Below are 70,545 nucleotides of genomic sequence, written 5' to 3' on the forward strand. Positions count from 1 at the left end.
CTGGAAGTGGGTTTGATACAGATACCCCTCTCGTCTCTCCCCCTTTCTTTCTTTCTTTCTTTCTTTCTTTCTTTCTTTCTTTCTTTCTTTCTTTCTTTTCTTTTCTTTTTTTTTTTTATGAGATAGGGTTTCTCTGTGGTTTTGGAGCCTGTCCTGGAACTAGCTCTTGTAGACCAGGCTGGTCTCGAACTCACAGAGATCCGCCTGCCTCTGCCTCCCAAGTGCTGGAATTAAAGGCATGCGCCACCACCGCCCGGCTTCTCTCTCCCCCTTTCTCCACTCTTTCCTGTCTCTCCCCTCTCTTTCCCCTGATTAGCTTTCTTGTTTCTGTCTCCTTCCCCCTCTCTCCTCTATCTCTGTCTCCTTTCTCTGTTCTGTGTCTCCACTCTAATTCTTGTGTCTCTGGCTCTCCCCTCTCCCTACCTCTCCCCTCTCTCCCCACTTCCCCATGAGTAATTCTGATGGAGCATGGAACATTAGCAATAAAGACAGTGGAGATGACTGGGTCTTATCTCCTTTTGTGTTTTTCTACACCAGTGACCATCGCTAGTGCATTTAATACCTTGTGAACAAATAACCTTTGTCCTTAACCCGAAGCCCCAGGAAGGCAGCAGATGAGGTTCCAGGCTCACTACGCACCCTTTCTGCAGATGGACCTTTGTACCTTTGAGGTAAGATCCCCATGAAAGCAAAGGAGCTGTAGGTGAGGGAATCCTGCCTGGACTGGATTCTATGGGTCCTGGAGTTAGGGAAGCCTCTGCTACTTCCCAGTCCTGTAACTTTGAGCCGGTACTTCCCCTCATGTCTGCCTCAGTTTCCCCCTGAGTGCCTAGCTCAGACTGTGAGGGAGGAAGGAGACACTGCAGCTCAGCGCCTGGCACAAGCTTGTGTTTAGTAGGGCAACTTGCTTCCTTCTCTTCCTGTACCCTGAAAACTCACAACTGCAAGAGTGGGATCCCGAAACAGCATCCAGCTATCCCGTCCTGGTAGGGGAATGGCCAAATCAAAGAGACGCCGTGTGGTGCAGGGGAAAGCGTGCACCCTAGAAGCCTGCAGAACCTGGCTCTGCCACACCTGAGGCAGAGACTTCACACTCCTGAGCTTCTGCTTCCTCAGCTTAAGAAGGTGGAGGCAGGGGAGCTCAAATATAGAAGTGAGGATGCGTGTCCCACAAATATGCCAAATACACACATAGTCCTGAGATTGGGATCCGTGACAGGATCAGCACAGCCTTGTCTTCTTCCTGCTCCCCTCACCCAGGAGAACCTGCTATCCTGCAGACCCACTGTGGGAGCTACTCGGAACCTGCCTGCTTCCTGCTGGGAGTCTGTGCTCCCAGACAGGAACCAGCTCACCAAGCGAAGACCCACTGCAAGGGTGACATCGAAGAGTCAGGTTCTGATTTGGTGTGCAGAGGTAGAGACCGGTCACTAAGTAATGGTGTTCTGAGCCACTCCTGGGGATCTTGGACCTTCTGCCAAGCCTGTTGGGTGTGAAGATATCTCCAGAAGCCCATGGAGTATATATACTGACAATGTCAAATGCACCCTGAATCTCTTCTAGTCTGGGCTGCCCCATGGTCCTGGATTTGGTGGGGTCCATGAAGGGTCCTCTGTTGGAAATGCCCATCCAGTCTCTTCTCAGGGGACGAGTGGTTCACAGCTGGTCTATGTTGCCTGTCCTATGAGCTTCCTGGTCTTGGTGGATGTCCTTGCAAAGGGAGTCCATTGGGTTCCCTGGGTGCTGAGCTTGTCTGGGGCTTCAGCTTCATCCAACATCCCACAGGCAAACCTGCTCAGAGCCTCTTTCTGGCTCTAAAGCCAGTGGAATGGACTTGGACCTTCTCCCTACCCTGTTTCTCTTGCTGTCTCTGCCCATGGTCCACTGGCACTCAAGCCAGTGTGTGTAAACTAGCTAGTTTCCCTTCCTTCCCTTAGCCCACCTCGACCCCAGCACCCCAGCTCTGGCCTTCATCAGAACAACACACTCCAATACTCTTCTGTAGCTCTTCTGGCCTCACATGAACCAACTTGGTGCCCCCAGAATGATGTCCTACCCTCGGGGGCCCCACTTAAACTCCCCGCTCTCTTCTGAGAGTAAGAGTCCCAAAATGGAAGCCAGACAGACCCCTCCCCTCCCTACTTGAGCCCCCCCCTGAAAAGTCTGCCTTCTCACTCATAGAACAAAATCCTCAGGTCATACACGCTGGCCTCAAATCCATCTTCACCTCACATCATCCTCCTGCTTCCATTGTTCCTCTCTCTGTCTCTCTCTCTACCTCTCTCTGAATATATCTGTGGTTCTCTCCCTGTTTCTCTACCATCAGTATTTGTGTGTCTCTCTCTGTGTCTCTGTGTCTGTATCTCTACTCCTGCTTCCCCCCACATACCTGTAAAGCCACCAAGTCTTACAGGTACCCCCGCCGATCTGCCGTGTAGGAAAATGAGCCCAGCTGGAAATGCAAACCTGATTGAGAGGGGGACGCAGGGGCAATTTGACTTGCAGAGGCCTATCTAGGTGGTCTGGCAGAGGGAGAGGCTGAGGGTGTTAGCTGCCCCTAGTCTGGAGTGACATGGCCACAGGCATGGAGGAAATTCCTGAATGTCTGAAACCAAAGGTTTCTGGCACGTGACAAAGGTGGCTATAAGATGAGAAATCAAATTATATATGTGTGTGTGTGTAAAATTTTATCTATATACATACATACATGCCAGGAATGGTGGCTCATGCCATAATCCCAGAATTCAGGAGGCAGAGGCAGGTAGATCTTTGAGTTGGAGTCCAGCCTAGTTTACAGAGTTCCAGAACAGCTGGGGCTACACAGAGAAACCCTGTCTGGATAAACAAAATATAAATAAATAAATAAATAAAACAGAAAAAAAAACATTTAAAAACGATGGGAAGATATGAAGACCAGAAAGTAGGTGACTTGGCTAGGAACACTGATGGTTGAGAGCCGCAGGATCTGCCACTGGGCTGGTTGTGAGGACCAAGAGACCCTGGGTCTTTGAGAGCCAGGCTGAGCTCCTGTGTGCTCAGTTACAGCAATAGAAGAACAAACTCACTGGTGATGGGAACGGGAAAGAGCCGGGCAGAGCTGAGTTGGTGGGAGTGGACCTGCAGGCTTGGGAGTTATTCGGTCTAAGAGAGCTGTCGCTGCAGGCTAGGTGTGAGTCTATAATTCAAGGGAGAGAGGCATGAAAGGATGTGAGCACTGAGACGGGGGAGAGTACCCAGCATGGAGAGCTGAGGCCTGAACTCGGTCACCTCAGTCTTTAATGATGGCAGCTTGGTGAGACCACAAAGAGCTGAGGAAGGCAAAGAGGGCATAGAAAAGAAAGCTGTGCCCAGCCCAGAGGCAGTCATAGATCCATTGAGGGGTAATGGCCATTGTGGAGTCAGTGCCAATGAAGCCATTACCAGACTGTAGACATTGCTGGTAAACTCCTCCGGAGTGGTCCTGAGGAGCAAGACTTGCCACCAAGGAGGCTGGGAGGAGCAGCAACAGACTCAGCCAGTGATGACTTGTAGTTCTGCACGGGGATCTAGGAGGGGAGCATGGTTGATGCTGGCAGGAATTGGGGTGAATCTTTCCTGAAGGTGGGCAACCAGCTATGTGTTGTTGCTGACAGGAATGAACAGGTGGAGACGAGAGACTGGTCTCCTGGGCCACAGCTTATGGCCACAGCTTATCTATCTATAGAATGAAGTGGAGGAAGGCCCGACTTGGGGGTCACAGAGTGGAGATGGGGTGAGGCAGTAGGCTCCCCAGAGGGCTCCCAGTTAGTTTCCCCACAGTAACAAGAACATAGAGTTGGGGGTTAGAGGGAGTGTACTTGAGTGGGAAGGGGGATCAAATGATTCCTGGGAGCCCTTGGGACCCTTGAGTTGGAAGGGTAGGACGTCAAAGTGGGAACAGAGTTTGTAGTGCCTGCTCTGCTATCTGGGGGCAGGGGATGGGGGACAGGCAGCTGGGCTTAACACAGCCGGCGTGGCCAGGAGGACAAGAAAGGTAGTGATTAGGCAGGAGTTGCTGCATCATGGTGCTATGTAGAGCAAGAATCATCCAGAGGACAGAAGCATCCCAGGCCTTCGTCAGGCCAAGGGTTCAATAGGAACTTGTATCGTCTCATGATCAGCCCAGAAGAGGGGCTGAAAATTGCAAATAATTGGGGTGATGGGTTGCGCCTTCATGACCATAGCTATCAATCCTGCAGAAATAGCACATGACACACGGGTGAAAGCAGATACCCCATAATTCCCCAATGGCTTCCAGATAGAAACAGCTCATCATAATACCCAAGTCTGTTGTCCTTGGTATGAGCCCATCTGCCATTAAGCCTTTCTCCAACCTGCCCTAGGTATAGGTATCTGTCAAATAATACTTTTCCAATAAACAGATGTCATTCACGAGACCCAACTTAACAAGCTCGGTCAGAGGAGGCAGAGCAGAGCCCTGGGGATAGCAGACTGCTTTGGGTACCTAGCTCAATTGTACCGTGACAACATGAAGCTGGCCGTCTGGAGACTCTGGTCTTGGTTCTGGTGGCAAAGTCCATTGAAGCTGGACAGCTGGGAAGGTTTCAGGCCCCATTTGCTAGGAGATTCGAAGAGAGGACAGGGAGTTAGTGCCGTTACCTTGGCAACACTCTGTCACATTATAATGAGGCTCAGTGGTAGCAGGAAGCCTAGCTTAAAGGAGTACAAAGCATATCGATTTGCTGGTGTCCTGAGGAGGCACACCAGGCAAGCTGGCTGCTCCATCAGGAAGACAGCGGGTGAGGGAGTTAGGGAGCTAGGAAGTGGGGCCGACCAAGCTGGCCCAGTGCTCGGTAGCCCTGGTGGCTGGGCACCCACTGAGTCAGTGAATGAGACCGGTGGGATTCAAGGCAGGCATGGAGAGACTGGGGCTGCCCCAAGTGGGAGACCTTGAACCTTAGCAGGAAAGCCTTGTGTCTGGAGAGTGGCATGAGGTGTGGCAGCTTGGAGGACTGGGCTATCCTGAGATAAGGTGGGTCCAAAAGAAGTCAGTGGGCAGTGGGACAGGAAGGGTGACCACTGCATCCACCCTAACACAGAAGTAGGGCCAACCAGTACAGGCTTCAGCTTTGACAGTGCAAGTTCAGAGAAGGACCAGGCATGGAGCACTGAGGACCAAAGGAAGGGGAAATTGAGCATGCAAGGTGCTAGCCTACAACACAGGACTGGCAGAGTCCAAGTGAAGACGTGGGGTGGAGATGCACAAGCCTCCATCCAATGGCCGTCTTCATAGATGTCTTTCCCCGCGATGATGAACTCGAAAGCCAGTGGCTTTGGCTCTGCTTTATTCTCCCCTTGCTTTATATTCAGCTACAGTGTAATTCTGTTGGCCTCTGTGTCTGTAGGTCCCAAAGTCCGCAGATGGAAGATAATCCCCAGGAATGGGAGATTACAGAAGTGGGCTATATGATACATTGTAATCACTGTTTATATAGTTTTGCATTGCACCGAGTATTAGCAACAATCTAGAGGTGACTGGCAGTGTGTGGGAGGAAATATAGGAACTATGTATCAATAAAAATATAAAATTTCAAAAATTGAAATAGGGAACTAGAGAGACTCAGCAGGTAAGAGCTGCTGCTGCTCGCTGCTGCTCTCTCAGAGGTCTGGAGTTATGTTCCAGTGACTGCTTCAGGTGGCTCATAACCAGTAACTCCAGCTCTAAAAGGTCTGTCACTCTCTCTGTCCTCCATGGATACCTGTGCTTACCTGCACAGTCGTGTAATTAAAACTAATACAAACAAATCTTAAAAATCAGAAAAAATAAAACTGAAAACATTGACTAAAGTAAGCAAGGAGATACAACATGCAGGAAGTGTGTACAAGATATAGTAAAGCCTCACACCCTTGTGTGAGGGACACAGAGTTTCCAGGTTGAATATTCAAGGGACAATCGTACTCTCTTCCCGTTTCCAGTCATCACTGTTTCACGCCAGGCAGGCTGGGTTTGACTCTCACTAGTGTCCTTGCTCCACTGGGTGGACACAGACTGGGGTACTGATCACCCACTGGCAAGGATGCATGGGGCACCCAGAAGTGACCAGGATCACAGCAGCTCCTGAGAGGCAGAGGCAGAGCTGGATCAGAACCTAGGCTGTGTGGCTTAAAGACAACAGATGCCCAATTAGTTGCTTGTCTTCTGTTCATGTGCATGAAAGAATAGACATGTTAGAACCAAGTTCTCTCTCTCTCTCTCTCTCTCTCTCTCTCTCTCTCTCTCTCTCTCTCTCTCTCTCTCTGTGTGTGTGTGTGTGTGTGTGTGTGTGTGTGTGTGTTGCTGGGGGATAGAACTCATGGCCCTGTGCATGCTATGTCATTGACCTATATTCCTAGACAGTATAAGTAACTTTTAAAAACAAGTTTTTATCAACACTAACACACAATTCTTCCATTTAGAGTTCTTGCTGTTCTCCAAGAAGACCCAAGTTCGGTTCTCAGTATCTACATCAGGAGGATTATGACCATCTGAAATTACAGCTCCCGGAAAACAATGCCCTCTTCTGGCTTCTGCAGGGACTCTCAAACATGGTACACACACACACACACACACACACACACACACACACAAATAAATACATAAAAATAAATAAATAAATCTGAAGTATGCAAGTCTAGGGTTTGGGGCCTATGACTTTATTATATTTTATTGGGGTAAGAATATATCCAATATATAACATTTGAAGCATCATTGACTCCATCTTCAAAACCTTTCTCATGGCCCCAAACATGACTTGTTCTCAGTGGCCATTCCTTACTCCCCTCCTTTCAGCCTTGGGAATTTCTCATTTCCCAAGCACTGGAATGTGGTCTTGCCAGAACTTTTTACAAGCATTCTGGGGATCCAAACTCAGGTCCTCAGGCTCCTGCAGTAAGTGCTTTGACAACTGAACCATCTTGTCGGCCCATTTTCACTTTTCAAATGATACAGCCATCTGGCCCAGCCACTCCATTTCTAGGAACTGAAGGCAGCACCTGAGACGGGTGTTTACATCCAACTTCACAGCAGCTTCCTGCAGCAGCCGGGAAGGGACATATCCAAACATGCGAGTAACGCCCAAACAAGCAGACAGACAGAGAAACAAGGTTCACCCCAGAGCCACACCCATGAAACACTGTTCAACACTGAGAAGGAAGAGCATGTGGCTGATGTTACCATGGGGATGAACCTCACCCAGCCACCAAACAACCGATATCAAATGACACTATTCTCGTGCCACTGAACCTAAAAGGATGCCGCACACACCAAAACAAGATCAGATGCCCATCCCAGCCTCCACCTAGGTATGGAACACCGCACCTCTCACTACTCACACTTCAGCCCCTTCTTGATTAACCTACATGACCAGGGGATGGACTCTCCGAGTCTCAGGTGAGCTGTCTCCCCACTGTTTCTGGAAATACCCTTGCCACCCTGCTCCTTAAGGGTCACCTAGAAGGGACCACCTGTGTAACTTGTGGGCTCGGCTTCTGAGGATGCCCGCAGCACCCATCCCCGACGCTTCCCGCCACCATCCTCACATCACTCAGTGGTCCCTGACTTGAGTTCCCAACACCGGTCTCCAGAGCTCCCCTTGGCCTAAGGCCGCCGGGATGGAGTTGTCTAGCCCAGTTCAATTTCCCCCGCCTTTTTGATGTCACATCCTGTCCCAGCCTGCCTCCCCGCCGGCCGCCGCCCTCCCTCCTCCCTTCCCAGCCCAAGCGAGGCGCGCCGGTCCCTCGGCGCCACCCCCGCCCGCGCCCCTCACCGAGCAAACTTTTGGCATCGCTGCAGCCCGGGCGCGCCGCCGAGCTCCGCAGGGCGCGCCTCTCCACCGAGCCTGAGAACGCGGGGACCCGCCTGGCGCGCGGGGAGAAGCAGGCGCAGCCCCCGCCCCGCCGGCCCAGCCCTGCCCGAGAGGCAGTCGCTCCGGAACCGGGACCATAAATATGCAGAGCGGAGGCTCGGCGCAGCACAACCCGCGCGCCGCCCGCCCCGGCTGCTGAGCAGGCGCCGCCGGAGCCCGAGCCGCGGCCGGAGCCCCAGCCCCAGCCGGGAGCGCGTCCACGTCCCCGCAGCCGCCAGCCGCCAGCACCCAGGCCCCGCACGCCAGGACGTCGGAGCGACCGCGAGACATGCAACCGGCCCGGAAGCTCCTCAGCCTCCTGGTGCTCCTGGTGATGGGCACCGAACTCACCCAAGTACGTGTGACCAACGCCATTTTCCTCTGCCAGGGCCACCGAGAGCCGGGCAAAGTCGGGGAGCTGTCCCCGGGGCTGGGGCTGAGGAGGGGACCGGAGTGCCATCCGGCCGGGCTTGAGGGAAGGGTGCGGGCTGATCTAGACTGGGTTACTGCAGCGCTGGCTCTGCGGGGCACCGCAGCCCCTTTCCCAAGACCACCTCCCCACTCCTGCTGAGAAGTTCAGAGGGCAACCTGGGGGCTTCGTTTCCTGGGTTTGTCATCTGGTAGGGAAGACAGAGGCGACAGCCAAGCCCCTAGGCATTCTTGCCAGCGGAGGTACTCCTGCCTCCCAACACACCCCCCTCGGTGGCCCGTCTGTCCCTTTGGGAACAACGCTACTCTCTATACAGTGGGCATGGTGCCACTAAGCCCTGGAAGGGCAGCTGCGAGGCGCTGGGGTGCATTGTTGGCTGATTGTGGAGGATTTGGGGGCTGTGGCCACACGCGGCCAGAAGCATGAGTGATGCGCTGTGTGCATGTGGGACGGCTGGAGATGCCCAGCGCTCATCTGTCCAGAACAATGTGCCGACCGGAGTGTGTCTCTGCGGGGGTTTTCTCCATTTTAAAACTGCAGCTTGGGAGGCTGTGAGCTCCCAGCTGGGAGGCTGTTTTGCTACTAGGGTGCTTGTGCTCCCAGGAAAGAGCCTGCCAGTTTTGGGGCTGCTCAGGAGTGACATTAAAATGCCCTTTGTGCAGTGCCACTGTGCCTTGATCTGAGTGGAGCCCCCCACCCTTGGCAGTCAGAAGTCCAGGATGTGGATGACAGCCCACATTTTGGTCCCAACCCCAGCTGCCTGGACCATCTATCCATCTCTCAGAAAGAAAGAGGAAACAAAGGAGAGAGGAGAGGCCAGAGAGCAGGAGGAAGACGAGACGGAACAAGCGTCCCTTGTTCACCTGGAAGCCCTTGCTGGCTTGGTTGTCTTTGTCCAGAACACACAGTTCAAACTTGACATGACAGTGAGATTTGTTGTCCCACTTCCCCTCAGTACCTTTTACTTGGAGCTTCCTGGACAGACAGACAGTTACACATAGAGAGGGTCTTCGTGGAACTCTGGGGAAGGAGTTTCTTTGACCACTCTGGAGAAAGCCTGATGGAGGGTGCTGCCCAGGCATGGATGACTGAATACACACCACACATACACACATACATACCACAAACACACACACCACAAACATATATACACATACACACTATATACACACACCACACATACACACATACATACCACAATCAAACACATACACACACACCACAAACATATACACACATACACACACCATATACACACACCACACATTCATACCACACACTCACACACACACACACACAAATCCATGTGCCTGTCTTTCTTCTCAGTGAGTTAACCTTACAAAGGGCAATGCCTTACTGACATATCTTGGCATAGAGATGGTTGTTGGTTGTGGTACTGGGTGGTGTTGAAAGTGACTTTTCCCATAGACCCTCTGGCCTTAATGGCTTTTCCCCCCTCTGGCTACAAGCTTTTCCTCCCTAAATCCTCTACCTGTCTTTTCAAACAGTCACTGTTAACGGGAGAAACTTTTAATTCAACTTCAGTTAGAAACTTTGTCTCTATGGTGGTGTTTGCCCATCTGTGCTAACAGAGCCTGCTCTCCAGCAAGCGTCCTCAGCAGACCCGTACACACTCTTTACCAGCATCTCTTGACCCCAGAAGAGGCTCCCTCCCTGAAGGCTGCCTTCAGGACCATGGTCAGCTCCCGCAGTCCCAAGCCTTCACAGTGCTTGAAAGACAATGAAGCTATTTGCTTGCCTAGGTTTTCTCTTAGAGGTTGAGCCTTGAGGTTCCTTTGAGGACAGCCAGAAGCACTCCCTCCTCACTTCTCCTCCTAACCCTGCCCTCCTCGGACCAGCCTCTGGAGTCTCCTTTGTAGAATATTGCCTGGCAAAACCGTTATCCCCGAAGGTGATGGGGTTTTAGCACCAAGTCTTATGAACAAAGATCTCTCAAACCATGCAACCATGTTGAGTCTAGGAAGGCTCAGATGCCTCTGCCCAGGTTCTGTGATCAGAAGCCCCTTGGGATGGGGACAGGTGGCTCTTGTAGTCAGTGGTGACAACCTGAGACGTGAGTATAGGCTTCACTGAGTCAGTTGGTCCCTTAGGATATCCCTGCCTGGAAATCTGCTTTTTCAATTCTACTGTGACAAGACACACTACTCAAACACCTTTGGGCTTCAGAAAGAATCTGTATGCCACCCCCCCCTCCCCCGTGGCAGGGGAACTGCTCCCCACAGCCTCGCTTTCTTTCAGCTCTTCCAAACACTGAAGGCCAAGATCCCGGGGGAGTGAGTGTGAACTGGTACAGGTGGGGAAGAGAACCAGCCAGAGATAGATGGGCCAATCCGACCCATAACGAGAACTGCCTTCGGGATCTAGGCAGGCAGGTGGGGCAGGGAGCACGTGCTGGGCCATCTGTTCTCCCAGCAGCTGACTCAGGAGCGATCCGCTCAATCAAATGCCAAGTGCTGATTGACAGCTTGCTCCATGCAAAGCTGTGGCCCTCGTGAACTTTGTTCTCAGACAGAAAGCGCGTGGTGTGGCTTTGTTCTGCGGTTTTCAATAAAAGGCTGACATTCATGCTCTTTGAGGGCAGTGTCAGTGACATCATCTTGAGCCTCCCAGTGGGGGCACTGGGTTGTTTCTTTCAGTCCTGGGTTGGAGGCAGAACTGGGGCTCCTGGTCTCCAGGCCCGTGCACAGCCCACCCCGTGCTTCTGCTTAGATAGAAGCATGGTCTGTGGGAGTTGAGTAAGAAGGGTTGGAAAGTTCTGCAGCAATGACCTTGGACTAGAGGGTTTTAGTCTACTTGAGTCGCACTAAACAGTGACCAGCTGACCTTGTGTCAGCTCTCTGAGTCTGACCTTCCATCTCTTTAGAACAAGGATGATTAAATGGGATGATTTCATGGACTTCTCTGTCCCATAAACCCCTTGTCCCATTCTTGCATCTGCTCTACTCAGTAGCCCTATTCTATAACAAGTCTTTCTTGGCCACCAGCTAGTTGAATTTAACCCCTTCAGATATGGGCTTATGGTCACATACAATCCAAGTCTTCGTCATCGTCATCTGGGGCAATACACTTTGTGAGAGGATGCCAGGCTCTGCCATGTCATTTAGCCCAAGTATTGTGTGTCAACTGCTCTAGCTGAGAACGGAAGAAGCTAGGGAGATGGATGCTAGGGTTGTTTCCAAGTGACCCCCTAACAGGCAGATAGGGAGGAGGATGCAGGAAGAAAAGGGAGCTGCAGAGGCTGCTGTTGATGAAGGACTCAGAAACCTTCCCTCCTGGGCCCCACGCTCTGCTACTGTGCTGGGGTCTGTGTCTCATTAGCCATCAGACCCAGCCCAGCATGGCTTTCCCTAACAGAGCAACACCACTGACAGCCTAGTGAGGCCAAAGCTGCCCATGCTTATAGAACTTCCCTCGTGCCAACTGTGGCTGTGATTGCTGCTCCAGTTCTGTCTTCACTGAGTGACTACTGGCTCTTGGTCCTGGGTTCTGATGGACTGCTCATCACTGAAGGTGATTGCAGCTATAATAAGCCTTAACCCACACCAGGCACCTGGCTACCCCTGGGTAGTTCTGTGGATGGGCAGGGTAGAGACAGAGCAGGTGATGTTAACTTCAGCCCTCAGAATCCCGGTAAGCCTGAGTAACTTTGCACATCTGCACAGTCCTTCCGCTCATTCCAGTCCCTCATCTGCCTTTGTCACAGAGCGTGTGTGATGAGGAGGGTGACAGGAAGTCAGGCAGGACTGTCCTCTTTCTCTGCACATGTTACTTCAGAACACACAGAACATACACACTGGGCACTGCCTCAGGGGCTGCTGACAACCTCTGAACACAAATGCTAGGCCTCTGAGACACATCACTCTGCTACCTGGGCCGGCCTACCTTGTGAGATAGAAAGTCTCACAAACCCCATGGGGGCAGAGTACTTTAAATCCCTCACATACAGCAATTTGCTCCTCATTCCCACCTCAGCGTTCCCCAATCAAGAGCTAGTGCCTGTCTGCTTTGGGTAGTATTTATTGCTAAATTATCAGGCCCTATAATCAGTATTAACATCGCCGTGTAAGGTAATACAAAACTAATTATCAGCTGTGCTAAATTAGATGGGGGGGGGGCTGTGAGCCTGAGCTGGCCTGGTGAGGAAAAGAGGCAGCTTCCAGCCTTGGGAGAGGGTGTGGATGCTGTTTCTGTACAAGCTAGCACAGTTAGTACCACTTCCAGGTGACGTAGGTCACCACTGAAGTCCAATGGAGGGTGGGAGATGGAAAGTAAAACCTCCCCTCCCCGCTTTCTCTTTTTCAGATTGTTACACACAGAGAAGCTCCACACAGAGAGGCTCAGGGTGCTGGGAGGTCAGTTATCCGTCTGTGACATCCTCCTGCCAGGAAATATGTAGGAGGACTAACTTTTCACACCATAATGTCCCTATGACCTGGGGTTGCCCTCATTCTTAAAATGAGGACACTAGCCTCACAGAGTGGGGGTAACCTTTGTGAGAGCCCCAGATGCAACCCCAGCTCTGTCTAACACCTAAATTCTGGTGCCTGCTAAAATAGAAAAATGAACAGCTCTGTGTCATGAAGAACCTGAAAGAGGAGGCACCTGGTGTGTCCCCAGGTTACACCAACCTCTGTGGTACAGAGCTGCGAGTGGCTATCTAGCTGTGGACTAGGTGCTGACCTGGACCCTTGGCATTCAAGGGGAAGCAGGGAAGGGAGGAAGGGGCGGTCATAGGATCTGAACCCCATGGTAGGAGTTTCTGTCCTCCCACTAAGGTTCAGGCCTCAGGTGGGTCCCCTCACCTTCAGAGATCCAGAAGCATCTGATAATGCATGCCAAGGTGCCTGGGTTCAGTCTTAAAGCAATGCCAGGGGTTACAAGGGAGTCCAGCACCTCCTTGGCGGGCCAGTGTTTATTTGCTCAGGTGATTTGAGACCCCAGAAGTCACAAGTAGAACCTAGCCATGTGGAACGGATGTCAGGTATTTCCAGGTCTTTATATCATCACCCAATCTCCATGTGGGTGTGGTTCCATCACTTGTAAGATCTGTGTAGTTTGCACAGTGCAGGGATGACCTAGGCCTCCTCAAAAGAGCCAGCACCATCTACACGTGATCCGCCCTTGTTTGGGGTTTCTCACCAATAGGTTTTCTGCCTACACCATCTGCTAGTCTCTGCACCTAGATTAAAGCTCATGGCCACTGCTCGGGTGACAATTGGAAAGAATGGTTTCTTTGTAGATATGAACATGGCTCTATCTCTTTCTCCTCAGAGCCATTGGTATGTCCTGATTCCAATTCTGACCAGGATGTTCCCTGGGTACTGATCGGTGAGATTTAAAAGCTGTCACCCCAAGTATAGCACAGTTGGTGGAGTGATTGACCAGCATGCACAGAAGGCCTTCTGAGTTCTGTATAACCATATAAAACTGGGCTTGCTGGAGAACTCCTGTCATCCCAGGAGTAGGGGCTAGAGGCTCCAAAACTCAGTGTCAGCTACACGGTGAGTCTGAGGTCAGTCTAGAATACCCAGGACCTCGTCTCAAAATAAAACTTGAAGTCAGGCATGGTGGCTCATGACGATAAATCCCAGCATTCAGGAGGCTGAAGCAGAAAGATTGCTTTGAGTTTGAGGCTATCCTGGGCTACAGAGTAAGATCCTTTCTCTAAACAAGACAAAATATTGTATAACCAAGTAAAAAAGAGGGAGGAAGGAAGCAGAGAGAGAGAATTAAGACTGAAGAATCCCAGTGAGAGACGGGAGGATGCTGCCCCCTCAGCATCTCTGATTGGTTGACCTTATTTACCTAAAACAATTCTATGTTTATGTTATCCAATCCAGCGATCTGAGTGGATGCTCATCTCGCCCCAGAGGAATTGTGTTCCTGCTCAGAGCTGCCCCCAGTATACAGAATGGCTCTCCTGCAGGCTCTGAGAAGGGCCCGGTGTCTGGGGGTCCGAGAGAGGACACAGGTACATTTCTCAGTGCATCTCAGGGCGCTGGTTACATTTAGAGAGCACAGCAGAACTCAAGTGGGGAGAGGCTTTTCCAGCAATTGTGCCTTCAGAATGTGAGTCCTGCACCCTGACACCCACCCAATACATGGCTGCCCCTGCTCCGTTACACAGGACTGCCTGGCCCCTGAGTCTAGTCTCTTGATTCGGCTGTGTGTATGGCAGTCAGGGAGAGGACCCGATTATTGTCTTGTGCCTATCAGTGGCGCTAGGGACTCTCAGGCAGGAGTTTTTCCAAAGATAGCAGAATCTTTGTTAGCAGTAGCGGAGAATCTTCACAGCTCAGCCTTGGTTCTGCAGTGAGAGACCTCCATGCAGCAGAGGGGACAGGGTTTAGAGAAAGTCCAGCCTGGAGAGCCAGTGTCTTCAAGAGCAGGGTTTACAGAACCTGACAGCATTAGAGTCCACAGGCTGAACAGGTATGGCATCCTTGGTGCTCCTCCATTCCCTGGATACCCCTTGTCAATGCGATGTCTCTAATCATGCATAGTTTAATTCACATCTAGGTCAGGTGCTGCTGCCAGAGAAGTCAGCCTGTCCTCAGCTACAGAGACTTCTCTCCTGGGATGGAGGAAATGGAGTGTTTATAGCTCCTGGAAACCGCAGTGTAGCCCCTAGGGGAATGTGTCCATGGAGAGGCGCCACTTCCATGGTTTGGCCCCAGTTCTACAAGAAAGCTGAGGGCACTGGGGCTAAGACTTCCTACAGACATTAACGAGAGGAGCTAGGCCTGAGGAGGCAGCATGGCAGACAGCTCTCTGGATGAGCAGGGAGCAGGTGCAGACACATGAGCCAGAAAGACGCAAGATCCAGCCTTAGTGGGAGGCACTGTCTCGGGGACAACTGAGGGTCATGGAGTCTTCTGCTAGGAGGGTGTGGCACTTGGTCACTGGGAGACTTGAATGGCTGGAACCGGAGTAGAAGAGTAGATGAGAGAGGACCACAGCTCCCTGGGTTAACTCTCTTGCTAGCTCTGCTAACAAACCCCAAATGCAGAAGCTCCTGGTGGCTGAGGGCATTTCTCTTCCCTGGCTGGGCTGGCTCTGGCAGCTCCGCTTTCCTACCAGGGCCATAGGGAAGGACAACCCCTCTCACTCTCGCTTCCCATGATACAGGCAGAGAGCAAGGGCAGCAAGACAGCCGCATTCCCCAAAGCTGCTCAGATATGCTAAAATGGCAGGTCCTACCCCCTTGGCCGATGGGCGGTAGTCCAGAGTAGAAGGAGTCAGGCTGAGGTGGGGGTGGAGAGCACACTACCCATCTGTCCTCCTGGAGGACCCATATGGCCTTGCGTGGGGGATCTACAGCCTGACTGCCCGCGGGGCCTCTTGTGGCTGCTGGAAGAATGTCCTGGGGTAAAAGCAATTATTTTCCTGTTCCCGGAATGTTCTGTCTGCCTCAGAGAAAGATCAAAAGGGCAGGGAAGGGGAAAGAAGGTAGCCCCATGTGGGAATGCTTCCGTTTGTCTCTCTGCCACTGCCTCTCTCTGTCCCTCTGTCTTTCTACCCGTCTCTCTGTATGCCTCGATCTTCTTTTCTCTGTGTCTATATCCCTGTCTGTCTTTGTTGTGTCTCTGTGTTTCTCAGTGTCTGCCTCAATCTCTCTATCTCGGTCCCTCTGTTTCCGTCTCTCCTTGTCTCTGTTGCTCTTCTTTCTCTTTCCTTCTCTCTCCCACCCCCTTTCCTCTTCCTCCTCCCTTTTTAGCTTATTCTTCCCCTCTTCTCTTCCCCTCTCCTGTTCCTCTCAAACTATTTGAAAACAGGCCGCATAGACATTGCTATTAGCCAGTGTGTCACCCAGAGTTTGTCCTACGGAACTGTCCTTGATAGGGCGCATCAAGAAGTGAGCGGGAGACCTGCGTCCCACCAAGTGGTCACTGCTGGCCCTGATGCCTGGGCAGGTTCCTGCCCTATGGCCTCAGTTCTCTGGCAGTGGGTGAGGTGGTGCTGGCGTACTGTGCATTCCTAGCCGTTGTGCCCCGTCATTGGCAGGTGATTTCTTAGATCCCTCACCCCCTGTCTACCATGTGCTTAGATCCCTCACCCCCTGTCTACCATGTGCTTAGATCCCTCACCCCCTATCCACAGGAGGGCTGTGTCTGGGCAAGTGTTCTGGCCCAACTTGTAGACTCAGTCCTCATTTTCAGAGATGAAGAACTTGGGCCACAGAGGGAGGTCCGCCTTCTTGTTTCCTGATTGTTGACACATTTGTGCAAATTCCAAGCCAAGGTCGGTAAGGGAAGGGCATAAGGATAGGGACCTGAGACAGTGTCACCACAGGTGACAAAAACACAGGCCTTCTGAGCTTCAAGAACACAGGTTCTGCTTCAGCTTCAAGAAGAAGAACTGCAGAGGGCTCCAGCTGATTTCCAAAGGTCATCAGGATTGAGAGTTGTATAGGTTACACATTGCCAGCACCCAGGAAGAGACTATGGCCAAGACATCCAAGGGGCAAGGGCACTACCACAATTTTGAGCTTTGCCCTGAGAATGGGTTGTCTCAGCGCACTGCCTGGGTCATATCTGGTCTACTTCCAAAGCCAACCAGCTCATATGTATAGTGGATCTCGGGGTAGCACTCCTCTATTGCATTCTGTGAAGACACAGTGACGTCCTGTATGGCAAATCCCCAGGATTGTCTGGGCACAGCACCTGCTCTGTCAGTGTGATGATTATTCAGTGGCAAATGTGGGCGAGCCCTCGTTTCAAGGGAAATCGTGTGAAAATTGGGTTTGAGTTTCTCTTTAGGAACACTGACTGTTGACTGGCACCATGGATGCTTTAACGTAAATGCCTATGTTCTCCAACAATCCAAGGATCACTTCTGGAAATGCTGTGTGACACACTAGATCAAATGGCACTCACTCTAGCTCTTCCTGATGTCCCTCATATATGCCTTAGGGACAGTTGACCCTCCTGCCAAATCTGGAAAAAGTCTGAGCAGGACATTGCTTGAGACCTGGAAGAGTTGTGAGGGATTAACTTGAACCTCTCAGCTCCTCAGATCAGCTCAGGTGAAGGTGGGGCAGCTTGTGTGAGAAACTCAAGTACAGATAAAGAGACTTGGGTACAGGTGGAGAGAATCCGGTGCAGGTGGAGAGTCTCAGGGGAAGGTAGAGAAGAAGCTCAGGTGAAAGTGGAGAGGCTCAGACACAGGTTAAAAGGCTCAGGTACAGGTGGAGAGAGAGACTCAGGTGCAGGTGGAGAGGCTTGGGTGCAGGTGGAGAGACTCGGGTACAAGTGGAGAGACTCAGGTGTGGATGGAGAGGCTCAGGTACAGTTGGAGAGGCTTGGGTGCAGGTGGAGAGACTCAGGTGCAGGTGGAGAGGAGCAGGTAGAAAGGCTCAGGTGCAGGTGGATAGGCTCAGATGCAGGTGGAGAGACTCAGGTGCAGGTAGAGAGGCTCAAGTGCAGGTGGAGAGGTGCAGGTGGAGAGGCTCAGGTGCAGGTGGAGAGACTTGGGAACAGGTGGAGAGACTCAGATGCAGGTAGAGAGGCTCAGGGAAAGGTGAAGAGACTTGGGTACAGATGGAGAGGCTCAGGCGCAGGTGGAGAAGCTCAGATGCAGATGGAGAGGCTCAGGTACAGGTGGAGAGGCTCAGATGCAGATAGAGAGACTGGGGTTCAGGTGAAAAGACTCAGATACAGATGGAGAGGCTCAGGTGGAGGTGGAGAGACTCAGGTGAAGACAGAGAAGCTCAGGTGAAGGTGAAGAGGCCCAGGTACAGGTGGAGAGGCTCGGGTGAAGGTGGAGAAGCTTGGGTACAGGTGAAGAGGCTCAGGTGCAAGCTGAGAGACTCAGATACAGATAAGAGAGGCTCACGTACAGGCGTAGAGACTCAGGTGCAGGTAGAGAGATCCATGTGGAGAGGCAGAGGTGTAGGGTGGAGGTAAAGGTGCACGTGGAGAGGCTCAGGTACATGTAAGAGAGACTCGGGTACAGGTGGAGAGGCTCAGGTACAGGTGGAGAGGCTCAGGGACAGGTGGAGAGGCTCAGGTGCAGGTGAAGAGGCTCAGGTACAGGTGGAGAGGCTTGGGTGCAGGTGGAGAGGCTCAGGGACATGTAAGAGAGACTCGGGTGCAGGTGGAGAGGCTCAGGTACAGGTGGAGAGGCTTGGGTGCAGGTGGAGAGGCTCAGGTACAGGTGGAGAGACTCAGGTGCAGGTGAAGAGGCTCAGGTACAGGTGGAGAGGCTTGAGTGCAGGTGAAGAGGCTCAGGTGCAGGTGGAGAGGCTTGAGTGCAGGTGGAAAGACTCAGATGCAGGTGAGAGAGGTTCAGCTGTGGCTGCAGATGTAGAGGTTTAGGTCCAGATGGAATGGCTGGTGTTCTGGGCTGGAAGCTGGAAGTCCTGTATTCACCCTCTATGAGGTGATCAGATGTGTATTTCTTTAGCTCTCTTGTCACTTTAGACAGATTCTGAAACGATGACCAGTTTTGACAAGCACCAGTGTGGGTAGGGTCAGTATTTCTTTCCCCCTGGGTGAATGCTTGCCATTTGGTGTCAGCTTAGTTTCCAGGGATCTTGGGAATTCTGGGCCAGTTCCTCTCTGGCAAGTTCTACGGGAGTTGTATTAACTACATTTAGTACTCCTCAGCCCCGACTCCTTACACAGGCTCACAAGAAATATGAGCTGGGAGTCAAATCTCCAAGTCAAGGCACAATGACCTGTCCTGGTGAAGGTGCGAGAGAGTCCCTAGTCAGTGGTACTGAAGGCTTCCCACTTATTTCTGGAACTACCTAACAGACTCAGGCTTCATTGTTGTGAACGCCCTGGATTCTATTTCCTTTCAAAAGCCCAGCTAAGTTAAGCTCCTCCAATTCAGGGCAGCAATTGTGAACCCTGGAACATTACTCACCTAAGGCAGAGTCAGGAGCTCTCCAAAACCATTATGGTTATATGCCTACCATAGGTCCCCCACCCAGAAGGTATCTCCACTTATGGGGAGCTACTTTCACTTCTCCGTGGCATTTGATTGACAGCAGGCACCAGAGAAATGTCAGAGGGCTCAGGGGCATCACACCTTGCATCAAAGCCCAGCTCCACAGCCTGCCCAGCATAGGTTGCTGGCTGAGCCCAGTTTTTATTTGAAAAGGTGACAATAGCTGTCACCACAGTCTTCTGGGCTTGTCCCTGCCCTGATCCTTTATCCCAAGGACACCTCACAGAGGAAAGCTACTGCTGTTGAGCCCATTTTGCAGATGAGAGCTGAGCCACAGAAAGCCTCATTACCTGGGTCGCCATCTTATGGAAGTCCATGGCAGTGCTCAGCTTGACCCCAGGGTCTGAATCTAAAGCGGTCACTTGAGGCCTCCCTCCAGTGGGAACCTCTGCCCATCAGACAGACAGCAGGAAAGGTTCAACAGTGCTTGGCCATGGAGTGTTCCTCACAAAGCCAATTATGGACTCCCTGTTGAATCTGACAAGGAGCTTGGAGCATGCTGCCCCTTGTATCTTGCACTAAGTTGGATATTCAATAAAAGTCGGTGACTTCTGAGATGGAGGCGAATTTTGTGGATTGGTTTGATTTGAATTCTTGATAAACAATAAATGTCCCTTACTTTTGTGTAGTGGGGAGCGAGTATGTATGACTTGGGCAGACACAGCTGTGGCCCTGAATCTGTAAAATACGCAAGGCAGGACAGCATCTCTGTGCTTGTCTAATCCAGCAAGACCACTGGGTGTGACTAGCCTGCAGTACCAGCTTCCACTGAGAGATGGTGCCCTTCCCCAACAGTTGTAATTTTGCTGGCGTTAGACCCAAACCAGAGGCACCAATGAATGCTGAGCATTAGCCAGAGAAATAACTTCAATTGATTTCTTGAGCCAGCCGGCCTCACACCCAGCACTCAGGCCAGGATCATCTTGGCTGTCGTTGAAGTTGACTCTGCAAACGGGGACAGAACACAGAGAGTCAAGTCCTAGGAATGTGTCACATCCCCTCTTGGCAGATATCAGGGAGTCTCCCTTTGTCCTGACATCTCTCCCAAACCCCCTTCCAGGGAGTCTATAATTGACCAGGTGGGAAAGACTGCAGTGGCGGTTGGATGTCTTTCTTTACCCAGGGCTGGGACAACTTGGAGGAATGCCTACAGGACCTGGCTTTCCTCCGCTTAGAAGGCTGCTGCAAAGTCAAAAGCACTATTAAGGTGTTTTGCCGGCTGTGCTGTTGTACTGAGACTTACAGGTCTTAGCACAGATGCTGCTGAAGCTTGCCCTGCCCCTGAGCTGGATCCCTGAGACAGACGCCTGCGTGTCTAGGCCCACAGCACAGATGCCTGTCGCTCTATCCACCAATGTGCACACCAGAGTCCAGGGCGATCATGGGGCGGGGTCTCTCTAGTGCTTCCTGAGCCCCAAGCTGCCAGGGTAGGTGGGTACACTCTCCTGCACCCCCTACTGTGCATAGCAGGCAACCAGCCCCTTCTCTGTTTAAACCTGCTCCAGAAACCCAGGATGGTACCCCTAGGAATTCCAACTGTCCCTTCCTTCAGAGATAGGTTCCCGGCAGTGTCTTTCACTTTGTAAACACCCCTTTACTCCTGTGCTGGCACTGGAGACCCCACAAGAGCTTTTCTTCCCCTATAAGGCTCAAGAGAAGCTCCAAACTGACTGGAACTCAATCCATCTGGGAAGACGAATCCCAGCAGTAAGGGTGGTGTGGTTCATCCTTCCGGGAACCCTTGCCACAAGCAGGCATGAGTGGAGCTGGGGCTTCAGCGAGACAGCGTCATGGGTATGACTGAGAGAGCTGAGGAGGGAGGACAGTGAATGGGTGTCATGCAAGATTTTGAGGATTTTATTTTTTACGGTTTGAGGCAGGTTTTTGACTGTCCTGGGTGACCCTAACTCTTCGGCCAACGAGTTTGCAGACCTCGCTGCCTGCAGCCAGGGGGCGGCGGGGAGCCGGAGCTCGGAGGAAAAATCCACCCATTTCCTGGGCAGATTGCGTCGGCCGCCGCCCGGCCGTGTCCCCGCCTCCTGGCCGCGGCCCCCGCGCACAGCCCGCGCCGCGCTCAGAACCCGGTGGCCCTTCTCGGCAGCGGAGCGCGCAGGGACGCGGCAGCGGCGGGCAGCGCGGGCCGGTAGCACGCGCCGGGCAGGGCCGCCTGGTCACCTCCCAGCGCCGGGGCGGCGCGGCGATGGCCAGGGCGCACAGGGCGGCGGAGACGGACGGGCGGCGGCGGGCGAAGGGGGCGCGGGGACGCGGCCGGGCGCCCCTGCCCGCCGTGGTGCCCGCCGCCTGAGGCTGCCCGGGGCGCAGGAGCCAGCGCCAGCGCGGCGCGGGCGCAGGAGGCCACTTGAGGCGCGATGTCGGTTCCGCTGCTGAAGATCGGGGTCGTGCTAAGCACCATGGCCATGATCACCAATTGGATGTCCCAGACGCTGCCCTCGTTGGTGGGCCTCAACACCACCCGGCTCTCGGCCGCCAGCGGCGGGACGCTGGACCGCAGCACCGGCGTAAGTGAGCCCGCCTTGCGCCCTCCCGGCCCCTCCTCCCTCCTGCCTCCTGCCTCCTCTTGGGTCGGAGCTCCGGACTGGTCCGGCGGTGCGGTACAGGATGGGGTCACCTGGGGAGGAAGAGATGCAGGGGCGAGGGTCACAAACCCACCCTCTGTGCTGCCGCTAAGCAGCGCCTCCGGTTGCCGCCGTCACCCGCACTCTGGCATCTCGGGGCGATGCTTTCTGCGCCCGGTCCCCTTGAGGGGCTTGAGGACACCTGCTCGGTTGCTGGTGGGAGGGGTTCAAAAGTCCAGAGTCCTCGTTCACCAATATTAGGAAGTCTTTCCTTGCGAAGCTTAGGAAACTGAAACTAGGGACTTGGGGACTTAGCCAAGGTCACTCAGCAAGTAAGGGGTGGAGATGCTGCTTAAAGCCTTTTGTGGGCTAGGTCCAGTCAGGACTCAGCTCGCCCTACTTTGTAAAAGGCGGACTGGACGGTGCCGGAGTGGAGCCCCAGGCAAAAGATAAGAGCTCGGTGGTCTCATCTGAGTCCCCCAAATCCCGAGGCACCCTACTCTTTCCCATCCCCATTGGAAGATCTAAGGGTCCTCTCCAGAGGTTAAGAGGAGCTGGGCGGGACCGGACCCCCCACCTCCCGCGCGCGGCTTCGCCCACCCGTCTCTATTGGCCTCTGAAATGGAAATCGCATCTCTGTGTGCCACCAGCAGCCTGGGGAGGGGAGCGTTGGCTAAGGGTTGGGGTGGAAGGTCTGGGTAGGGCTGACTTCCATAGTGGCTGTAGCAGACTGAGCTGAGACCACCCTTCCATGAGGAACCCCTGGAAAGGGGCCCCAGCCTAATCTTCTAAGTGGAAAGGAGAGGTGAAGGACAAGTCTCCTTTTTCCTCCAATTCTGCTCCCAAGGTCTCAGTGGTGTAACCTGCCCCCCCCCCCACACACACACACCTATGACTCTTGTTGGCTCTACCTCTCCTCTTTCGAGTTTCCCTAGTGCCGGACATGGCGTGTAAAACCTTTAATCCCAGCACCCAAGAGGCAGAGACAGGTGGATCTCTGTGAGTTCAAGACCAGCATGGTCTACATAGTGGGTTCCCAAAAATCAAGCAAACAAAACAACCCGAATGAGTTTCCGTGGTGAGGACTTTACGTGGTCGGTGTGCTGAGGTTGGGTGAATGAGATAAGTGCATCACTACCATAGCTTCTCTGCCTTCCTCCCCATCCCTGTCTAAAAATAGCAGGGATGTGCAGGATGCCAGGGAAAGGTTTGGAGACAGTGGGCAGGCTGCAGTAGCAGGAGGGCAGGCGAGCAGGAGGCCATGGGGGTGTGTACAGGAGCGCTGGTGTCTACTGCCCCTGCTGTGTCTCTGAAGGTCAGGGTCATGGGTGGTATAGAGGGCCCACAAGGTGAACCTAGCCACTCACGGCTCTGGGTCCTTTGTGGTCTTTGGGCAGGCAAATCCTCAGGAGTGAGGTTTGGGGGTGACCCTTACACAATGTGTTTATTGACATCCACCAAATGGCTTGTGGGTGGGAGCTGCATGAAGTTGGAAGGCCAACATCTTAGCCAGGCTGCTTTCGGGGAGACAGCACAGCTCTAAGCCAGTGCTGCTCTCTGTTCGTAGGCAACGACAGGGACTGTTAACAATGGTGCTTGTCTCTGAGTGTTAGGGAGCAGCAGATCAAGACTACTGGGGGAAGTGAATTCTGATTCCCTGGGCTGTTAGCCACCTGGTTTTTTATATGACCTCTCAGCCAGCCTAGTGCATCCGCAGCTCCTCCCACCTCCCCAAGCGTTAATCTGGTTAGATGTCCAAACTCTGAGCACCCAGGGCTGAACCTGGATTTTTAGGCATTGTGTCTCTCTGATCTGCTTCAGCCCCTGGCACCCAGGCGCCAACCTCCCTCATTCTTACCCTCGTTCTCTTGTTCTCTCCCCGTTCCCTTCCCCACCTGCCCCCCCTCCAGGTGTTGCCCACCAACCCCGAGGAGAGCTGGCAGGTGTACAGCTCTGCCCAGGACAGTGAGGGCAGGTGTATCTGCACGGTGGTCGCCCCCCAGCAGACTATGTGTTCACGGGATGCCCGCACAAAACAGCTGAGGCAGCTACTGGAGAAGGTGAGTGAGTCTGAGCAGGGGGTGTGTGAGAGCTCACACTCGCAGAGTGCTGTGTGCCAGCCTGAGGGTCGGCCGGCCTGCGTGGCCCCATCTCGGTATTTGGGAATAGATGAGTGTACAGACGACTGCCTGGATAGGAAGATGGAAAAGAACGTGGTGACCCTGCCGGGAAGATGAATACACCTGCTCCCTGGGCTCCAGGGGCTCCATGAAAGAGCTCGTTGGTAAGGCCAGAAGCATGGCTTCTTTGCCCTCTGCCATTTCTCCTCTGAGCGATGCTCAGGGTCTGGTCCAAAGGGCTCAGCAATGCTGCCAGGGACACAGTAGACCCCAGGTGCCTGGCCCACAGGCGTTCCATGGGGGTGTCTCTGCCACCGTGGATGCTTCTGACATGAAGACAGCAGTGTGTAGTCCATGCATACACCTTGAGTCTTATTTGGATTATCACAAGACCAGAGTAGAGTCCGTGGCATGAGTCACTCCTCAGATTGATGTCCCCGGACCACAGAGCTAGTTAGAAAGGGAGTTTGTCTGAGTAATTGGACCAGCTATCTTCCTGTTTGGCTTCTGTTTCTCAACAAGAGTGGCTATAAGCTGCCCCCAGAGACCCCCTGCAAACTCTGACCTCACTACTATGAGTCCCTGGAGTGCTACCATGAGGAGAAGGGAAAGTGAGGGCCCTTTCCATCCTGCCCTTCTCACTCCCCCAAGAAAAGATGCCTCCAGGGGATGTGCCCTTCCCACAAAAGTCACATCACACACACACACACTCATGCACACACATGCACACATGCACCAGGAAAGCTGGGACTTGCCCTACTGACTGGATTTGGAATTTCCAAGCCCTCACCTGTATGAGATCTGTGGGCTGAGGGCATCTCTGTAACTTGAACACAGGCACTGAGGACAGCTTCCGTCCTCTGGGGAAGACAGAATGGCTTTGGAGCCCAGCTTAACCCCTGCCAGGACCTGGTCTCCCCAGCCGGACTAGCACCTCTGTGGGCAGAGCAGCTCCCTTTTCTGGACTCAGATGCCGAGGCAGGGGGCAGCCTGGGGATTAGGATGACTCCCGAGTTGCTGCCAGTCCCCATGTGGAAGAGACATGGGACCTTATTTCCATCATGGCGTCTGTGGGGCTGGCTCACCCTAAAGGGGTAGACGTGTTGGTTTCTTGGCCTGTTTTGCCACCTATAGCCACCAGAGTAAATCATTTGAAGAGAGCCCAAGTAAAAATACATTTAACAGATCCCACAGACATTTATTTACACCAAACTAGACAGGAGCCTAATTGAGCCTTTAATTATTCAGAATTGTAGCGAAGGGGAGGGGCTTGGAGGGGCCTGAGGCCCAAGCCGCGGGGACCTGGGAAAGGGCAGAACTGGGAAATGGTTCCAGAAAGCTCTGGGACCCCCTGAGAATGAGGCCGCTCAGCTTCCCTCTCTGCCTATGCAGGCAGGCCACAGTCTTGCTGCTTAAAAAATTTAAAACCCCATCTCACGCCACGTAGACTCTATTTCGGGAGGGCCTGAGCACTGGCTGGAAGAGAGGGGCCTTCATTTATGGTGCCTGTCAGCATTGCTGAGGCAAGCCTGCTCGCCTTTGTGCTCTAGGGCTGGGCCTGGGCAACACGCCTCCTTTCTGGTCTACTTTGCTTTTTCTCTGCCTGTGGGGCGGGGCCAGGCCTGGCACAGAGAGCACCTGCCATCTTGGGTGGCAACAGAGGAGTATTCCTTGGGTCCCCTGCAGCTGGTCCTAGCTGAGGACTGTGGAGCTGGTTCTGTGTCGCTACCATCTGGCTTTGTGTTAGACCCACTTGGTGACAAGGCAGGTCAGGTCCTCCTTGCTGAGGACTGGGTATCAGTAAGCCTGGGCAGTTCCTCCAGGGTCTGATGCCAGAGGAGGGGCTAAGGTGAGTATAAGGATGGCATTGTGTCCTCTGAAGACACAGTCTGAGTTCGAGAGCAGAGGCTTTGGAGTCCCCGACCTTGAGCTGGCTATATGACGGGACCAAGTTTCTTAACTGACTTATCTGTGTTAACATGTGGACTCAGAACGGTTTGCTCCCCCCTACCCAGGGTTTTATGAAGATCAAATGAGCTAAATAACATAGCTGGCTCAGGCCAGTGCCTACGTGGGCAATAAACATTAGCAATTAGTCATTCCCAGATGGGGACAGGTGTGTGGCTGCTGTGCATGTCCCCTCCCCCACTTCATGGCACCTGCTGCCACAGTGGCTAAGAGCATTCTATGACCTTGTGACCTTGAACATGCTGGGCGGATTCTGTGGATATTGTGGGAACTGGAGGAGGTGTGTGGAAGGAGGTATTGCCAAAGGGTTAATATGGATGTCACCCGTGTCTTGTTGTGAAGGGCTTAGCTGAGTGGTTGTCCAGAAAGTGGGCTCATACGTCTGTTGGTTCACCTTAAGGTAACCAAGTTATTCGGCATCTTTAAGACTTCTTTTTAATGTACAGCTACTGAACCTTTCCTACCCCAGGCCCCGCCCACTGTTTGACTGGTTGCTATCTGAGCCCCGTTCTTTTGGTCAGTGTCATATCTCTGAGGAGGAGACTTAGGAAAAGAGGCTTGGAGCAGAGATGTCCCATGTTGTCCCTCTCTGGGCCAGGCAGGCTGCTTAGGTTTCCTGCCCTTATTCTGGGTTCAGGTGTAGATGAACTGCTCCCCACCCCCAAAAGATGGTATTGTTCCCAAGTAGTTCCCAGTATCCCTTGTCTGAGCTCCTCCCAGAAGCCTCCTTGAAGGCAGTGGCATTTGGGCTGGGCCTCAAAGGATGGACCACAGCAAATGTGACATCTTTTCCGAGAAGAAGCACGGCAGCCATTCAGAAGGGCAGCGAGAGGCGGGAGAGGCCGTCCAGGAAGATTCCCCTCAGAGCAGCTAAGAGAAGGAAGCAGTCAGGCCCATGCACAGCTGTGCTATAAATTGAGCTGTGAAGGTGAATGTGTGCCCTGCTTTCAAGTCCTGAGATCCCATCAGGCTTTAAGTGCTGAGATGGGCAGTATCGACCTGGCCAGCGAGAAGACATCCTGCCACTCTTCCCATTCCCTCCACCTACTGGTCCAAGGGTTTGAGGTGCTACCCTACCTTCATGCTCTGACCCCTGAGCGGTGACGCCAAGCCTCTAGCCTAAGGATTTTGTTCCTAGAAGGGAGTCTTTTTCAAATTCAGAAAGAAAAGGAAATTCAGCAAGGAGACCTGTCATTCACTACACACCTTCCTTGCTGGTAATTGGATTAGATTCTGAGAAAATGACCCAGCCCACTGCGGCATCCCCGGCAGCATCCTCAGCACCTTGGCTCCCTGCCCCCCTCGCCCCTGGTGAGCATACATTCTCACATAAGCCGGAGCCAGTTTCCTGAAAATGAAATGTTCTGGCAGCTGGCCGCACCAAAACTGTTTTTCTTTGACGCTCTCTGGAATCGTGCTGAATAATAGAGTCCCATCTTGAGGCTACACTCCATTCAACAATGCCCGTAAGGATGTAAAACAGCGATTCTTCATTTGCTGGGTGATTGATTCCTGACTCTGCGTTCTGAATGTGCGTGTTTGCCGAGCAGTCATCTGCCTATGATATTGTGGGGGTGATGGATGGCATATGCGGTGGGGAGAAGGCTCGGCACCGAGCCTAGAGCAGCTCCCTACCCCTGCCTTCCACACTTAGAACACCAACACTGTCAGCAAGGACACTCCAGGAGACTCCAGGGGAGAGGGAATTTATACCCTAGGCGGGCCTGGCATCGTTCTGGATTCATCTCTTGCTGTGTGCACTTCCCTAGCGATGTCAGTCATTCCCCGAAGTAGGATGGAAACGGGCCCCACTCTTAAACGCAGAGAGTAATGGCCCCCAGCCCTGTGCCTGCCCTGATCTGTGTACCCCACGGTCAGAGTTCTGCTGGGAGAGGGTAAAGGGAATGTTTACCCAGCCGATCTGCTGTGTTTGGGGAGTTCTTGATCCTAACGATCTGACGCTGGTGATTAACTGGTAAATCAGGCTTGGGCCACTCCTGCCTTCCCGGGTGGTGCTGTGGGAAAGGTCAGCCTGACTGATGAGCAGACAAATGAAACCACCCGACATCTGCTGCAGCTCTCGCCTTGAACCTGTTACCCTTTTGACAGGTGCAAAACATGTCTCAATCCATAGAAGTCTTGGACAGGCGGACTCAGAGAGACCTGCAGTATGTGGAGAAGATGGAGAACCAAATGAAAGGCCTGGAGTCCAAGTTCAAGCAGGTGGAGGAGAGCCATAAGCAACACCTGGCCAGGCAGTTCAAGGTATGCCTGTCTCTCCTGGCGCTCTACCCCCTCCCCCAACTCCTCCTCCCTCCTCCCTCTTCCCCGTCCTCCTCCACTCCTTCTCTCTTCCTCCCTCCTCCCCCTCTTCCTCTTCCTCCTCCAAGTCAGATCTTCTTCCCCTTCTGGCTTCCCTTTCCCCACAGAGGTAGTGACTGGGGACCTAGGGGGACACAGTGAGGACTGTCCTCTGCCTTACAAAGCTGTTCCACTCTGGGAGGAGAGAGACCATCAACTCCGGCCACTGGAGGGGTTAGGGTTTGGTCAGCCCCTTCAGCACACACTGGTCCCTCTCTCCAGGGGTCCCAGGCCCCCTGGTCCTCTGGATGAGGCATATTAACCGGGGAGGGTATCGTTAGACGCCCTCAGCATTCCATAGCTGCTGCAGGTAAATCACATTAGCCGAGGATTAGCGTAATTGATTAGAGCCATTTCTGGGCCCAGATCACTCAGGGCAGTTTTTCACTTCTGACCTAATTTAGCTGTGACAAGGCACACTGTAGTTGCAGCTGCGTTAAGTGTTCTGTGTCTCCAGGTGACCCTGGCCATTTAAAATCTCAGTTCCTTTGACCTGAAATTATATATACATATGTACAAGTATGTATATATACACGACTCTCCACTAGGACTAGGCTGGGAATTATCTGCCACCTTAATTAAGGTGTTCATGCATGTTAATTAGAAATCAGGCCCAGATGTAAATGAACAGGTCAAATTACACGGCCGGCCGCTTGGCTGGAAACTGCTGAGCCCTGGTCCGTCCTCCCTTCCTTGTATGCTAATGTTATCCTTTGATGCACTCCCTACGTGAAGCAGGAACTAATTCTCCTTTTAAAAGCAGTGCATTAGGTAGGCAAAATGGCAAGCTAATGAAGTTATAAATCTATAATATAAGTAAAATAATAGCAGACAAATCACATTGAGGCAGCATAAGCCAGTGATTGTTGTCCCAGGCAGGGGAACACTGCTCCCCTTTTTCTGATGTACCATCATGACTTAACCTTGGAGAGAGATTCTTGACCTTACAGACCAAAATGAGTTGTGTCTCTCCTGGCCAGCATCTGCCCTCCTGTGCTCAGCAGACTGTGAAGACAGAGGTGTCTTCAGCAACATGAGGTAGCTCCCCTTGGAGAGTGTCGTCCACAGAGCACCTCTGAGTTCCAAAGTTGGGGACTGTGAGACTCTGGGACAGCAAAAGCAAGCCCTTGCCTTTGGCACTGTAGTCATGCGGGAAGGAGTTCCAGCAGAAACTGTGAGGGATGCCCTTCACCATCTGAGTAGCTTTCTTTCCTGTCGTTAAAGTGTGATTTTTCTTACGTGACCATGCAAATACGTGTCTTTTAATGGCTGTTTAAGGCAGGCTAGTGAGCTAGCTTTTCAACGGTGTTTCATTTTCTTGCTTGCAGGGCTAACTTAAGAGTTTTTTCAATGCGCCACTGACTGAAGATGCAGTCCCCCCATGTAACCATGAGAGAGCCAGAGAGCTTTTTGCACCATGCATTTTTACGATTCTTTTCCAATCCTTAGCACCATTTCACTAAGGAACCTTGAATCCAACCAGGATCCTTCTTTTGCATGTGATTCTAGATGCATCCCATGAATAGTTTGAACCCTTGTCAATGCACTTTTTGAAAAAGAAAGAAAAAAAAAAGAACCACAAACGTTGTGTATGTGACCTAAAGCATGTAACCTTAAGATGTTGCATTCTCGACTGACAAATAAAGAGCTTTCCCAAATATGCTGGTGTTCTGAGGACTGTTTAATACGCTATCCTGACTCACTGGGACCAGATAACTGGTGGATTACTAAAACGGGAGTGTGCACACCTTCCCTCTCCTAGGGAGAAGCCAGGCCAAGGCAGGGTATTTCAAGTTCTTGCATGCATCGCACTGAACCAGCTTATTTTAACCTTGCAGGCAATAAAAACGAAAATGGATGAACTTAGGCCTTTGATTCCTGTGTTGGAAGAGTACAAGGCCGATGCCAAATTGGTATTGCAGTTTAAGGAGGAGGTCCAGAATCTGACGTCAGTGCTTAACGAGCTGCAAGAGGAAATTGGCGCCTATGACTACGATGAACTTCAGAGCAGAGTGTCCAATCTTGAAGAAAGGCTCCGTGCATGCATGCAAAAACTAGGTAGGCCCAGCGCCCTGCAGGTGTGGCACTGCCTGGCCCGACTCTGCCACACATGCAGGTGTAGGGAGTGGTGCTGAAGCCACAGTGCCTGCCTGGCCTCAGCAGGTGATGGCTGCATCAGGGCTTCTGGGTAGGGCCACCCAGAGAGAGCATCAAGGAGTGCAGGCAACACCCACCCTAGGGCATCACCCATGTGCAAACCCCATGCCAAAGCCAGTTCTAGATCCCAGTGAAGCTCACATCATTTGGAGAGAGAGAGAGAGAGAGAGAGAGAGAGAGAGAGAGAGAGAGAGAGAGAGAGAGAAAGATATTAGATGCCACAAACTCTGTCAGATGTGTGTGTGTGTGTGTGTGTATGCAAAGGTGTGAGGTGTGTGTATGCAAAGGTGTGAGTGTTTAATATGCATGTGTGTGGTTCATGCATGTGTTTTTAGGATAACTTTAAAAGGGCTGGAAACACATCTCCATCCAGGATGAGAAGAGGGCTAATAAAACCCCTTGAGAAAATGCATCAGGTTTAGTTGGAACTAAAAAGAGGGGGTACAGTAGCAGCAGGTTTTGGATAGAAGTGGGGACCCTCAGCAGCCCGTGTGGAATGGACTAGTAAGCAAGGTGGCTTTCCTCTCAGAAGTCATGTTCCCTGACAGTCCTAAGGTAGGAAGCATCTAAAGTTCTTATGCCTGCCTGACTGCCCAGTCAGTGGCTTTGGCCAAATTGCACATGTTGGCTATTTGGGGCCATTTCTAAATGGTACGTTTCATGTCCTGATACAGTACCAGCTTCAGCGTTCCTCCACATTGTCTGACCAACTCATTTGTTTTTATATCATGTACCTGTAAGGGTGACTTTGTCTCCAGAAAGATTTTTTTTTTTGGCTCCATCTGATGCTCTGACTCTGTCTCCCTTCATCCATACCTTACAAAATTTAAAACATCCCAAAGAACAAATACTTTTCAAAAGCCTTGGTGTGGGACAAGCAGAGGGTTCCAGTGGTTAAGTACTTCCAGAGCAAGCACAAGGACCTGAGTTCAATACCCAGAACTCATGTAAAAATAATCCTAGCACAAGGAAGGGGAGACAGGTGGGTCTTAGGGCTTGCTGGCCAGCTCCCGTGGCTTACTTAGGAATTAAGATGGTGAGAGACGCTGTCGAGGCGGGTGACTCCTGAGAAATGATGCTTGAAGTTGTCTTCTGGCCTCCACAGAGCTCATACATACACATGTGCGCCTGCCCAGACCAGCACATGAGTGCGGATCCTGGTGTCAGGTGACAGATGAATGGGAGTATTCACTAGAGAGGTCGTCTCCTGGCTTCCAGGTGACTCCCCGCGGCTGCTCCTGGCTTGCCCCCCAAAAGACTGTAAAGTTTTGAGCTCCCAGTACTGATGAGGTAGGAAGCTATGATGGGTACTGGGAACTAGCTGTTTTGAAGTGACACTCACAGGAACACCAGGATATCATTTTCCATTCTATATTCTTACTATTGTGCCTCAAAAAACCCATGACCCATTGTGGCAGGGGCTGGTAGCCTTAGTCCATCCATGACTGGGACTGGATGGCAGCCTCTCCATTGCCTGTACACGCCCTCTAGGAGTGCTGGGCTGAGGACCGGCTATGGGTCCCCTCCAGTCTTCCCTTGGTTTTCCTCCATGGCCTCCTTCCCAGCCTTCTCAGCCAGGTATTTAATGGTCTTCCTGGTCTCTGAAGAGCCCAGAGGCTGAATTTATTACCCTGCAAAAGTTATTTCCACTGCCAGGTAACCAGGCAGGGTGTCATGCCTAGGAGAAACTAAGAAAATCATGATGGAGACTGTGGTAGGACATTACCAAGGCCGCCAAGCTGATGGGCCTTTGGGAGAGGGGGTAGCTCACACAGCTCTCCAGGTTATCCCAGCCAAGCCAGACTTCCCATCTGTCCTCAGCCTATTTTTAGCAGCTGCATGAATTTACCTTATGGCTAGGATCTTGGGGCTTTCACGTGGCTACCCTTGGACTGCTAAGACACATGTGATTCGGAATGAAGAAAGAATGAGGCCAGATAGTCCCACCCTAGGGTGCACCAGAGAGGTGACCTGAGCATGTAATTCTTTCCTAAGAGGGGCCTCAGTAAGCATGTACTTGAAGAGAAACAGCAGCTGGGGTTGGGACCGTGGGTTCTGAACCCCAGTCTGGGAAGTCTTGGGGTGCCAAGCTATAAAATAGCTAAAGTAGCAAGCCACTCAACAGCAGGTGCCTCTTCCAGGTCCCTACCGTCTTCCATCCCAGTGACTCCTGCTTTACAACACAAAGGTACAGAGTCCTTAAGCCCTAGGGTCACTATGAGAATTTACATACATTGTTCATGTCACCAGCTGTGCACTGCCGGGCTCAGAGGAGCAGCTGGGGGGTATGGTAGATCAGTAAGCAGGTGGGAGGGCAAGCAAGTGGGGGTGGGCATAGCTAGTAAGTGGAAGGCCAGAGGGACCGAGGGAGGCACAGTTGACAATAGATGGCTAGCCGGGTAGAGGACTGGTCAATGGCTGATGGATGAGTAGATAAGCTGCTGGTAAAATTAGGTGGCAGATGGGTCTATAGATAGGTTTAGCATCTGTCCCAGGCCCTCAGCCGGAAGCGTAAGGACTAAATACTTTATGGTTTCTTAATTCAGTCTTTGCATCAGTCTTGCAGAGAGGCATCGTCCCTCGGCCTCCTCCGCAGCCAACTGACAGGGTGGTCACGCCCAGGGTGCACCCTGTCGTGGGCACCACTCCCTGCTGACCCAGTGGGCGGGGCTCTGCACTGGCGGCTGCGCAGTAGCTGAGTGTTACTCCTTAGGCCCTCAAGCCCCGGGGTCCTTGGTGTGTCTGCCTCTGCAGGTGCTTGGTTAGGAACATAGGTCCGTAAGGGAGGGAAGGGCTCCCTGCATCTCTCAAAGTCTCTTCTCAGAACCGTCCTAAATTCCTGGACTGCACACAGGCAGAAAGCATAATTCAAGGACCGGAGTTAGCAATTCTGTTCATCTTCGGGCAGCATGCTTTTCCAAGTGTCCCAGCAAGGACTTAGAATTTGAAATATCTTCCTTCTGCACTAAGCATACAGCTTAGACATAACATGTTTTGGGCCTTTTCTGCAACGTGCAATTCCCTGCAACAAGTCTTGTGCCGGGGAAGGGAAGAGGCAGTTAGCTGCCCAGAACCCTGGTGTCCCCTGAGAGGATGCTGCAAGGTCAGATCCTAGCAGCTCACCTGAGTAAAGCTAGGACCGGGGACCCCAGCACAGGCTGCTCAATGCAGCTGCCCCCCAGACTTAGGTTGTACTGGTGCTGTAGGCTTCCTTGGTCACCATTGCCATTGAGGATGAGTTGGTATGAAGCGGTATTCCTGTCATACATGCCAACGGCTCTTTGGTCACGTTTTTGTTTTGTTTTGTTTCTTTCTCTTTGTTTGTTTGTTTGTTTTTTGTTTTGTTTCTTTCTGCAGTTGGGTTGGAAGTCTCCAGGCAGCTAGGGCCAACCAAGGGGGAAAGGGTATTTTTGCTCTACTGAGGAAACGTCTTAGTAAACCTTGTGCCTCCCACTTAGGAGTTACCTGACAGCCAAGTGAGCTGTCCACACAGTGTCCACACTAGTAGAATGCTAATTGCAGGCTCCTGCCCTGGTGGGGCACACTGGTTTGCCATGCTGTGCTGTGCTGTGCTGGGAGCAATATGGACTCTTCAAGGGAAGTCAAAAGATACCTTCCTAACACTTGAGATGCCAGAATCGCGTGGTGGAGGCTTCACAGTGAGGCTAGAGACTCTCAGAGCTGTGTGACCACTCCCAGTGAGAGAGTTAAGGGTGAGTTAGCAGTGAAAGCCTAAGAGAATAGAGCCCAGGATTCCGGCAACCTACAACAACCTAGACCAGGTCTGCCTCCTCCATTTCTTTTAAAGAGCAGGCGGTCCACTAGAGGCCTGGCCTGGCCAGAGCAAGAGGGAAAGGATGGCTCTAGGATAATGTTCACAGGTCTGCTGTGGGCTCTGGATCCAAACCTGGGTCTACATTAGGGCTCTTGCATCTGTATCTTGGCCCTTATTCCCAGCCTGCAGACTTCTTTCCAGACAGTTCTTCTCTAGTTTCAGGGCTAAGCACTGAGCACGGAGGCCAAGGCCAAGGCTTGTTTGAGGTCACAGACCTTCCTTCCCAGCTCTGCCTCCCAGAGATACTCATCCTGACTCGAGCTTTGAGATAGTCTGGGATGCTCTCAGCTTGGCATCCACTCAAGAAGTGTGCAAGGCTCACAGCTTGTTGTCTAGCTTGACCAAGCATCTACAGTCCAGGACCCTCCCCACTGGGCATCATCCTTCCTGCAAGCCTCTTCCTGAGACCCCAAAGCTTTCTACCACCCCCACATGTATCCTGAGTGCGTGGCTGGAGAGTGGTACTTTCTAGAACTGGGTGTGCCAAGATACCGCCAAGCCTCTGCCATGGGCTCTTTTAGATCCTGTCAGTTTGTGAGGTCTCGGCAGAACTAGTGTGGACAGAGAACTAAAAATAACTCCCTGACTTAAGGATGGCAAGCAGCCTCCATCCCCATGGGCCCTCGGAGCTGTGCCTGCCCCAGCATCTTAGAGAGCAGGAGACACAGTGGCCACGCCTACCTACCCTCCTCAGCCAGCACTGAAGCATTGAACGGTTGATTGCCCTGGTGACTATGCACCAGGAAAATAATCCGGAGGAGGCTGGGTGTGGCTGGCAGGCTGGACCTGCTGGGCAGCCATCCTGTAGAACTCAGACAGACCTCCTGCCACTTTCTGAGATAGAAAAAAAACAAAAACAAAACCCCACAAAAACAGAAACAGTTGAGTAGAGTGTGGTAAGATTGTTCAAAGCTGCCCCTGGCCTGGCTGAGAGCAAAGTCCTGCACATTCTCCATCCGAGCTCACAGAAGACTGACTGGACCATCCAGGCATATTCTGGAAGGCCTGAGTTGTGCGCCTATGTTAGTTTGCTTTCCTGGGGGCCCTGGTGATATAGTACCTGCTTATAACTGAAGCAAACGTGGGTAACATGAAGGGTGGCCTTCACTCCCCAGAGGCTCACCCTACTGACCCCAACACTTCTCAGCTGGTGAATTAGTTGGTGTACTAAAGAGACTCTTCTGAGACCTGAGTCCCTCGTTTGTTTATGGGGAAGTAGGGTGAATGGACGAGACCCCTTACCTGGAACAGCAAGCCCCCGATGCTTTTGTTGGCACCCCAAGGGAATGTGGGGTTCAGCTGAGGTCACTGAGATCGGTGGGATGACGACATCTTTAGGGCCTAGGCATGTGTCTGGGACCAGCCCTAGAAGCTTGGTGGGAAGTTGGGATGCTGTTCTAGAGTAAGAACAGAATAGGCCTGGTTATGGAGGCAGGGAAGGCTAGGGTCAGGGTTAGGCATCCAAACTGGGCTGCGCATCCCCCTGAAACTGTGCCATGATCGGGTGGTATACAGAAAGATGATAGATTTCTTCAGGAGAAGGTTTCCAACTGCAAAAGGACCTCGAATGGGTTTGGGACCGATCTAGTGTAAGTTGGCATCTCGGAAAACTTTAGTATGTGGCTGAGTCATGTGCTGGCCTCAAGCGCAGCATGCCACTGGGTGGGAAGGATGCCTTCCACACAGGTCTCCTGCCATGTCTCCCGTGCATGCTGATCCCCTTGGACCCTAACCTCCAGGCAGTTCATAGATCATATCTCTAGGACCAATGGAAGACCTTCTATGAGATATTACAGGGACCAGTGACTCTGTGGATGCTGGGTCTGGATGACAGGATGGGTTCTGGGAAAAGGACTTGCAAAAGGGTTGGCTTCTATTGGCTTCTTTCAGTTCCCACCCATTTTGGAGGAGCCTCTGTCTCCTGGCAACCCAACACCCACCCCAAGTCAACAGGAGTGAAGGAAGAAAAATGGGAGTGAGGGGTGGAGTCCAGGTTGGGCATCTGGCTTCCCCTGCCCAGCCTCTACAGGCAGCCCACAATGAACTCATTCGAACCTCAGAAGCATACAGTTACGCAAGTGTGTGTGTGGGTGTGTATGGGTGTGAATTTGTGTGTGTGCATGTATGTGTGTGTGTGAAGGAAATTTTTCTACAAACAAACCCATCAGGGATCCTCACTTCTAACTCCTGCCAACACTGGTCAACCTTGGCTTCCCACAATGCCCTTCTTTTTCCTAACCCTTTTCTTGGTGTCTCCTCCAAGCCAGGGCTTGGGTAAGGCAGGGCAGTGTGCACAGAGGCCAAGTGGGCATGCTTTGTGCTCAGCAGTGGGCCTCTCAGACCCTTGCACCCCAGACCTCCATGGAGCCTCGAGCCTCAGAAGTGCTAGTGCGGGGATAACTCAAGTTCCTCCTGGAAGGGGAGGTGCCTTTGGGGAAGGGACAGGAGAGTGGGCACAGTGGTGGCACTTCCTCTCCTAGTCTGGGCAGGAGTGCCAGCGCTGGGGCATTGGTGGGAATCCAGGCCTGGAGTGGCTTTCAATCCTACTGAGCCTCGCTCTGTCCAAGGTCCCCTCTCTGCTGGCCCCTGAGCCAAGCTGAGCACCTCACCTAGTCAGTTTTGTACAATGCCTCTGTGGACATGCTCACCCCATTCCAGGCTTGGGGAGATGCTGGTGGGTGTGGGAGCATGGCAAGCTGCACCCTCCCCTGGGCTTGACCCTCCCTGCTCCATGTAGGATTATCTCTGCTTCCCTGTGGTCTCAGGTTAAGTCTCTCACAATCTCGCCTAAGCACCTGGATCTTCTCTGAACTTTGCAGAAACTGTGTATGTATGCTAATGTGGTCCCTGGGGGGTATCTTATAGACTTGGGGGGCGGGTCACACTCAAGCCTGACCTGGTGGGATGGAAAAGAGGAGTCCTGCACACAGGCTCAACCTGGAGGCTGAGAGCAGGCAAGAGACCTGCAAGCTAAGGCAGGAACGCTGGGTCACACAGCCTCTGCCACTCCTGAATGACCAAGCTGTGGCTCTGAGGTCATCTCTGGCCATCTGTGAAGTGGGAGGGCTGCAGGGGTCACGTCTAAGATTCCATAGAGCATAATGCTCAACTCCCAGCCCTCCTGCCAGGGGCTGTTCTTCTTGAGATCATGGAAAACCCACAGACACACACACACACACACACAGCAGGACAGCAGCAAGCCTCCACCTGCCTCCATCGGGGGTGGTTCTAGGACAGACACGTGTACAAGGAAGGTGCTCCCACAGTGTGGGGTGCTGTTACGGGCTGCTAGGATTGTCCTTCTGTTTGGGGAGGTGAATCCTGCTTGGGGACAGTGTCTCCCATGGAGCCTAAATTCCCTCCTGCTGCTTGCCATGCTGCCTAAGCTCCAGCAGTCAGAGAGGACTGAGCTCTTGTGTCCCATTCCCAGAGAAGACTGAGGCTTGTTGTGGCCAACTCTCTCTTGTTACTGGGGCTGCCCTGGCCTCTTGCTCCCAAGGAATCATGAGACCTAGGAGGGCAGCCATTCACTGCCATGCCCTGCCCATGCTGGCCTTAATTGTTCCCTCTGGAGGAAGAGGTGGCTCCTCATGGCCACTGGGGAGACTTTTTTAAGTGACATTATGGGCTGTTGGGCACCAGATCTGGAGGGGAAGAGGATGAATCCCCCCAGCCCAGATGTACCCTTGAGGGGAGGGGTCCAAGGCTCTCAGTTGCCTGTTGGTTCTGACCCATGCACACTCTGTTCCAGCCTGCGGGAAGCTGACGGGTATAAGTGACCCGGTGACTGTCAAGACCTCTGGCTCAAGGTTCGGGTCCTGGATGACAGACCCACTGGCCCCAGAAGGCGATAACAGGGTAAGTGTCCCTGGAGCTTTTAAAGGACTTAAAAGGTCTGGTCTCTGTCCCTCTCCCTAGTGCCAGCCATGTCTACCTCCCAAGCAGATAGCTTCAGATTCTGGGTAGAACCAGAGTCTCCCAAGGGCTTCTTCCCAGGAAAGCTGGTAGAGGCCCCTATACAAACACAAGTGGCAGACAGTGGGATGGGTAGGCTGCCCATTTGAGGATGGTGGTGGCAGTTGTGGAAGCAATAGTGGCTCTGCCCAGTGGCTGAGCAGGTACTGAGGCATCTCCTGTGCTGACCGCTCCAGGCGGTTCCCAACACTGCCTCTGCTTCCGGGGATAGAATCTATTAGGCCTTTCTTGTTTTAATGACAGCTGATTTGTACTCATTTGCCATTCCTTTCATGGCTGATAGAAGCTCTGTGTTTCTTTTTGATTTTGAGAAGAGGCTGGGTTCCTTTTTCCTGGGTGTTTCCCCCCTGGGCAAACAGCAGAAAAGAAAAATGAGCCAGCCGCCCATTTTAGGCTACTTCTCCTTCCTGGGGACTGGGCCTTGGTATCAGTTCCTTTAGGAACTGGATGTTGGGAGTCAGAGGCTGGGAGGCCCCTTGATGGAGGAGGCCTGCCTGGAAGGAGCAGCCCCAGTCTTCAGGAAGTTCTAAGGGAACTGGAAGGGGTGCTTCTGAGAATCACAGTCCTTTGATGTCGTGCAGTGGGTCAGGGATGTGTGGGCATAAGTTGTGTTCACACTGGTTTCTGGACCCTGATGGTCTCATAGTTTCTCAACATTCTAGTTTGATTTTGGCCGCTGTGATAAAAAGCAACTTAGGGAGGAGGATTTTCTGTTACACTTTCATCGTTAGGGAAAGTCGGGGCAGGAGCTCCAGCAGGAACCTGAAGGTGGACCTGTGTGCTACTCCTGAAAACATTACTTCTGCCTAAGGAACTCAACCGTAGCCAAAATATTACAGCAGGAGCCATGGAGGATGCTAATTGATGGCTTATGCTGAGCCAGTTCAGGACCTGTGATAGTGCTCCCCACGACAGAATGAGTCCTCCTATCAGTTAAGGTAATCAAGACAGTCCCTTCCAGGCACACCCATAGATCAACCTAAGGAAGACTCTTTATTTGGGTGACCGTAGGTTGGGTCAAGTTGACAATTAACATAGACAATTAACACTAACTAGAGCACGTAGGCTGTGCTAGAACCCACATCCCATCAGCTGAAACCTACTTTGGCTCGAAGTTTTCTTAGGAACACCCTTTACTACAGATGTGGATGGTATGGCTTTCTGGAGAGAAAGACAGAGCCAAGGCAGGAGGTGCTTGGAAAGCCCAGGCCAGCATGCCAGGTTCTGTCCCAACCATGTCGTGTCTAGTGACCAGCTCTGGCTTGCAGAAAAGCAGGACCCTGGCTGGGAGCAGACATACTGTATTGCGTGCTGCTCTGGGCACTTTGGGCTCCAGCCATTCAGAACCACGTGCTCCCCACAGTGGCCCATGTATTCAGCCTGCTAAGTGACATGTCGCCTCGTCCTACCATTGATCAACACCAGCAGTGTTTGTTTTGTTTTGCTCTCTTCCAATCTCCCGTTCACTTTTGATCACATACTCGCAGGAGACCAATAACTCGCCACACGCGCACGCGTAGGCACACACACTCACACACTCACTCACACACTCATTCAGAGAAATTGATGTTGGCTTTATGGCTTCGGAGCAGGTTGCTGTGGAGGGTTCTGTGAGAATGCTAGGGTGAAACAGAGGGAAGAATTGTGTCGAGCCTGTGAGGAGGCCTCAGGAAGCTGTAGAACCCCTCGTTAGTATGTGCCGAGGGAATGCGTTGAGCTAGCTCTGTCTCCACTGCCCCTGTGTAAGCTGTTAGAACAAAATTAGCTTGGGGTACCTTTGCATGGGCCTTCCTCTCTTTGTCTGTCAAGCGCCAGCTGTCTACAGGCGCTGTTCTAAGAAACCTCCAGCAGTGAGCCGCCTGTTTGCTTGCCACACACCCTCAGTCCCCACCAGAGGCCAGGCCCTTTTCACCAGTGTTAGAAGCAGAAGGGCTTGGTAGGAGCTGACTGTAATTCCCGTCTTGCACATAGACTACATAAGTCCCTACCACACTACCACAGCTCCAGAGACCTGCAGTTCCAAAGATTCCATTCTGGATTCCAAGGCTCACAGTCTTCTTGGACTGGGACACCCTGACAGAGCCATGTCCCACCCACCCCTCTTTCTTCTCTGTCACTGGTCCCCCACCTCAGAAGTCCAGTCTAACTTACACAAGACATCAGAGAAGGGGCTTGTATCATGCTCCCAGCACCCCCAGGAGGTTCATGTTCAGAGAGGTGGCGTATTACTCAAACCCCGGCTTAGCTCTGTGCTTCAAGGACCTTTCCCTTCATCTAAGCAGCATCAAAGCCAGCAGATGATCCTTAGAACAGAGGGTAGAATTATCCAGAAGGCTTTAGATTATGCAGATATGCTGGTGCCTGCAGCTCTGTCTGCTGGCAGCTTAGACATCCCTTCTAATCCTTCCTCAGTGGGCGTACTTACTGGGACATTCCTGGGGCGGCTGGCATCCCGCCACTTCCTCCTAGCCTCCCACCGAGGCTCTCTCCTCCCCTTCACTAACAGCTCCCTTTAGAACATCTTTTCCAAGGCTGAATTCCTTGATGTTAGCAGTTTCAGGAGGACATTTGTCAAATGCTCGCCAAGCCAGAGAGAAGAGCTAACTAAAGTCTTGTTACTAAGAAAGGCCCTTAAATAGCATCACCTAACACCTCGGCTGCATTGTAAGGTGCTGGCCAGAAGCCCTGGCAGCCCTACCTTGGCTGCCCTCCTCCCTGAAAAGCAACTAAACTTAGTACAGTTAAGCAAACCTCTCTGGCCTCAGTTTTCTCATCTGAAAATGAAACTAGCAGCAGGGATACAACTTGGTTCTGCGCAGGACGGTTCAGGGAGCTCCACAGAGCCTTGGGGACCTCTGCACTGGCAACTCAGGCCCTGGACATCCTCCCCAGGAGAGAATGGCAGAGTGAGTGAGACAGATGCAAAGTCAGCATGCTAACTGACAAAGCAGAAAGATAAGATGCTCTCGGAGTCAAGCCCGGATGTTAGAAGGACATCCCAGTACACCTGGGCAATAGCTACAGATCTGGGGACTTGGAAACTACTAAATCTGTAAGCTTGGGTGTTAGATTATGCCAACATATTCCTTTTTTCTGATCCACCGAGTTCGTTCCCTGAAGAGCAGACTTTTTAGAGGTCACTAGGCAGCTGGAGAAGGGCGATGAAAGATAAAATGTGGATCAAAGGAATCCTTGCTCATACATAGGTCACGGTGGGATTGGACTTGAGGCATGGCTCACGAGCTGGTGTAACAGTCTGGCTTGTGAAGTTACTTAGAAATGGGAGTGTGTGTTTCTCTTTTGCAGGTGATCTGGTCAGTTATGTCAAAATTGTCAGGGGTCAGCTATGGAGAGACAGAAATCGGGACCAGAAAAGTGAAAGTGGGTGGGGTGGCTTTTCTTCCACTCATCCCCTCTACTTACTAAGCGGCTGTCTTGCCTCATAGGCAGCTCCCCTGGTATGTGGGCTTATATAAGGGTTAATAGTGCATGATGACGCTCGTGTTCTCCAAATAAAGTCATGCAGTTGTGCAGGCATCCTGACACCCTGTACTCTGCCCTGCACCTTTTGCTGAGCATCCTTGAGTCTAGCTGGAAGAACCCCTGATCCTTCCAGAGGACACGCGAACCAGCAACCATCACTGGGGTCTCTTCCCAGGGCAGCACCAACCCAAGCTGAGTGAATTTGGTCCAAACCATCAGGTCTTGGAAGGGACAGAAGACAAGGGCCTTTCACAGGGGGAGGTCACAGTGCCGAGGGGAGGAGCAGCCTCTGTGGAAATGGGGCTCCTTCCCATGAGGTTCTCTGGGTTTTGAGTTGTGAAGTTCTCCTCTGCAGAATGACCCATATCCCAAGCTGCCTCCCGAGCGTGTGGTTGAATATTCAGCCTCTGGAGTCCACTCCCCTGTCTTCTAATCTCTGTTTTCAGAAAGTGGTACCACGGGCCTTTGTCTGATTTGCCAGTGTGTGAGAGACGAGACCATTTAGAGATCCTTAGACATTGGTGTCATCTTGTTACACACTGGACCCAAGAAACACAGAAACCTGTCTCTGGCTCCCCACCACGGAAGACCCACTCCAAAGCACCAAGGAGGGGCTTGCTCCAGAGGGGGACAGGGAGGGCTAGCAGAAGGTGCTTCAAGCAGAAGCTGTGAAGAAATAGAGAACTCCCTGTCCCACGAAGCAACCCAGAGGACACAGTGGGTGGGCCACTTTCCCCCAGAGACCAAGGACATGTCCCGATCCTCCAGTGCTCCGTGACCCATATCACTGAGGGATGGTCTGAAAGAGATGGGATAATAACAGCCTCGAACGAGACTCCGTTGTTGCCGTCGTTGTTTTTAATCTCATTAAAAACAAAAGGCACATCTGCTTCTAAGCATCTGAACGGATGTCTCAGGAACACAGTTGTTGGTGGGGGGGGGGGGTTGTTTTGTTTTGTTTTAACAAAAATGTCGCGCCATGCCTGAGAGCCTCCGCAGCCCTAATCCCTGCTCGGCTTTCCCAGCTCTCCGTGGATAAAGCAGCTGTCTTACTGCCAGGCAGATAACGCTGCCAGGTCTCCTCTCTTAGCCCCGCCCCCTTCTCATTTGCTACAAAATTGCTTTAAATGACTAAAGGTTTTTGTTCCCAGTATAGATGGTTCTCGGGTCAATTGGTGTGCAGAGTCATCGGAAATTCATAGGCAATCACTTCCTTTGTAACCCTTCAAACTCAGGCCTCGGTCATTTTTTCACTTGGTTGATTTCCATGGCTGATAGCCCCGTGTTCCAGTCTGAAAAGTGTTTTCCACAGATTAGGGAATGAGCTATTGCTCCCCACAGCAAACCAAAGCCCCAGTTAGTTATCTTTCGCTGCGCACACATTCCCACCTCTGCCCAGCATAGACGATGAGTCAGCCTGTACTTCAGTAACAGCCTGGTGGAGTGGGGAGGACTCGCTCACAGCGTCCCATCCTTACGCTGGGAGATGCTCCTTCCCAGTGACCTTGAGAGCCAGTTGTCACTGCCGAAAGAAGCTCCCCAGTGTGTGAGCATCTTCTTAGCAGCTGTACCCTTTACAAGGCTGACTCCAGCACTGTGTCCCTGCTTTGATGACATTCCCCAGCCCTTGGCCAGGATCCAATAGAGAACCAACAGTGAGATCATTGTCCTATAACATGGTACCAGAAGGGGCTCCATCTGGGGTCCTGGTGGGGTTTCCCATACCAACCACTGGTGTATATTGTGTAGACTGGCTGTGCACTGAGTATGTGTGAGACTCCAGAGCACCTGACTGCCTGTCCCCACTCGTGTCCCTCCACTGTGTCCTACGCTTCCCAGGGGTTTGGAAAATAGGTCTGAGTGGGGACCAGTCAGGAGTCCAGCGTTCTTGAAGGCAGGACAGAATGCTCTATAGTCTTGATGGCTCTTCCAGGTCCTTCTGTTTTAAGTTCCCACACCCTCCTGTTGTGGGACACTGACGAAGTCTGCTCTCCCCACAGGTTTGGTACATGGACGGTTATCACAACAACCGCTTTGTCCGCGAGTACAAGTCCATGGTGGACTTCATGAACACTGACAATTTTACCTCGCACCGTCTCCCGCACCCCTGGTCAGGCACGGGCCAGGTGGTCTACAATGGTTCCATCTATTTCAACAAATTCCAGAGTCACATCATCATCAGGTTTGACCTGAAGACAGAGACGATCCTGAAGACACGCAGCCTGGACTACGCTGGCTACAACAACATGTACCACTACGCCTGGGGTGGCCACTCAGACATCGACCTCATGGTAGACGAGAATGGGCTCTGGGCTGTCTATGCCACGAACCAGAATGCCGGCAATATTGTCATCAGCAAGCTGGATCCGGTCTCGCTGCAGATCCTGCAGACATGGAACACCAGCTACCCCAAGCGCAGCGCCGGCGAGGCCTTCATCATCTGCGGGACCCTCTACGTCACCAACGGCTACTCGGGGGGCACCAAGGTCCACTACGCTTACCAGACCAATGCCTCGACCTATGAGTACATTGACATCCCCTTCCAGAACAAATATTCCCACATCTCCATGCTGGACTACAACCCTAAGGACCGCGCCCTGTATGCCTGGAACAACGGCCATCAGACCCTCTACAATGTCACCCTCTTCCACGTCATCCGCTCTGATGAGTTGTAGCTCCTGCTTTCCCAGAAGCCCAGGGTCCAAGTCCTCTCCCAGGGGACATTTCCATGAAATAGCTGCCAAAATGATTCCAAGAATACTAACAGCCCTGATTTTGAGGAATCAGCGTGATTCTGACCCCGAGGGATGGTGTCGCCTCTGTGTTCCTCCTACTCATGCAGGTGGACCTCAGATTTCCGAAGAAACCACCATGTATGCGGATGGAACTGCAGCCCACGGCTCGCTGGCTGTCCCCATCCCTCCCTATCCCTCTCTGGTCAACTAACTCAAAGAAGCAAGGCGATGACTGTTGGCCCCTCTCACCCAAGAACAACCCACTGTTAGGATTGCATGGACATTTCCTTAGGTCGTGATCAGCGCGATGATGTGATGGCCATTCCCCCCTCCCGGAGCCCCCCGCCCCTGGCCCCCGCGGCGCTCAGTGTAGGCTGCTTCGGCCCACACGTATCGCAGCTGCCTTTTTCTTGACTGTGTTGTTGTCTCTTAGATTAACTGTGCTGAGACTCCCGGTAGCCCATGGACCCGTGTCTAGTGCTTTCCCGAAGCGATGGTGGGTGTTCGTAGAGTGAAGTTGCCATACCCACGTTGTTGAACTTGCGTACCCTGTAGCTAGGTCGTGAGGTGTCCGTCTGTTATCCCCCAAGGTGGTAACTCCGTGTGTTCAATTTATGCAATGAATGTTGTCATGCAATGCCGTAGTTTGGATTGATAAGTGGATGGTTTCTGTTTCTAAAAAGAAAAAAAAAATCAGTGTTTGCCCTTATAGGAGACATAGTCAAGTTCATGTTGATAATAACCCAGTGGAATTCTTCTCTTCTTGTCAAGTTATCCGAATCATGTAACCTTGGATGGGAAGGACGCATCTTGGGAAACTTCAGTTTCCAACAGGAAAGAACTCCCCAAGGGTAGCCATGTGTGGAAAGGTCATTTTTTAAGAAAAAAATAGGTAAAAGAGGGCAACTTTGTACTATTCAGTTTATCTGAGGAACAATAAAGATATTAGGAGACAGCCTTGCTTTGCTTATTGTGTGACAAGAGAGATGAGCTGAGTGTATAATCTTCACAGCTACCTTCTAGTCTGGACCCCAGCCTCCCAATCCCCAAAGCCAGAAAGAGCTTGGCGGTTCCCCCACCTTAGCTGCCCCAGGGGCTCCCACCCCTCACTTACTCTTCTCTCGTGGAGCGGGCACCCATGCCAGACAGCCCCAGTGCCATTGGCCGTCACCAGCTGAGCCCCCACTGATGCTAAGCCAGTGAAGGTGAACCTACCCCACTTCCAGCCCAGCCTTTTACCAAGGGTTGTCACAGTTCTATGTGGGGGTGCCTAGTCCTCCCTGGGACCCCTAGATGTGCCCTATCGTGGCAATTCCAAGGAGCTCAACATGCAGATAATGTCCTAGGGCACCCAGGTGGACCCCATATGTAAAAAAAATCCTGAGGTTCTTGCAGGCCAAATCACAGCCAGGTCGGGAGCCTTTCTAGAATGCCCTGGAATTTAATGCCAGCCAGAGAAGTGGTGGCTTGAGAGGAGCTCTCTCGGCACATGGTGATGTGCCTGGCCTTAGATCTAACAAGATGGCTGCTGTCCAATGTTCTGTGTGGCTTGGGGTGTGATTGCTATCTCCTCTCACCTCGACTCCTCAGTTGGGTACCTGTCATCCCACTCAGGGTGGACAATGACAACGTGGTTCAGGGTGTGTGTTCACCAATCAGTGAGCAAACTAGTCTCACCAGTGAGCAAACACGTTCCCATGTATGTCCATGAAGCTGGCTGGTCCCCAGGCAAGATACTGATGGTACCCTGGACAAACTGATGCCCCTGATGTTCAGTTGTGCCATGGAATTGAGAGTCTGGGGATGTCTACGGACAGACAATGATTCTGGTGCCCACTGGAATTTGGCAGAACTGCATGGTGAACACCTAGGAAGAAAGTAGCTATGGACATTTTGGGGATGGTGTCCAGCTTAGTCATACTAGGCAGTCTTATTATCTGGCCCTTGACAGAAGTTAGAGGAACAGGATCATGGTGGAAAGGGATCTGGGAGGCCTCCAGAGGGGTGCTGAGCCTTGACAGGCCAGGCCTGACATGGTGTTCTCAGCTACTGCTCCTCCAGGTACTACAACCTGGACCCAGGCTCCTTCCTTAGTGTTAAGTGGGCTGCTGATACAGGTGACTGATCCAATCTCTGAAATTTTGATATGTTATCTACAAAATTCAATTACAAAAAAGTTATTAAAAAATCTCTTAATATTTTAAGTGAATTCATGATTTTGATGTGGCCACATTCATAGCTGTCCTCGGCCAAATATAACCAAGCTCAACTTGTAGGTTGAGCAAACTTAGTTTCCTGGAAGAAACAGGACCCACTTTGGCCCTCTCTCACTGTGTTCACCAAACCCCAGATATGGGGTCCTAGCTTGCTCCCTGAGGGGGAGTGGGGTTAGCCATCTACTCTCGGGACTACCCTCCCCCCACCACATACACACCTTAGGGATGTCCGCTTTTCCCCACCTGCCGGAGCATCTCCCTCCCACAGGCTTTAAGACTTCCTGTAACTAATCTCATCCAACATAGTCTAGGATCTGGGAGAGGTGGTTTAGGTATCCAAAATAGGTAAGTCTCCAAATGCAAACCAAAAAAAGAAGAAATCTCTTTTCTGCCTGGGAATTCGCAGGCTCCACCAAGAGGTGAAGGGGAAGGAAGGGAGAGGAGGGCGGTCTGGGGAAAGCTGATCCTTAATTACAGGCTTGTTAACTGCCAGGGACACGGGGACACAGGAGGAGCCTCCAGTTAAAACTTCTGGAGGTGGGAGACATTTTTCATACTTTCATGCTTACAAATTATCTCTGGGTGCGACAGCATGCAGAACCCCACCCCCATGAGACAGAGTAGCTGCTTATTCATCTAAAAGACCCAAGTTCCAGTAAAGCTGTCATTCAAGCTGTGAGGCCTCTGCCCCCTCCCCGTTTTGACGGAGTCCTGTACACACATCATCAGCCTACGGCTCTGTGATGACGGTGGTGATTGTGGGCTGATTTCTGTATAATTTCTTCTTAATGACATAGTAGAAATAAGAATCATAAGTGAGCAAATGCCCATCCTGTGAGTCACTAGAAAACAAAATAAGGATGTGACGGGGCCACATGGATTTGCTGTCTCAGACAGTGTACTTCCTAGGGAAATATTCTGCAAGGAGATTAAATACATAAGAAAAATGGCTCCATCCAGAGAGCAAATAAAGCAACCCCTGACACTAAATCTCCCAGATTCCAATAACTGGATATATCAGCCAATAGCAGAGCATCTGTGAATGAATTTTCTTTATTAAAAGTTTGGCCTGGGATCAAAATCCTGCAGTTCGAGATGCTCAGAGATCAGAGCATCAGATCTGTTCACAGCTGGGCACGGGGTTTCCCCGATTTCTACAGGGGTACTGTCTTGTGGCAAGCCTGTGTCTGGTCGCCAACATCAGGTACCCTGTGGCTCTCCTCCCACTCTGCTGGAGTCCCCAGGCCTGGTTCCTGCAGAAGTCACAAAGTCTGGTGTGCAGGAACTCTCTACCCACCCGTGCCCGAGCCCTGATCTGCAGAAGGCGGTCACTGGCTTCTGTGACCCATCTGGGGGCTTGGTGCTGGCACCAGCCATGGACAGGGACACGCGAGGCACTCACTTAGGGTAGTGCGAGGACTAAATAGGCCATCGGGTGCTTGGTTCTGTTTACTGCAAAGCTGCAAGTCTTATACTTGTTTGGTTTTTTTCCCACTCAGTTCTTGTTCTGAAGATTTTTTAAGTATGTGAAACTATTTCCCTGCATGTGTGTGTGTGTATACTGTATGTATTCTCTGTGTGTACTGTATGTATTCTCTGTGTGTACATATTTGTGTACGTATGTGCACCTGTGTGTAGAAGCATATGTGAGGCCAGAGGCCAACATCAAGTATCTAAGTCACTCTTCACCTTTTTAAGTTGAATTAAGTTATTCAGTGTGTGTGTGTGTGTGTGTGTGTACGCATGTGTGCACACATGCCGAGCCTGCAGGCAGAAGCCAGACAGCTTTCTGCAATCTATTCTCTCTTTCCACTCTGTGGGATCAAACTCATGTCATCAGGCTTGGCAGGCGTCTGAGCCGCCTCGCCAGTCCCACACATTTTTGAGACAGGATCTCATGAATTCGCTTTGGCTGGGCTTCAAATCCCAGCAGCTCTCTCTGTCCCCAATGCTGAGGTGACAGGTGCATGCCACTTTGCATGGCTTTCACACTGGCTCTGGGAGGATCTGAATTTACGTCTTCAGAATGCTCGTGCAGGAATCGCCTGACAGCGTATCCTCCCGGGTCTGGTTGCAGATTTGTCTACTGCACTCGGTTCTATCAGCCGCTGTTTTAGTGCTCTGAGCCTCTGAGCTGCAGGTAGTGTGCCCTGTTTTCCCTACTCCCAGGTCACAAGGCCTGGACCCAGGAATCCACGGGGTCATGCGGGCTCCTGTGCTGTGCTTTAGGGATCCCACAATGACGTGGACGCCATTCTTACTGTCATACAAAGGCTACCCATTTGTCCCAATTATTATTATATTACTATTAAACAGGCTGATTTTTTCCCCAATGAACCTGCTATTGTTTGAATGTGAAGTGTTCCCCCAAAAGACTCAGATGTGGATGGTCTGGCCCCCAGATGGTTGTGCTATTAGAAAGTGTAACTAGTTCATGAGAATATTCATTTCTTCAGGGGACTCCATATTGAACAGGAACCTGGGATCAAGGACCTAGTTGGAGAAAGAAAAGTCACTTTGGTATGCCTTTGAAGGATTTATCTTGTCCTTGTGTGCTCTGTCTCTCTTCCTCCCTCCCTCCCTTCCTCCCTCCTTCCCTCTCTCCACTCCTTCCTGGCTTCTACAGGTTTGCAGCTTTCCCTGTCATGCCCTGAGACCATGACATCACTGCCTTGACCCAGTACTAGCTGGTCTAGAACTCTCTATATAGATCAGGCTGGATTTGAACTCACAGAGCTTTGTCTGCCCTTATCTCCTCAGTGCTGGGATTAAAGGCATGCACCACCACATCCAGCTTGATTCTGATACCTTATTTACAAATACAAGCAGGAATTTTCCCTGCATTTATTTTATTGAGTCTGTAAAGTGCTGGTGATTTTGAGATACTAGATCTCTCTGAGATAGACCTTTGTCTTAAACCTGGTGCCAATTTCCTGAGACTTCACAGGGCTTCAAAGACAAGCTGAATACCCTTCTATGCAACTTTCAGGCGCTTCCTCACCTGTGTGTGGCTGCATCACCTCCTCCTCGAGAAATGGGCACGAGACAGTAAAGCAGAAGGCAGAGCCAGGCTGACAGGTGGCAGGGACAGCCACCAACCAGACTTTGGGCCCCAGACACAGGAGCACTCTGCAGGTGAGTCACGGCTGCTTGCTCATCACCCCGCAGGCAGTAGAACGTGCGAGAACCTTCGTGCAAAAAGGATCCCAGTTTGTCCTCTAACCCCCAGAGTCTATGAGTCGCTGTGGCTTGGCCCTGACAGGGGCCTTGAAAGGAGTCAAGGTCCTGGCCAAAGAACATGGAGAATTGAGTTGGTCATCGCCTATCTCCTATGCCTTGGCAGAGGGAGCAGCCTTTTTATACCAGTATCTCTCTTCTGTTCTGTTCTCTTCTCTTCTGTTCTCTCCTCTCCTCCCCTCCCCTCCCCTCCCCTCTCCTCTCCTCTCCTCTTCTCTTCCAGGAGCAGAACCCATCCATCTTAAGAGACAAGCCATCAAACTTGACTTTGCTCCCTCCAGGCCCGCACTCTCCCAGCAGCAGAGTAGGTACCCCCTCCCTCCTGCCTCAAGACATGTGTCTCCTTCCAAGGCATCCCTCTGCCACCTTCCACTTGCTCAGGGCTTCAGGGACTTCCCGTCTAACTTGATCCTGTGTGGTAATGGCTAGGGGAAGTGGTGCCATGCTGGGGAAAGTCACCCAAGTGTTGGCCAGTCTTCTGACCCTACACCACCCAATACCTGGGCTGCCAATGTTGGCCTCATGGGGAGGGGGCCCTGAGAGAGCTCAAGAGCCCCGCCAGTAGCCATCCTCCTTAGCAGGGTCAGCCACAGAATTGTGATATCTCCACCAGGCAGAAGCACCAAGCATCATGGTTGAGTCCTCAGAGAGGCATGTATAATGGTCACACCACCATGGCCAGCAGGCCCGGCACCCTGGGAAACTCTTGCTTCTCAGTCCAGGAAGGTGCCCTCTCCCGAACATATGCGTGCTTGGCTCTGTTGCCCAAGCATTGCTGTCTCCACTATGCAGGTAGAGACACAGAGGCCCAGAGAGACCAGTTAACTCCTGTTCCAGTTAGAACAGCCAGTTTGGAGCAAACTCAAGGAGGGAACCAAGTCCCCTGACACCAGCCTTGGGCTCCAGCTGGAGACTCCAGCTGCTTTGTCACACAGCAACTGTCTTCTAATTGGCTGGCTTGGGGAGTCCTGAAGGACTAAGGCTGCTTCCCCAGCCGCACCCCAGACCTGTTTTCCTCCTCTGAGTGAGGCCCACAGGGACCAGAAGAGCCCAGCAGACTGGAGAAACAAATGGCCATCCATATTGATCTCTTTCTTCCCGCCAAGGCCTGGAAAATAAGGTGGCCAAGAACGAGGTCTCGCACGAATTGCAGGTTGTTTTCTTTTCTGCTGACTGAATTTTGTGTGATTCCTGGAGGACCTTCACCCTCACCCCCAGCAGAGGCCTTCCTTAGCTTGCCGCCTTCAGGATGCTTGCAACATCTGAGGCCCATTCAGATCAGCAGGACCCCTTACACACACAGTCCAATGCTTCTGACAGGCACTGGTACCTCCTCTCCCACCGCCTCCTACCCTGAAGCCACCCCTATAATTAGCCGGATGGGTCTGCTATCAGCTCCAGGCTGTTTGTCTCGCCCAGTCTGGTGCTATCCCTGTTAAATTGGCTGTGGCAAAACCATAATAAAGAAGACAAACAGCAGCTGCTTCGGGTCACGCGGAGGAGCTACCTCAGGAAGGACCAGGAGAGAGAGATTCAATTAAAGGCTCCTGCAGCTCATACTGACCTTCTTTTTACTGCAGCTGGGCAGCTGTACAGACATCCCTCCTCGGCACCCCTTCCTTCTGGAAGACGCCCATCTGCACCAGCTCTGGGAGGCTGGGGCCACCCCCAAATTTAGTGTCCCTGACTTCCCTGGGGAGACAGAGAGAAGCAGTTCCAGAGCATTCCCAGGTCTCCAGGTCTTGGCTATGAAGCCAGCAGCTGATCCCCAGCCTGCTTGCTGCTATAAAAGCATAATGTAACAAGAGACACCTAGGCAGCCTCTTCCGGTCCTTATCCGTCCTATAAACAGAGGATCCAGTTTGCCTGATGGTGGTATTCTGAAACCTTACCCTCCCTCCTCACACTCCTGTGCCATTCCCCCTTCCGGAACCCCACCACTGTGGGTGTCTCCAAGAACCACTTTCCATGAAGGAAGCAGAAAGGAACATAGTAAGGATGCGTTTCTGGGCACTGAACTTGGGTGTCAGGTGCACACAGGGTACATGCACAGACAGAACCCCAGCTGCACACTGATCTGCGTGAGTGCCAGGTTTCACTCTGTTCAATGAGATTTGCAAAGATTCACTCAGAGACCCTCCTAAGGAGTACTTAGGCCAACCCTTTGGCAAGTGATAACTCAGGAGCTGTCCCAGGATGCCTTTGGGGGGCGGGGGTCTCAGGAACAGGGTGGAGATGGCAGGGGTCCGACTCACATGTAGATTCTAACGTCTAATGCAGAGGGTTTGGATAGAATGGTCTGGTCAGCTGCTGGTCCTTTCCTCTCTGCGCATCCCAATGCCTTGCACTAGACCGATCCTCTGGCACTCGGTATCTTGTCCATCAATAACCCTTCCCCCTTTCATCGCATTAGAAGACTAAGTCTGCGTGTGGACAGGGCCTGACCCTGCTGGACTGATGAATCTGCATCTCTGACAAAGCCAGGGCGCTGCTGTGGAGTCAGAGGGCTAGGGATGAGAAGAGAAAACACAGCCATCAGATCCCTCACTTCCAGGCTTCACGGGAAGACCCAGTCTTCAGGAGCAGAGCCCACTGCCCATCAACTCCCCACCCAGCCACCTGTGGTGGGTGGATGTCTCTGTCACCCTACAGATGTTGATGTGGACCCCACAGGAGTCAGAAATTCCCTCCTGGTCCTCAGTACACCCAGGGGCCCATGGTAGAGCTGGCCTGAAGGAGGGGCTCCGTACAGTAAACCCTTTAGTAGAGAATACATTCCGCCACAGCGAGGACTGAAGCGACAGGTGAGAAGAACACCCATGAGGAGCGTGTTTTTCCCACTCACCTGAATTAGTCTGTCCTTCCTGGGTGGATGTCTGGTACCTGTTCTTCACCACCTGCTTGCTTTCGGGACATAATGAAGTGAGATCAGCACCACTGTACATTGGCAGTGGAAGCAGACAGTTGTGAGTACCTAGGGTGCCCTGAACACGGGATTGTTCACACCTGGCAGGACATACTGGGCCCCCGCCCCGCCCCACACTTGTGTCAGACTGACCAATAAAAAGCTGACGAGTGGATAAGCTCTGGAAGGATCCATTTAATATCATGGGGCCCAAGATGACCACAAGAAACTGAAACCATGAAGAATGAAACCTCTGATAAAGAGGAAGACTGCATGGGGACAAAGGGAGGATGGGTGGCTCTGGGTACCAGGAAGGAAGAGGAATGCAGCTTCCCACTGGGAAGAGTGAAATCCAGAGGGAGTTCATGCTCGGCTCCCAGAGCCTTCCCTTATTCATTACAGTTTTGCTGACATTTCTAGAGCTGTAGGAGACACCAGGAGTAATGGTACCAGATATTGAGGTTCTAGGTCTTGCCATCTCCTGGAAGACCCGCACATACACCAGGGGCTGGAGGCCTCTGTATGCTGTGCCACGGGCTATATCCCTAGCTTATTTCTATTCAGCTCAAGACTGGGCCTCCCTAAGTTGTTCAGGCTGACTTTGAACTCAGATGTAACCCAAGCTGACCTCAAATTGCAAATCCTCTGGCCTTACCCTCCTAAGATGCCAAGATGGTTTGCACGTGCCACCAGACAGGGATGGGTTCCTTGCACGCATCCTCTCTGCCTTTGGGAAGAGAAAAGAAAGCACAGAAGCCTGGCCAAGGCTCCTAAACCTTTTGCCTTTTGCTCTGGCTTCAAATGGTCCAAAGCTCCTGGTCAAAGAAGGCAGAAGAAAGCCAGCTCTCAGCCCCCAAGCCACCCCAGGAGGCTCTCTCTCGCCAGGCTTCAGCAGCAGGAGCTAGAAGCAATTTGGTATGTGTGAATTATTCAGAGCAGGCAAAATGGAATGAGGAACTGAGGCGACGTGTGCAGACACCGAGAGACAGCAAACAGATCCCAACTGGAGCAGGCAGGCTCGTGAGGCTGAGCCTAGAGACAAAGTAGCCATGAGTTATTTGATTAGATGCAACTGGTTGTCTCAGAAACAATACTCATAATCTGGGTGTCTCCATGCAGCCTCACTGCCCATTGCTCCGGGGGCTTTTCTCTGGCATGACTGCTCCCTGTACCTATCTTCCCAAAACCTGTTGGATCCCATGGCTCCAGAACTGAGACCCCCAAAATATTCAGGCAGTGGCTAGTACAGAGGTTGAGTCCAAAGAAGCGGCAAAGAACGTGGTGATAAGAAAGGGGAATGGGTCAACAACAGCCAAAGATACGGAGAGGAAGGGCAGCCTCAGTCTGCCTAAGGATGCTGTGCCTGGGACCCAAGGGAGGGACGGTATGTGCTCGGAGCCACAGGTGAATCATGAGTGAAGGTCAATCCCAGATGAGGGACAGGAAAGAGGGGATATGTCCAGGAGCACTGGACTTTTCTCAGACAGAAAGTTACAATGTTCAGGCAGCTAACAGAGAGGCCAGAACTAGAGCTAAGACAGTGGAATCAGGGTAAGCTACGGAGATCAACAACAGGAAGGCAGACAGTGAGAGGTGCGTAGGGCCAAGGTGAGAATGTGGGTCAAACACAGGCTTGAGGTCTGAATGAATGCAGCAACCTGAGTCGCCATGATCGTTTAAGGAGCCCAAAACCTTTGGGGAGCGGCAAGGAAGGGACCTGAGGAGGACTTAAGGAAGTTTGAGGGGCTTGAGGCCACAGTGGGATCTCCGCACCCACACGTGCATGAGATGCAGGTTGAGGGAAGCAACCTCAGAGGAGCTGGAACTCAGCAGTGGGGAGGGAGTCTGTCAATGTGGAGAGAGGAGGAGGCACAGAAAGCCAGGAAAATAGGGAGGCCAGATCTGGGGGCAGGAAGGGGCGGGACACTGGGAAGGATGACAGTGAGGGTCTCCACAGCAGGACATAGAAGGACGACAAGTTCAGGGACAGGAGCAATTTCAGGGGGCAGGAATTTCATGACCCCTGGTTGACTTCGAGGCTGTAGGCCAAGTCACAGCCAGCTGGCTCTCTGTGCTGCATGGGGGTGCAGCAGCTCTAATCCTGGGTGCCATAGCCCTGAAAGTGAAAGATTAGAGGAGCTGCCTTGGCCAGAGACAAGGAGACAAAGCCTAAATCACATCGCTGATGGCCACTGGTGACCCCAGTTCTGGGGCCAAGTTGTAGACGAAAGTTACTCCTTTTGTTGAGGTGTATTATCTGCTAGGAAGGGTGGGGAGACAGGAGACCCAGCCAGACCTGGGCCCTCACTCCCCCTTGCTTCATTGCATCCCTCTGTGCTGGGATAGCTAGGATTAGCTCAAGGCCAAAGAGTCCAAATCAGAGCTGCATCTTCAACAAACCTGTCCAGCCTAGCGCCCTCAGGACTCAGAGTCTAGCCACACTATGCTGTGTTTCCAAAGCCACGTGACCAAGGTACACAGACTCTGTGAAAAAGGAATTTGATGTTTCCACAAATCACGTGCACGTCTGATACTGCCCAGTATGCTCACACAAAACTATCCTTGGGGCGTCGCGTGAAGAGAAGTCGAGAGAAATACAGACTGCAGGAAGTTGTGAGAGCCAGAGACAAGAGCAGCCTGGCTTGGGACGCTTCCTGGAGGGGGTACTGTCTACCCTTGATATGGGTCAGTGTCAGCCCCCAGTTCCAAATGAGGCCAAAGGTACATTGGCTGCTCAACTTTGAGACAGGAATCTACCAAGGACATAGGGGTGTCTTTATCTCAGTGTCCAAAAGGGGGGGGGGTAATTGCAACAGGAGTGAGCTTCCCATCACTGCTGGTATTCAAGAGTCAGCCCTTTCTTTCAGTAGCTTGTTGAGAAAAGTTACAGGAGCTGCACCAACGACAGAATTGGCTGTCCTGTCATAGCCCCTCCCCGCTTCAAACCACAAACCCTGTGTATGTAAATCTGTGTGATTCCACAGCCTCTACCCACCTGAGCGACCTACAAGGCTGAAGCTTACCCTGGAGAGCAACACCTGCGGAGCTGATCATTTTCCCAGCAGCGCTCCAAGAGTGTGAGCCCCACCCTCAGTGCACCTGTGCTCTGAGCCAGATCAGTAAGTCAGCCTTGAGGCAGAGAGCCCTCAGGCCACCCCGCCCACAGCTGGAGCCGCCCCCTGCGACTGCATTCCAGCTTCCTGCTCAAAGTCAGCAGAACGTGATTTTATTGATTGGAGACGCTGGGCCTGTCGATTTTCTACACAGGAAAGGCATGCATTTTCCTGTCTCTTTCTTAAACAAGTCGTAAAATGGATTGTGCATATAAAAGGGCAACATAAAACACTGGCCACTGTGAGCTTCGTGGAATTCGCTGACTTTATAAATCAGAGCGATGAGTTCAGAGAAGACGCCTTCTCTATACTGGATAGAAAATGCTTGACTTAAAAATTGAGAACGAGGGCTGGAGAGATGGCTCAGAGGTTAAGAGCACTGGCTGCTCTTCCAGAGGTCCTGAGTTCAATTCCCAGCAACCACATGGTGGCTCACAACCATCCATAATGAGATCTGGTGCCCTCTTCTGCCCTGCAGGCATACATGCTTATAGAACACTGTACATAATAAATAAATAAATCTTTAAAAAAAATCGAGAAGGAAACGACCTAAATGTCCCCAGGTTGCCAGGCAGTGAGGACAAACATAAGATGTCAAAAAGAAGGGATGGGGTCTCCTATGAAGCAAAGGCCAGAGAAGACAGTATTGTCTCCCTCTAGCCCTCGGGTTTTGGGGAGGGGGGCACATTCATCTCCAGGGCAGCATCAGGGCCTGACATGGGTTCCCTCTAGCTATAGAGCACATAGATCCCCAGTCTCTGGATTCTATCATCCCTAGGGATCACCTGTGCTGAGCCAAGAATCTCTTACTGTTTTAGAAAGAGCCCACCCACCCCCACTGATGGGCAAGCTGCATTTTTTGAGTATTTGTTTATTTGTTTGTTTTTGTTTTTTGAGATAGGGTTCCTTTGTGTAGCTTTGGAGTCTGTCCTGGAACTAGCTCTTGTAAACCAGGCTGGCCTCGAACTCACAGAGATCCGCCTGCCTCTGCCTCCCAAGTGCTGGGATTAAAAGCATGAGCCACCACTGCCAGGCTCTGATTCTTGATAGTACCTGTCCAAGGTTAATGACCCAGGTCTTCTGCCCTTGGCACCTCCACTCTGTTCCACGTGATTTGCATGGATCCCAGGCTGCTCCTCCTGGATCTTCCTAGGAAAGGGTGACTCCTCACGTGTCTCACTGACACAGCAGATTGTGTGACCCTAGCCTGAGCTCAAGGGAAACCGGCAGGCATGGTTTCCTGGAGGCAGGAGTGATGAAGACCCATCCCTGCTACCCTCAGTTTAAAAAGAAAAAGCAAAAAAAAAAAATGCTCACCTCTTGGAGTTTTTGTAGGGAGCTGTTGAACCTCCCAGACTATACCAGGAAATGGTAGTTTGGACTGAGGAGTGACCATCTGCAAGGCTGAGCTACCTCAGGCAGGTGACTCACCCTCTCTCAGCTGCAGTCTCTAATACCCAAATGGAGAGGCTCCCTTGAGGTTTGCAGGGCTGCTAGGAATGGATGTATGTGACACTGGACCTAGCAGAGAGCTCACCATGAATGATCAAGCACATGATCTTCAGCAGGTCCTCCTTAATCCCTTTATGAATGGATATCAACTGTGTGTGTCTCTACCAAGTACGCAACCCCAGTCACCTCATGCCTGCCTAGAGTGTGAAAATTGTGCTTTGAACACAAGCCAGCGTGTGAGCCTTGTGGGGCAGCTACATCCTCACCCGTTGCTGACTGGCCCCATGGCCTTCCATCTCAGCTCAGGGACTTCCAGGAAACACATACTCTTTCACCCAAGGGTGGGAGGCTCTGAGTGGACTGAGGGTCGTGGGCAGCTCCTGAACCTCTGCAGGCTGCTGTCTAGGGAGTGGACTAGAAAGTGGACCCGCAACTGCCTCAACTCTGAATCAAGCAGGAGCTACTAGAAGGGAGGCTAGGAGCGCTGCTCTGGCAAGAGGTAAGCAGGCTTGAGTAGCCCCGACCTCTTATGGGACCCAGGCTAGTATGTCCTCCATCACTGCCTCAGTAGCCCATCTGGGAGCATCTGGCCATGTCATTTGGTCGATAACGACAGCAGGAGAGGCAGCAGGTAATCGTCCATGTTAGCATGTCATTTATCCTGCATCTATAATTACCCTTCCCAGCCGGCGACGATAGCACCGCACGACAACCTCCTGGTTCCGGTGAATAGAAATAAACCACCTAGAGCTCCAGCCAGGAAAGGGTATTCAAAGGTCCTTGGAGCTGTTCTTCAGCCAAAGTATGGCTGGGATGATGCACTAGGCAAAAACCTGGACCTGGGTGAGGCACACACGGTCCCTAATCTTCAGAATTCACAGTCCAGCCAAGAGGACATCTGAGAATTGGCTCATTGTGATGGCCGCGTGTGAAGTTTGGAGGCCCCATCCCTGTGCCCGCCAAACCTTGACCCCTCTCCAGTGGAGGGGCAAGGCAGCCCACCAAAATCTTGACCACTATTTAAACTGCTCACCAGAAGGTCCCTTTGTGGTCTGTCCCATCTGTCCGTTGCCCCACCCCCACCCTGCCACACCGTGGTCACGTTTGCCACTTCCCGATTCCCCATTAAACCTGGATATTTTTTAATTTGGCTTGTGATTTGGCTTGATTGGGATTTTTGCGTCGGCAGAGAGCTCGCATTAGGAATATTCCTAACAGGCTATAGGGGCCCTGTCAACTACAGCAGAGGAGAGGTCCCTGCCTGGGTGCAGCATCTGCACCCACATCCCCATCCCTCCCTGGGAGAGCAAGGCTGAGGAAGAAAAGTGGGTTGTGTCCAGAGACAAGGAAATCACTCACACACACACACACACACACACACACACACACACACACACACCCCAGCTCAGACACCTGCATTGGGTTCCTCCCAAGGAGTAGTAACTTGGTCTCAACGGAGCCACATTTCCCTCCAAATAAAGGGAGAGCAGCGTGTGCTCTTGCCGCCAAGGGCTTCTGAGAGAAAGGTCTGGCCCTCTAACAACCTGGTGCTTGGTCACCCGGACACCACCTGCTGTTCCGCAGCCAGCGTTTTGCTTCCCCGATGAATCCAGGAGCTCAACGAGACACAGCTGGAGTGTGGGCAGGGTTCCCAGGGCCTTCTGGGCACCACTCAGTGTGCCTCCCACAGACTCAAGTGCCGTGGGGGCAATCCAGGCACCGGCAAAGGGAAGAACGTGGTAAACAGAGAACCGTAGAAGGGAAGAGATGAAGGAAGTGCACAGGAGTCAATGTGCAGATCCAGGCCAGTTGAGATGTGGGGTAGGACTATAGGGCTCCACTTGCTCTTTGCTCTTGGGAGGAAAGAAGGATGTTTGCCCTTGACGCTCAGCTGAGAGCAAACAGCTCTACGGGACCATTCAGCTCTGATGCCTAAGGGGAATCAATAGGATGATGGTGACCTTGTGTTTGTTTTGTTTTGTTGTTTTTTTTTTTAAACTTCCACCAACTGTGTGGTTGGAGGTCCCCATTGGAGGCAGGAGGAGGGACAGGTGAGGGAGGGGCCTCAGGTCATCTGTGACAGACTCCCCATGGGGAGTGGCGTGAAGCATCCTGGATGCAGCCTGGGCAAGGCTATAGCCACTGTCAAAACCCTTCCCAACCTAATGATCTAATTTCCCCAAAGATTGGGCTGCAAGACACCTGGGGTGGGGGCAAGTGACAAATATAGATGGTGCAATAGTGCCGAGTCACGCTTCCCCTGTTTGGGAAACAGAGAGCTAATTAAGTTACCAAGAGAGGCCTCTGCTGGAGGAGGCAGTGGAAAAAAACTCTCTGATGCTCTCAGGGCTCACAGAGACCGTGAGTCAGAGGAGCGCGTGAACAGAACCTGGTCCACAGAGCTATCTCTAGGAGTCTAGGGACCACAGAACACCCTTCACACTACAGAGGTCCAAGAGGCCCCCTGCAGTGACCCGGGACGTGGCAGAAGCCAGGAGGTGGTTTGTCCTGCTGTCTGTGGCTCAGTTTGATAGCCTTCCTCCTTCAGGGCTCCCAGCACCACTCCTTCCCTTAGGATCCTGAAGCTGTGGAGTGGCCTTGCCAATGAAGGAACTGAATTCAAGGATCTGGGTCAGGCAGGCGAGGAAAGCTAAGGGCTGAGCCCCATCTGAGCATGCTGCAGCCTTTGAATTTGAACACACTGCCTAATAACACCAGTTCTGGAACCAAGCTTCATAGGGTAGGCATAAGGGTGGCCCAGGCTCATCCCAGCCCCTAAGGAGTCAAAGTCTGGGGCATGTGGGTCACATCCAGACAAGAAACACAGTTGGAGGGGCGGCACCACAGTCTTTCCTCCTCGGCTTGCATGCCAGGCCGGGTTCTCTGTTCTCTTGACAGCACAGGACCCTGACCCTTGGAGGCTCAGAGGAGGCTGAATCCTTCCAGACCCCTTCTTGGCACAAGTGTACAGGAGGCTTGACTCCTATATACCCTCTCTTCATCTCTCCCCTTCCTCTATGGTTCTCTGTTTACTACTTCCTTTGCCAGGCCAGGCCTGCTCCCCACCCAGCTCCTGAGGATGAGGCACCTCAGTCAGAAGTGTGGGAGGAGGGGGGCCAAGGTACCACAGACTCTCTGTGCCTGGATGCTGTCCCGCCACAGCCAGCCTCACACAGTATGGTCTTGGCTGAGAGTGCCTCCCATCAACTCAGAGGGCCTGTGGGGACACTCTAACTTTTAATGTGAGGCTATGAGGGTCTGAACTGGACCTCAGTTTGGCAGGAAGGTGGCCCCCTCACATAATACTCTCCCCCACCCCATCACCCCACTCCCTGCTGTCTCCTCAGGGCCGGGGTCAGGGTAGCTGGAATGCTGGGTCTCTTGTATGCTAGGCTGCAGGTGTGACCCATCAAACCATTCTAGTCTGGGCTCTTTGCACTCCATTCTGGGAGGGTCATCCCTGGACTTGTGAGAACATGGCAGGCAAAAGCAAAGCCCAGTGTGAAGTTCTGGCCTGCAGACAGGTGCTCAAGGAAGAGTGGGGTGTCAGTGTGCACAAGTGACAGACCCACCACCCCACTTCCCTCCCCACTCTCTTCCCCATTCCAGCCATATCCAGCTGTACATGCCAAGCCTTTGCTCGGGTCTCCTCTCCATACACTCTCAGAGACTCTCTGTGAGAGAGTGCTCTGTGGGCAAGCCAGGCACGGTCTGGCATCTCAGCTTCCAGGCTCACAGCACCCATTCTGTCATCTCGTGGCCAGGAACTCCAGCCATCACATGCCAGTTCCAAGCAGCAGGACACAGGATAGGACAAAAAAGAGGCATAGGCTGCTGACTGGCTGGGTTTGGGGTATGGTTCCCAAGGGCAGGTGTGACATCCATGGTAATCCCACTGGTCAATACCAGTCACCCACATACCCTACTGCAAGGCAGGCTGGGAGATGGCATTTATATGTTAGTTCCAGGGGTTCTGTGCTGCCTCTGTCCTTTCCTCCTCAGGTGCCCCACCCTGAGCAGACCAGCTGGGCTCCCCTGCTGAGATCAGTCTTCTGTGTTCCCACTCTACTCCGCCCCAGACTCCAGCAGACTGTGGTATCCCTGCTGGTTTCCTGGCATCTCCAAAATCGCAGGAAAGTGGTCCACTCTTCTCACTTACAAAGACTGCTACATCTCTGCATCTCAGGACTCATAAATGCTCTGTTGTTCCATCGTAGAGTGTGAGTAGTGTCTTCACCAGCCTGGGCCCTAGACATACATGGGGAACTCGGTGACCTGGACTGAGTCTCACTATGGCAAGGCCCGTAGGCCTTACTCATTGCATGTGCTAATGAGGCAGAAAAAGTCAGACTTACGGGAGGACTTCCCATGACTGCATATGCAGCCATTTCATCTTTCAGCGCAGACTGTGGCTGACTTTGGAATACGGAGATAAATTGGCACCCTGAGTTGACAAACCATCCTTCCTCAGGCCAGCAGCTCATTACTGCGACACATGGCTCAGAAAGTGGCCAAGAGGAAGAGTTCACAGCAGCAGGCCAGCGTGCACTTGGATATCATCATCATTATTTTACAGAAGTTCAAAACTGTGGAGGAGGCAAGCGTGTGACCCACTTCTGCAAAAGATGGGAATGCGGGCAGCGTTGCCATGGCAACCAGACGCTGCTCCATCTCACTGGCCCAGGTACATTCTCACAGAGAACCTTATGTCCAGCGCCTCCCAAACTCAGCAAGCCTGAGAGCCACCATCACTTTCCCACTGCTCAGATAGGGACGGGATTGGAGGGGACCACAGGAGCTAGCAGGTCAGGATTCCCACTGGGTGCTCTCAGTGGGAGCCTGTAATCTCATTGGTCTGGTTTCAGTTCATTTTCAACAAGTCATCCTTGGAAAAATGTGAGCAAAAAAAAAAAAAAGCAGCAAAAGCAAAGCAAATCAACTCACGTCTTTTTACAGAAAAGAGGATTTGATTAGGAATGAGGTTTGCACGGGCGTTAGCTTGCTGGAGGGTCTGGAATGTAACTTAGAGACCACCAAGAGGTGAAGAGCAGGTTACTGGGGGCCAGAGGCCAGCACCTTGGGGCATGGTGTCCAGAGAGTGTGTGAGTAAGTTGGCCACTCTGCCTGGTGACCCGGACACAAATTGAATGTGTGCAGGGTAACTGACCCTCAGTCCTTCAGGGGAACAGAGCCTGGCAGAGGAATTCTGATGAGGGAGAACCTGAGAGGACCATGAGGAACAAGGACATCACTGTAACCACGGGTTCTTCCTGAGCCCTTCCCGGCAGTGCAAGGCTACAGGTACATGGAAGGAACAACTACTTGTTGCTGGAAGGAGACCCACGGGACCCTGGACATATGTGTCCCCTGCTTATTCAACACAGGACACCCGTTCTTGGTCCCCAAGCCTGACATCTCCTGTCTGATCAGAGACCAGTATCTGACTCATAAATACCATGAGATGGTCTTTATGAGGCGATCTGGAGCAGCATCCCAGGCCAGCATCGTAGCCTCCTTGGGTGAGGAAGCTATTCTGCATGCATTCAATGTGGTCAACATCCAGGTTTACGTGGGAGTTAGATCTAATGCCAAGAACTAGAGGCTGGTCTCCCATCCCACAGAACTCAGCAAACATCCCCTGATTCCCATGAAACATGAGTGCCAGCTCTGGTAAAGGGACAGACCTGAGGTCCCTTCACACAACTGGCCCCAAGTTCCACAGAGATAAGGGCTATGTCCCTGGGAAGCTGGATAAGTGGACAGTCTGAGACAGTTCCCCTACCTAGCAGAAATGCTCCCGAGGTCATGTGGCACTTGACTAGGAAGTGTATCTAGGAAGTGTCACAAGGTCCTTGTGACAGAATGAACCACTTGAAAGGCTTGCTTGGCAGCCTCATCTCTTTCCACCTTTCCCATTTCTGCTCTGTAAAGATACAACATTCACCCTGCCAGAAGAATGAGGCCCCCTCCCTGCAGCAGAATGCATCCCCTTCCAAGACACAAGACCCGCCGTTGCTGTAACTACAGTCTTCCAATCCTCAGAACTGGCAGAGGACACATCTCTGACGTTCACAAACTGCGAAGCCTTGGGAATTCTGCAGTCAGGAGGATGGGTTGGGTCGGAATCTACTTTGGAAGATGAGTAGCTCCCAAGAGAGAAGGTGTGGACAGAGTTCAAGTCCGCTGCAGACTCATGATACGACCTCAGGTACAATCCTTCCGCTTGCTGGACTTCAGTGTCCCTGCCTGTCTAGAGCAGTGGTTCTCAACCTTCCCAATGCCCTTTCAGACAGTTCTTCATGGTGTGGTGACCCCAACCATAAAACCATTTCACTGCTACTTCTTAACTGTAATTTCACTACTGTTGTGACTCATAATGTAAATATCTGATATATCCTGTGTCTGATATGTGACCCCCCCAAAGGGATCACGACCCACAGGTTGAGAACCGCTGATCTAGAGTGAGGCTGGGGTGAGATGACTTTTGATTACCCTGGCTCACACACTGAGTGTGACAGGCAGGACACTGTCAGCTTCACCCCAGTCAATACTGTGCTGAATGTTGGGGAGCAGAGGAGATTCCCAGAGGCAATGAATAAATAAATGAGGGTGGGTGGCTGGTAAGGATGGACAATGAACATAAAGAACACTTTCCAAAGCACAAGTCAGACCGGCAGGTGCCACGGGTGCTTGGCTGGCCACCCATTAGCACACGTGGAACAAACAGCATTGGGCAATGGTGGAGCCACTGGAAAACAGGGGCTACACAGTACCCAGCTCCCACAGTGGAGAACAATAGAGGTCTCCATGGTTCAGGCAGCAAGGATCAGGTAAAGGGTGGCACCTCAGTCCTAGAGTAAAGAATACCATTCACCCTACACCCACTGTAAACTGCTCCCAGAAAGACTAACAATCTGAGTTCAACACCCAGGACCCAAATGGTACAAGGAGAGAATTGACTCCTGAGAGTTGTCATGCGACCACCATAAAGTACACTGGGGAATGCATAAACACCCGCACATAACACAATAGAAAAGTAAATGCAAAAAAATTTATAGAGACTTCAAAGGTCCCGTGATCTCATATAACTTGGTTGAGAAGCAGGAGACATGACTGTTAACATGTAACTAGGTGTTCCAAAATCTGAGCAGAATAGAAACAGGAGAAATGCAAGGTGGGGAGAGGATGGGTGTGTATCTCAGTGATAGAGCACTAGTCTAGCATGCACAAGGCCCTGGGTTCAATTCCCAGCACCACCAGAGGAAAAAAAAACAGTTGATACAAGGCAAAGAAGACCATACATGAGACACAGAATCTGTCACAAAAAATACAGCAACAGAAGGTTAGTCATGTGGGACAGAAGCAAAGATCAGTATCAGTGAGCACAGAGACATACTGGGACCCATTGTTCAAAACACAGCACAGAGAGAAAGGCCCAGGAAAGTGAGCATTAATATCTGTGAGCCAACTCACAACAGCATCTAACACTCAGGCCTTGGGTCTCAGAACAAAGGGAATGGAGAAAGGAAACAACTGAAAATCTCTCTATCAGATGAGAACTAGAACTCCACAGGTTTTAAAATCTCACCAAGGTCTCAGATGGATTAACAGACAAAATGACACCAAAGCACAGCTTGTGCAAGCTGCCACCAACCCGCTGTAAAAGCTGCAAGCTGCCAGGGCACGCAGAGGAACAAAAGTGAGGACGGCAGACTTCGAGCTGGAAACAGGCAAGCTGGAAGAGCATGGAAGGACAGCTCCCCAGCACTGCATGGGAAAGATCCTGCTGGCCGCCCAGAGACCCAGCAGAGGAAGTATTTTCTGTGAAGAATGGAGCTCGCCGTGCCCAGTAGACACTCGTAATTGGAAGAATGATTGCAGGTGTGCTGAGGAAAATTCTATAGGTGGAAGGAAAATGGTGCAAAGAGGAGATTCAGGTCTGGGCTAAAGGTTTTTGACCAACTCTGAGAATACACAGTTACTTGCCCTTTCATCTACGTCTTTGATCTCTTTAAAATGCAACTGTCTGTTTGCAGCAAATTTCCTAAGAGTGCCTTGTGGGGTTTACAACATATGGAAGATGGAAATGTGTCAGTGTGGGGGCAGGAAGGGTGGAATGGGACACATGGCCTTGAGAGACTGGCACTGCCTGTGGAGCTGGACCAATCTCCTCCGTGTCACATGGGTTCAACAGCATGGTTATTCAGAATGGTGTGAAATGCCATATGCACTCAGAAAACTCGCTTCCAAGGTGGCAGTGTGACCCTCGCTTGCAATGCTGGGCAGTAGCAGCATCAGCAGCCCCTCTGGTCAGGGAGCCCACAGAGACTGCAGGGTACAGTAGCCCAGCCAGCACGTGTAGTATGTCCACCTACTAAATATGCCCATAAGCCAGAGAGCATCACATAATGTTACTTAAGATGACTGTGTGGCTAGGTAAAAGTAGCTTCCCCCCCCCCCGAGACAGGGTTTCTCTGTGTAACGGCTCTAGTTGTCCTGTAACTTGCTCTATAGACCAGGCTAGCCTACAAATTCACAGATATCTGCCTACTTCTGACTGCTGAGTGCTGGGATCAAAGGCATGCACCACCAATGCCTGGCAGGTAAAAAAATACTTTTTACAAACTCCATGACAGCAGTCAGTGAGAAGGGAACAAGACGCTTATTGCCAGGCCTGACAAGATGAATTCAAGCCCTAGAACTCCCCTGGGCTGTCCTTTGACCTCCATATGTGAGCCATGGACCGCACAGGGTGCTGAAATGATGCCCAGGGCTTCTTGAATGCTAGGCAAGCCCTCTACCCACTGAGACACATCTCCAACCCAGGTGTTTTTTAGTCTTGCCCCTCTGGGCTGTACAGAACAACTTCTGGATGTCCCAAGGTAAATGGGGGCCTCTTGTTCTCAAATACTATCCCTCAGAGCTATCCTGGTTTCAACGGACCCCTTCCCAGTACTCAGTGAAGCACTGAAGAGCCGTCATCTCCTGAAAGAACTAGAGCCCAGGGATGCGGGGAGGCAGAGGAGGCACCGCCCACTGCCCTACTGTCTCCGCTGGAGGCATGCCAGTAGGAGATGCTGTGCTTGTTCTCTAAGGGGTCTTCCTCTTGAGAACCAGGGTAGCATGGTCAAGGTGGTCCATGGAATGCCCTATGCATCCGAAGCTTTGCAGAAGGAAGTAAGCAAAGAGACTTGGGTGTGTTCCAGAGTTCTGAGCAGCCTGGACAGGAGGGAGAAGGGGTAAATTCCAAATTCTGTTGGAAACATGGTGTTTTCTGTGGGCATCTCAAGGAGACGAGTGTTTGCATTTCAGAGATGCCAGGCCCTGGGAAGGATGGTGTCAAGTTCTGGGCAGCTGGGCAGGGTGTTTTTCTTCCTTAGTCATGTATTCAGGGAAGCTGAGACACAGAGGTTCCTGAAAGCTGGGTACAGAATCCAGAGGCCTAGAACCTCCCCCAAACAACTCGGCTTCACCTTTATCTTTCACAAGCTAAAACCCCTTGGGTCTTTAGTTATCTGTAACAAGAGGCCAAAGTCTGGACCCAAGAAGCCAGGTAGTGAACTGCGTGCCCTGACGGTCCAATAGACCAAAGCATCTCTCATTGGGCTTTGCTGCATTCCTGGCATAGCTGCCTATAAGCCTACAGTTTTGCTTTAAATCACAAGCCAGCATTTGTCTGGAGCTGGCGCCGTCTTTATCGTCTCTAACGCATCTTCTCTGGAGGGCATGCATAGCAGCCATCTATAAATTTAGAAGATAGGAAGATAGAGGAGATAGATCTCAGTACCTGGATGAAAATGGGTTTGTGTGTGGCGCTCAGCAGGAGACAGATCTGTTGTTCCTGCCAGGAGGCAGCCCATTTGTCTGGGGTGAGCGGAGCAGGGCAGACAGTAGGCCTTCTCTACCAGTGCTTCCGATTTTCAGATGCTCCTGGCTGGGTCAGCACCTGTGGGGGACTGTGAGGAAGAAAGGGGGTGAGGGACTGGCCAGCCAGGAACTTGTGATAAGGATCCCAGGTGTGATGTAGGCCCTTGGCTCCTGCTTGGTCACACAACTAGAATTAAGCTATCAGCAATCCCAGGCAGCAAAAGTCTTGGGATGTGGGCTCTGCCCAGCAGGCATCCCTTCCCTCCTCAGACTTCCCTTTTTTTCCACCTTGAGTTGATGTAGGAATCCTTCCCCTCTGTATGCTGAGAGTGTTTTGTTGCCATTGGTTAACAAAGAAGCTGCTTTAGGCCAGTGGCTTAACAGAGTAAAGCCAGGAAGAAAATCCGAACAGAGATGTAGAGAGAGAGTAGGTAGGATCGAAGAAATGCCATGTAGCTACCAAAGGAGAAAGATACCCTGGAACCTTACCAGTATACCACGAGCCTCATGGTAAAATACAAAATAATAGGAATGGGTTAATTTAAAATGTAAGAGTTAGTTAATAAGAATTCTGAGCTAATAGTTTTAATTAATATAGTTTCTATGTGTTTATTTCGAGTCTGGGCAGCTGGGTAAAAACAAGCAGCCTCTGCTTACATTGAGTCAGGTTAGTTTGGCCAAGGGCACACACAGAACCCAGGCCTCCCAGGCCTCTCATGTGCCCACCCATCCATCCTTCAGGAGGTGACCTATCTCATACCAAGGATAGCTCCTGCACCTATCCCGTAAGACCTAAGCCCTGACTGACAATGGGGAACTGGGTCATTGCTGATGGCTGGATGTGGCATGCTGATTGGTCCCATGGCAGAGTAAGATGGAAACAGAGGCAGAAAGATCATTTCAGTGTTCAACTCCATGGACTGAGAGAGTTGAGCCTGGAGGGCTTATGACGTGCCTCCGGATCTAGTCCTTCATCCCTTTCCTAGGAGACTCTGTGGACACTCGCCCTAGATGGGGCAGAAAAGTTCAGAGTTTCCAAAACCAACTAACCAGGAGACACATGGACCTGCTCATTTCTGCAGAATATTTTTGTTCCAGGCCCTGAGAAAGATAGCTTCTGAGTTCTTGCTTCTTAGTACATGGCCTGTAATCTGCAGATGTCACATCTGACATCTCTGTGAGAGTATGCGCACAGAGCTGGTGGCAGGACTGTGGGGATATTCTGCTCTCCTGTGTTGTACCTTCCAACAACTCCTGTCTAGGCAGGGCGTTTTCCAGAAGGCCCTTTACACTCTTGTGGCTCTGGACAGACAGACCCGTCGAGCTCGGGCCCCTATCATGTGAGCCAGGGTATGAGGTGACCCCTGAGTCCTGGTACCCTGGCTAACCGTTAGCTCATCCCTGAGCCAGTCCCCACTTGCCTGGGTAGGGATGCAGAGAGCAGATTCACAGCATGACAAGATGAAACCTCTCTAACATGCTAATGAGTGTTTTCATGTGGCTGTCTGTGGGGTATTAGCAATGTCACAATACATCCCTGGCTGCTGGTGACGCCGGGAGGAGGGGGAGGCTAGCTCAGCGCTTCGGGAACTCTATGGGTTACTGTGCAGAGTTGAACCTGACATGGCTTTGCTTAGAGGCTCCAGAGCATCTGCTGGGGCCTGGGGTAAATACCACACCCCTTTGAGAGCAGCCAAGCCACCCCGGAGGATAGCAACCAGCAACTTGCACTCTGCCATGACGCCTTTGGGGTTCTGAGAAATGCCATTCAAATAAAGGGACTGTTCCTAGCTGCCTTAGAAATGGGGGTGGAGTGAGGTGGCCAGGGCCTGGGAGGGGGGGGGACTGCTTGTGAGAAAGAACATTGTGGGGTCGCTGACTGTCACTAGGCAGCCGTGGTTGTGAGTGCGGGGTTCTGCTGGGCTCTGCACAGAGTCAAAATGGACTCCTTCTGCCCTCCATCCCCTTGCTGCCGGGGTCTGGTGTGAGCATCTGCCTGCTGGGGACTTGTCTCTGGAGAAAGGATGATCACCAACAAGAAACATGGGCCCCACTCACCTAGAACTTCAGCCATACAAGCTCAAGAAAGGGGCTGGCACAGGGTGCGGATGAAGGATACGGAGCTACAGTGATGTGATCATCACAGGAACAAGGATATCCTTCACCTCACAAGAGCTCAAGGCTGGGCGGCCCACAGCAAGTACAGAATCCCCAAACCCCTGTCCTTTGGAGGACAAAAGCCCTGGCCCAGGGCATCAGTGTGGAATTCTCTTAGTCCTGTGATGGGTGGTAGCTGAGCTCCTTTAATAGTAGAGGGACGGTAGGGCAGAACTTTTTGAGTTAAATCATATCGCAGAAGCCAGACTGACTGTCATGACAAGTCCTGGGAAACCTATGTCCCTCCCCAGCACCCACAGCCAGTGGAGGTGTTTTTCTAGCTCTAGACAAGTATCAGCCAATGTCACCCAAGCAAGCAGAAGAATGTGGTTCTTGGAATAAAGACTTGGACCAACCAGTGGCCTCCCTCTGCAACTCTCCATCACAAATAAAGTCACCCAGAGTTCAGCAGACAATACCCAAGGACATCCAGCCTCCTTCAGACGCCATAGACTGAGCAGACCATGGCCAGGGACCAGTATGTTCTGTGTTATCTTCCCATACAGTAGTAGGTCCGGTGGATTCAGTGCTAGTCTTAAAGACATACAGGGTTTATCTCAGCAAGGACTGGCCTCCCTGTGGATAAAAATGAGCAAACTTTACCTGGTGGCAAGGGGTGAGGCCACCTGGGCCTGAGCATCTTGCTGATTGTGGTAGACAAAGAAGGGGGCAAGAGTTATTTATGCTTCTGGCATTTGGAAACACAATGGATTGTTTGCTTGTTTGTTTGTTTGGTTGGTTAGTTGGTTGGTATCATAGAGGGAACAACCTGCTCTCTGCATTCCCATGAAGGAAAAACAGAAGGAGAAATTGAGAGAGAGCCAAGGACTTCATAAACAGAGGCTGCTAGATTTGTTTCCTCTTACCATAACACAGCCAGGACTACAGAGAAAGGCGGCGGAGACAAGGGCCAACATCACACCACCCTGTCAACACAGCTGGTGCAGCAGAGTGAACGCTAAAGCTAAAGACTGGGGTAGAAAGAAGTATTCCGATGGTATACTTGTTTCTCTTAGATGAGAGCGAAGGGGCATGCGGCCAAAGGGTGGTTTCCAGCTGCCATGCTGCAACACCAAACACAGCCTAGGGACAAAGATAGAACCAAGGGAATCTGAAAGAAGG

General features: G+C 51.9%; 1 protein-coding gene across 3 annotated transcripts; it reads left to right on the top strand.

Annotated features, from left to right (window-relative positions):
* Positions 1-8,006: 8,006 nt before the first annotated feature.
* Olfm1 (olfactomedin 1) lies at positions 8,007-45,431 on the top strand. 3 transcript variants are annotated; one of them, XM_075985570.1, is made up of 6 exons: positions 8,007-8,217; positions 23,753-23,902; positions 28,040-28,195; positions 30,130-30,349; positions 38,035-38,141; positions 43,742-45,431. In XM_075985570.1, the coding sequence occupies exons 1-6, from the start codon at positions 8,152-8,154 to the stop codon at positions 44,414-44,416; spliced, it is 1,374 nt and encodes a 457-aa protein (XP_075841685.1). In that variant the 5' UTR covers positions 8,007-8,151; the 3' UTR covers positions 44,417-45,431. The 3 variants fall into 3 exon arrangements, with proteins under 3 accessions (XP_075841685.1, XP_075841686.1, XP_075841684.1); XM_075985569.1 differs by lacking the exon at positions 8,007-8,217 and adding an exon at positions 21,630-21,785; XM_075985571.1 differs by lacking the exons at positions 8,007-8,217; positions 30,130-30,349; positions 38,035-38,141; positions 43,742-45,431 and adding exons at positions 21,491-21,785; positions 29,620-29,759.
* The last annotated feature ends 25,114 nt before the right edge of the window (positions 45,432-70,545 follow it).

The sequence above is a fragment of the Microtus pennsylvanicus genome, chromosome 9 (assembly GCF_037038515.1).
Source record: "Microtus pennsylvanicus isolate mMicPen1 chromosome 9, mMicPen1.hap1, whole genome shotgun sequence".
NCBI classification, from domain to species: domain Eukaryota; kingdom Metazoa; phylum Chordata; class Mammalia; order Rodentia; family Cricetidae; genus Microtus; species Microtus pennsylvanicus.

Bases quoted from the DNA above. Each gene is read 5' to 3' on its own strand.
- Olfm1 (XM_075985569.1), top strand. From the start codon at position 21,636: ATGTCGGTTCCGCTGCTGAAGATCGGGGTCGTGCTAAGCACCATGGCC. The intron at 23,903-28,039 runs GTGAGTGAGTCT...CCCTTTTGACAG, and splicing joins TGAGGCAGCTACTGGAGAAG to GTGCAAAACATGTCTCAATC. The intron at 38,142-43,741 runs GTAAGTGTCCCT...CTCTCCCCACAG, and splicing joins CCCCAGAAGGCGATAACAGG to GTTTGGTACATGGACGGTTA.